Source organism: Neovison vison, chromosome 11, assembly GCF_020171115.1.
Source record: "Neovison vison isolate M4711 chromosome 11, ASM_NN_V1, whole genome shotgun sequence".
NCBI lineage: Eukaryota > Metazoa > Chordata > Mammalia > Carnivora > Mustelidae > Neogale > Neogale vison.
Window position 1 is genome coordinate 203845831 of NC_058101.1, and position 72089 is coordinate 203917919.

Below are 72089 nucleotides of genomic sequence, written 5' to 3' on the forward strand. Positions count from 1 at the left end.
TTCAGAGCCACAGTGTTATAGACTTGGAAAGGGATGTCAGAATTCTTCGAGCACCACCTCCTTGTTTTATGTCTGAAGACTCGGAGGTCCAAGAGCAGTTCCGTCTCTCGTCTCTCGGCAGGCTGCACGTTATTTAGCAGCGATTATTTTTATTTGGTCGTGCAGGACCCGCACTAGAAATCAGGTCGCCTGACCGTCTGTGGCTCTTTCCTCAACCTCACATTCCCATTCCATTTCAAAATGAGTCATTATTACAGCACATTTAAAAAAAGAAGCATTACATGCTGTTTTTAGTATAGTAGATTCAAATGTTTTCTGAAACAAATGTAAAAATGCTGCATTCCAGAAGCGAGCTTCACAGACTGCATCAGCGTTCCCCGAGGGCTTCCTACCGCAAATATCTCCGGTCCTAATCCTGGAAAGTCTCCCAAGCTTTGGGGTGATGCTGATGTGATGGGCCCACATTTTTATTACTTTACTGGTCCGGCTCCCAGAAATGGCTAGTATTTATAGTAGTCCGACTCCAGGAAGTTTGCATGAGAGTAACCAACAATCTGCAAGGAATCAACGACATGAAAATAATGACCACAGCCCAAGTTGGCTGATTTGGGCTCTAGTTATCTTCCATAGGTCTAATACAACAAACAGCCTCTCTCTGTGCCAAACACCTCATACACAAACTTCTGTGCCTATGAGCTCCTCCTAATCTCTACCTGTTTGTGGCAGGCCAACTCCTCACCTCCAGTGTTTCCTCCTACAGGAAGCCTTCCTGGTGTCCCTCAGGTTGCCATGGGAGCTCTTTGTCCTCTCTGTTTCCGTATGACAGCTCTTGTCATATTGGATCTAACTACAATTGTTGCTTTGAATGTTTACTTCCCCCAAGACTGGAAACAACTTGGTCCCAGCAACAGCTCCTTAAATATTTGTTAAAATATTACAAAAATGAGGATAATGAGAGAAAACAAATATAAAATACACACAATACAACTAATTCTCTGTGAGTGAAATTCATGGTTTTAAATTTTGCTTATTACTCTCTACCTATGTATCTATCTTACCCTTGGGAGACCTATAAATAAAATGAAAACTAACTTCTGTCAAGAAACAGTAATAAACGTACTAAACATGATTAGACAGGATACAAATCTTCAATGCAAATATTCAGAAAGTGCCACCCAAAAGTTTAGCACCATCAATGATGATTCATTATGTGCCAAACCACTTCCTGTAGAGGTTTAATTCCTACGATTTTACGATGGGAAGAAGCCTTTGGCGAAACCTGAGGTTCTTTCTAACCACATCTGCCGTTGATGGACATCAATCCCTGAAATTATTTGATGACATCTGGAAGGAACCTAAACATCCCACACTGTACCCAGTTCAGTTTTAAGAATTCTAATTTTGGAATTTTTGTCCAATTAAACCCATAATCTCATGTCTCTTAGTTCTGTTTTTCTGGACCAGTATGAAAAAACACATTTCTTTTTTTGTTCTATCAGTCCCTCAGATTTCTAAAGATAGTTATCACGTTCTGTTCAGCACGTTTTCTTTAGTTAAAAAAAAAGACAAAAAAGGATACTAATTTAAGAAAGAAATGCTTATCAAGTACATTTATTAATCAAATGGAACTATATATTTACTGTAAAGATATCATCATTGAGGTATATATCTCCATCCAGAAGGGATATATGGCATATGCAAATCAAATTTGATCCAAAAATGTAAACAAATATGAATGATACATATTATAGGAATTTTACTAATGGATTTCCCTATCATCCTATTTCATAAGCACTTTCTGGTCACTGGTAATATCCTATTTCTGTATTTTTCATGTATGGAACTTTATTCCTGTGAACATAAGGAGTATTAGCAAAAGAAAATGTAAAATGGCTGCATGCCATCGAATGTTAGAATCCCATCCCTAATTTCGTTTCACGGTGTTACTCCCACCAGTTCAGGACAGGGTTGATAAACCTCCCTTCCCCTTGAAGTCTCCATGTCTGATAAAAAATGGAATACTTGAGTTTATGCAGCTGTTCATGAGCTAATTATCTGCAATCATTTCTGATTACTTAATAGGCCATGGTAGGATGTGTGTTTGCTGCTATGTTGAGTTTAGACATTAGGCTTTAATGCGCTGATATGGTTAATTGTTGTGCTCACCGCTGCCTGCTAAGAGACCATTCCTGAAAATGAGACCGTATCTCAATGGAATTTGCTTGTTTATTTTAAATAAGTAATAACTACAAACTCAGATCCTAGATCCAGTGTTTACCATTTTAAGAATGTACTTTTTAATGCTGTATCATTTCTAATGCATTTAAATTATTCAAGTTTGGAGAACACACGTTATTAAACTAATGAGTCAATAACCAACTCAAATACTTAGATTTCACATTCTTCTTGCTCTGTTCGGCTTCCTAAATTGTTTTCTGCCATTGATAGCAAAATAAATTCTCTTTAAATGCGGCCAAACAAGCTGAATGTAATAACACAATAATGAGAAAAATATATGCATATTAAAGGCAGACAAGTATTTATTAACATGTGAGCCAAGATGCCGATTTGCGCGGCCGGTTGGAGCCACGTAGAGGCGTTAACGCACGAGTGGACGAGGAATTTTAATGATCCTGCTCATTTGCTCGGCAGTTTTGCGTTTTATGACAGCGTTTAGTCCAAAATGCTAGTGTGTAGTTTTAAAAATTTAGCAGGTTGTTCTTTTGTCAACTCTCTCCATATATCTGTGTTTCTGATTGCCAGCAACGGAGGCGAAGTGTCCATACAGAGCCTTTAGGCGTCTCTTTTCCTTGCTGTTCACGAGCTCTATTTTTTCCTTCTATCAGCAGGGTTTCATTTCTTCATCTCCTTTAAACTTCCTGTCTTTTCCCTGTCTCGTACTCTGTGATTAGAGGGGCCAGTAGGATCCAGACAGTAAGTAGAAAGTGTTCCAAACCCCAAGCTCTTGGCTTCCCTTCTGCAACTTCCAAGAACGGGGTCCTTCCGTCCTCTGCCTGTCCTGGGCCTTGTTAGTGTGGATGGACCCCTTTTAAAGCAGACTTCAAAGGGGACCCTGTGGATTGTTTGGGTCCATCGCTCTGGATGGCACGGGACAATCCTATAACCTGCTTTCCCAGAAACACTGTCACATCGTGCTTCTACGAAATTAAAGCCGTGTCTCTCTCTCTTTTCAAGATTTTATTTTTTTATTAGAGAGAGAGAATGAACAGGGAAGGAGCAGAGGGAGAGAAAGAAGCAGACTCCACGCTGAGCAGGGAGCCTGATTCGGGACTCGATCCCAGGACCCCGAGATCATGACCTGAGCTAGAGGCAGACATTTAACTGACTGAGCCACCCAGGCACCCCCAAAGCTATGTCTCTTCTGCTGTCAAAGAAAAAAGGAGAGAATAGAACTAGAATTGTATAGATAGTGATTTATATTCCTTATTGGATTTATGGGATTTCCGTTTAGAATGTAGTATGTACCTGAATTTCCCTGAAACTTTGGCTTTCCATCACGAATTAAGGTTCTTGGTGGTTCTTTCATGTTTTCTATTCTAAATTTTTGAGGTATCCCTGGAAACATAATCACCCCAGCATCTCCTTCCTCATACCTTCCTTTTTCAAAGTTCTGGGCTTTCCGTTCCCCAGACTCAACATGCACTTCCTCAGGTACTCGCTAAAGCCTCTCTGGTGAAATTCAAATCCTGTCCGACCATTGGTGCTGCGCTTTCCTGAAACTTCCCACAGTAATTGTAGCCATAGTAGTTAAGCAATCATAACGTTAGTAATCATAAAGTTAATGAGACAAAATAAGAGTTTTTTAACTGGTGCTGTGATGTGGTATGTTATCATGATTTCACTGAGGAGTTAACTGGTACTTGGCTCTCAGTAGCCAAAGCTTAACAAAGATGTTCAGGGTCACATGGTCAAGGTCAAGGTAAGCGATTGAGCAGGTCTTTGAACTAGCAGTCTTAAGCACTCAATCTTATTCCAGAATCTGCATAATTAAAGAGTAGACATTCAGTTCCCGGCACTGCTGGCAGGATAGAGGCCTTCTTCTCATTTGTTCAGAAAGCCCCAGTGTTCGCATCAGTGGTCCAGGACGGGTCCCGGGGTGCACTGGCTTGCTCTCTGCCCCTGGGCTCCTGCAGGGAGGTAGCTTATTTATTTTTATATCCTCAGAACAAAGAACTGGACCATCTCATAGTAGTAAAATGGAATTAAGTCTTCCTTTACAAAGATTTTTCTTCCTGTGCATACCTGCCCTTAAGATGCACCATTCAAGCCACCCGAACTATTTGCTATTCCCCACACATCCCCTGCACGATGCTCTTAGATATCGCTGTCTCTGCTATGCTTGCTGCCTGAAATGCCCTTCCACACATGTAGATCTTCAGCAAGCTGGAACTCCAATAGCTGTCTCTTTCCGGAAGCTCTTCTAGCTCGTGAATCAGATACGACGGAGCTCTCGTTCCCTGTTCTTTCTGCCCCTTGCTTATAGGGCCGGTATCCCTTATGATTTCCTACCTTAGAGACTGCCAAGCTCTTCTTTAAACCTATGTAATGTTGATTTTTTTTTTTTCACATAGTAGGTGCTTAATAGAGATTAAATGAATTCAAAACTGAGAAGTTATTTAAACCAGTTGATGTGGATTCCTGTAAAATGAGAAGGTTCAGACTCATGGGCACCGGGAGTTGTAGGTACATGTTTTCATCTCTATGTAAGGCAGCATTCTTCTTTTCTTTTTTTTTCCTTTTCAGTGATTGCATACCCTTTGATATGATTAGGTCTAGACTGTCCATCTGTAAGCAAATATCTATGGAATGCCAAAAAAAAAAAAAATAGAGGAAGAGAGAGACACTTTCATTTAAATTACTATTAATTTTCTTTTTTTTTTTTTTAAGATTTTTAATTTATTTGACAGACAGAGATCACAAGTAGGCAGAGAGGCAGGCAGAGAGAGAGGAGGAAGCAGGCTCCCCGCAGAGCAGAGAGCCCGACGCGGGGCTCGATCCCAGGACGCTGGGATCATGACCTGAGCTGAAGGCAGAGGCTTTAACCCACTGAGCCACCCAGGCGCCCCTTAAATTACTATTAAGACTTAACAGCTTTTAGACACAGGGATTTCTTTCTCTTTTATAATATACCAGCAGCGCTCTCTTCAACGACATTTAAGTGCATTCATGTTTGAGTAGCGGTAACAAGGTTAAAAACGGTCAGTAGACTGACATTATATTAAGTTTTATCTATGAAATCCAACAGATGGTCATCAAGTTTCTACTGTGTGTAAGGCGCAATGCTGGGCAAGATTCTGTGAAGAGCAAAGAAGACTTAAAATAAATAAATAAATAAATAAATAAAATCCCTTCAAGAGGGAACATCAGGAAATGCAGATAGAACAAGTTATGTAACAGGAGACACACCATAGTATTAGCGCCAGAAAACACAGCAAGAAAAAAAGAGATTACGTCTTTTGGGAAACTCATTAGAACACTTCTTTCCTTTCACACACCAACTTGCTAATGATGGCGGCTTGGAATATGTGATGACAGGTGCCTTTAGAAAGTACCTGAAAATAATGGATTTTAAAAAATGAATAGAAATTAAACAAATAAAAAAGAACAGAAGGTAGTGGAAATTTAAAAACAAATTTATGGGCATTTTAACCTTGCCCATTTAACATGATAAATTTTAGGGAGAAAAGCATAATCTTATCATCGCACCACAATTATTTTGTTTTCCTGTTAGTTATTTGTGCTATTTTGAAACCAGCACTTGAATACACAGAAAGGAGAACAGCTTACTTCAGAGCGGACTTTCACACGTGGCAGACCTCATTCAAGCCACAGCCTGTGCGACAAGGACGCCTTTCCCACTTCACCTACAGGAACCAGGTTTCCTAAACTGGAAAATGAGAAGAAACAACAACAATAATAAAGCCTATTCCCTGGGTGGTCAAGAGAATCCAATGAAATGCTCCAGGGAAATGACAGCTGTTGTCTCAAAACAAAGGCCCAGGAAGTAGGGGCTCTTTACACCATCCCCCTCACTGTACCTCCTACTTCATTCTCTGTCCACCCCCATCCCCGAAATCCATCATACTCATGTGATAGGAGTCTGAAATATCAAGAAACAGGAAGATTAATTCCAAAGAGCTGAACAGTAGCGGACCACATAGTGAGTCCCGGAAATCCGGGGCAGCGTTGAACAGCCGCCTCCGAAGGGCTGAGGCCGGGTCCTGGTCCCACGGCTGTGAGAGTCCATGTTGTCCAAGTGGGACAAGATCCATACTGCTTCCCTCCAGCTGGAAGCATCAGGAGACAGAGAGGCGATGGCTTCTGCCCTCGTTCCCCTCCCTCGACAGAAGGTGGCCTAGAAGTACCCAGCAGCCTGGCGAGTCGCCTCTTTGCCTAAGATAGCGCAGAAGCACCGAGCAGGAACCTCAGCAAGAGCAAAGGGAAGCCAAGCAGAACCACATGACCAGGGCTCTGTGACTGCCACTGTCCCTGGGCCTGAAGCCCACAGTTTACATCACAATCTACACATCAATCTAAGCGGATCAAAAACGTGCTAAAGCAGAAGACCTAAATAGGCTGGAGAGTTTCCTAAATCATAACGAAATATCCAGGACAGAATAAAAGATCACCCGTCGTGCCCCAAACCAGGAAAGCCGCGATGGATAGAAGACAAGACGCTGCACCAGTGGTGATTAATAAGACGGAAGAGATGTTTGGATTATCTGACCAGGATTTTCCAAGTGCTTCCAAGATCAACTGTAAGTTCTCTTGAAACCAACTTAAAAAATGGAAGATCTTAGCAAACAGACATTACGCAGAAGAACCAGGCTGGAAATTACAGGACTGAGAAGCACAGTCCCCAACATAAACAAGCTTGCTGGGGGTCTCCCTGGTGGTGACGGCAGACTCAGGGGCCACGGCAGTCGGAGGACCCAACATTTGAATCCTTGGGATCTCAGAAGGATGCGGGCAGTGTGTGGGGCTGAGAAAATGTTGGAAGAAAGGGTGGTTGAAAAGGAGCGCGTATTACGTCTACATACTTAACCTCCGTCCACTGAGATAAAAGGGTACCGCTTCGCGTAAGACGTAGAAACCTGGAATCTTCTCCTTCAACCTCCCCGTCCTTACGCTACAGTCGTCACAGCATCACAGTACGCCTGCATGTATCGTGCGTCTCATCACATGTTAGATTCTCTTGCTTTCAACAGTCCCATGTGTTGTAAAGAAACTAAGAGAAAATAGGAAATATTTCATATTTATTCAGATATTTGCCTTTTCAGGTTTTCCGTATTGCTTCTTAACGATTTGCATTTCGGGCAGGCATCGAATTCCTTTGGCATGGACCTCAGTGGGCATCGTTTGAACAGCTGCTTTAAAACCCTTGTGTGCTAATTCCCATGTCTCGATCATCTTGGAGTCGGTCTCCATTGTTTGTCTTTTCCCTGAAACGAGGTCACATTATCCTGGTTCCTCTTACGTTGCATAATTTGGACGGCATCCTATCACATGGAGGTGCGTCGGCACTGGGGACATTCCTCCAGAGAGTGTTGCTGTTTTTGTCTCCGCTGACAATTAACTGGGTTGGATGCAAACTGCAAATTCTGTCAGGCAAGTTGGGTTCTTTTGTCCTTAGCTGCTCTGTGTGCAGTCTGTCCCCCCATGTGGCTGGGGTGACTCAGGGGTCAGGCGAGGACAAGGGCAGTTTAAGCACAGAACGTGGGGCTCTTCCTCTGGGATCTCTAGTCCCCCCTTTCCAGTGGCCTCTCCGGGCCCCTTTCTGGCAGACTTCGGCCAGCTCCGCTTGGCACTGGCTTTGTTCTGCCCTCAGGATTAAAGCTGTAGTGCATGGCGAGTTACCGCCAGCTGGCCCCGCCTCCCAAACCTTCTGCCTCTCCAGAATCTGCCAGCTGGGGTTCACTCGCCAGGACAGTTGTTGAGTGTGCGCAGAACCTAGTTATCCGGTTGCCCAGAAACTAGAGTTGGGTCCAGTTAGAGCTTGCCCCACCATGGAAACAGAAACCTCCTTGAGGTTTTGAAGGGAGATGCAGTTGAAACTCCAAAGTAGGTCTGAATGAATGTCATTTCCCAAACACCCATTCTTTCTAAACAAGATCCTGTCTGGCCTGTCCATCTGTTTCTTTGATGCTCCTCAGGAAAATTTCCTTCGTACAAATCCTGCGTGTTTCTTACCAGGTAAGTATCTGTATGTACCGTGCTGAAATTGATTGCGTTTCCTTTGCCTCTATTTCCTTGGCGTTACTTTCCTCATTTACGGAAGCCTCATTAGAGGTGGGCTTCCCCACCCCGGGGCACAAGAAGTCTGCAGTTTTGTTCTGAATGCACACCTGGGAACTTCACACCAGGTCAGCGGAGCTCACCCGTGGTCCAGCCCAGTCCGAGTCTGCCTTGTCGTCATGGTCCTGTTGAGATCTTTGGGTTGGGATCACTGATCTTGGATTGGTTCCAAGTCCGTCTCTTCAACGTAGAGTTCAAATGCAGATAAGACCACAGCATATGCTCTGGCCTTGCGGAGAATTTCATATGCTGGTGACTCTGACAGCTGTGTATGGACATTGTAGCGACAGAATGGGAAAGGGGTCAAGCCATTTCTCTGCAGTCCTCTTCTTTTCTAAAACATCTTTTTAATAGACTGAACCAGCTCTCAGTGGAATTTTCCACAAACATGCAGAAGTAATGTAAGACTCAAGTTTTCCTTTTCTTTTGGTAAATAATTATACAGTTACCTGCGCTGAAGTTGGGGGGGAGGGGTTAAAAAAAAAAAAAGAAGGAAGATAAAATGAGGAAAAAAATAGCATATTAAGCTTTTTTAAAAATTTTTTAATTTTTATAAACATATATTTTTATCCCCAGGGGTACAGGTCTGTGAATTGCCAGGTTTACACACTTCACAGCACTCACCAAAGCACATACTCCCCAGCATATTAAGCTTTTTAAATAGACTTGTTTTTAAATAATTAATTTCAGATATTAAAATTGAGCTCAGAAAAAGTGAAATCAACTCTTCTAGCAAAGATCTACAGACAACTTCTTCTGTTCCTAAATGTTACTTTTATATTTTGAATCCCCACAGGTTTCTAGGAAAATGCATTTGAAGTTACCCAAGCGTTTGGCTTATCTCTAGCATCTAATAGGGAACCTGATGTCTGTGGAATAGAATAAAAACCAGCAAGTGTTGTTTTCCTTAAAGGAGACTTCATTTCCTTAAATTTCATTTAAGAAAACAAGAAGTACTTTAATCATATGCTGTGAAGAGCGGCGATAACCCGGAACATTACTCATTACAGATAGGAGACTCAGCTCTTTCATTGGACTAATAATCTTTTCCTTAAAAAAGAAAAAAAAAGTCACTACTTCCCCAAAGAAGTTACAAGAGACCAACAGCACACTAAAAATACTTTATTGTCATTACTTGCACTATATACATGATAAATAGAATATATAGTACTTCTGATGAAACACCCACAGTCTTCATCCAGGTAAAAGAATCATCCATAGAATGGAAAGATGGCACCCATTAAAAAAAAAAAATGAACACCTCTCAAGTATTGCAACAACTATAAAACGAGCCACAGATATTCTACAGCCTTCCTATTAAACAAAAGGGGACTAAACATTACATATGGTTTGAAGAAATTAAGTGCCAGGTATTCTACAGAAGGAGAAAATATTAGCACCCTGGAATAATTTTTACGCCTGGTCCATTTTCTGCCCACTGGAAAAAATTGCACTGTTTTGCCTTTCCAAGAGGACACACAAAAAAATTCTTCCCGTTATTAGGTCCAATCTTTAGCACCGTTCTCATGATGGAGCGTTTGCCATGGTTGCAGAATGGGAAGGACAAATCTGCCCACTGCAGGGTGAAAACAGAAGGATTGTCAAGTTTAGGAGCAGGTTAGAAATACGTACAAACTAAGCCTGGGTGCACATCATGAGTGAACCCCACGTTCCCTGCTACTATTAATCAGGCATTGTGAAATTGACACAGGTCTTTAGTTCCGGCCCTTAAAAAGAGCTTATAGACTGTAAGAAGCATCTCCTACAGATTTGCTTGAATCACGCAGAAAATTGCCATGACTGAGTTTCCCTTTGTCTGAAGGTGTGCTTATAGGAGTTCCTTCCTCTTTATGGAAAATATTTGAAAACGATCAGAATCCTGCTGTCAAGCCATCATATTTCCGTTATCAGTCTGTTTCAGTTCAAACAATGAAGATCAAAGATTTGTTACATGTTTGACACTAAATTCCCTTCATCTCTTAGGAAAAGAAAGAATCCAATGCAGAATTATGCGGATGAATTTAGTCGGATTCCCTTGTATTAGTCTTATAAATTTTGGCCTCAAGGGAGCTTGGGGACCAGCTGTGATATTATTAACTTGTTACCTAATATTTTTTTCATTACATCCACAAAATCTCCTTGAAGAGGATATGTGTCAGTTCAGGAGGGCAGAGTTACATCTTGTGCAGGGATTTAAACCTGGAAAATTCCTTAGTAAGGTACCACACTGAGGACAGAGATTTTCTTTCTCAATGAGCCCAACCCCCCAAATTTTTACTCCAGCACTGAAACAGATCAGTATTTTCTTTTTTTCAGTTACGCACCAGATGCAACAACTGGAAAAATACCTATCTTTCAACATTAGAGTCACACTCAGCACATGAGAGGCTCACACCCTGAGAAACACAGAAGATGAGCCTGAGGAAGGAGAAGGACCCCAGATTTTGGTGTCCTCTCCCACTTTCATTTCCAGGGACACGTGCAGTTCCACAAGCGGGGGAGGGGGACGAACCGCTCTCCACTTACATTGTTACTGTGTAAGCTTGTGTAATGGGACTTACTAAGATCACTGTAAACCTAAGGAATGTTAACTATTTTTCCTGTGTACTTCTATCCAGTGCACAAACCCAGGGTTTTGCAGAAGTGAGGAAGAGCGTGTTTGTATCTTGATTATTTGCCACCTGGGTAAATCACTCAAACCCTTCTATCTTTATAAACCAAGGGCAACACATCTACACTCGTGGCATGTGACATTCTAGAATCATCGAATGGCTATTATTTGATTATGTTTTCTTTCTTTCTTTCTTTTGATGAAGCTCTTTGAATTTAAGTTCTTCAACATTCAGGCTTCTAACTGAAGTGGCTATTTGAAATTTAAAGGTGAAAAAGGAAATAAAATTTAAAGATGAAACTGGGAAAAAGATTGCTATTCATTACTTTTTTTTTTTTTTTTTTTGGAGAAGCTGGGAGGAGGGGCAGAAGAATCTTAAGCCCTGACCTGGGGCTTGGTCTCCCAACTCTGAGATCATGACCTGAGCTGAAACCAAGAGTCAGACACTTAACTGACTGAGCCACCCAGGGGCCCCACTATTCATTACATTTTAATAATGGAAGTATTCAATTACACTAGCGTGAGCTTAAAAAAATCTTACACGTACTTGGAAAAATCCACACTGCGCGTCTCTAGGTAAAGGACAAGCATAAAACTGCCTGCCCTTGTTTTCGCCATCCTTCCGCACGACTCGGAGAACGCAGCGGCGGTTGTGTTTACTGCAGCGAGGACGATCAGCATGTAATGCCCAAGTACCATCTGTCAGCTTAATTCCAAGTTCACTGAAATGACAGGTTACAAAGTTACTACAGTGTTAACAGCGTTAAAGGGACCATTCCCACCACCTCCCCCCGCATCAGAATTCTGTTGGTACCAAGACACGGGACCAAAAAGTGGACCATGGTCCTTTGGAGGCCATTACGCATGCTGGGACACCTTTTTAATTCTTGGTTTTCCCAGGGAATCCCAATTTACTTCCTAAGCTACCTGTGCACCCAATGCACGCAATTAGAATTTCTAAAGAACAAAAACACCTTAAGTGTGCACGAAGTATACCCACCTTACTTACGTTTCATTTGTGATACCAGTTCTTCCCTCATTCAGGATTATAGTGTGGCCCCTTTGATTTCCCCTAAAATATTCTCAAGTCCGCCGCTCTCCACCCCCCCGAATAACTAGAATGTCAGTCTCTTCTAATTATTTTCTCACCTGTAGCAAACTCTCTTCAATGGCTCCAACAAGAGCCAATGAGGTCACCCTTTCTGTTGTCCACTTTAAAGACAACTTCTATGCTTTTCTTCGATCAAGGCTACTATAATAGTTGCAATCGTATTTCAGCAAGGCACGGGCTGCCTGGCAGAGCAGAAATGTGTGCTCTGTAAAGCTACTAGGGAAGCTTTGTTTTCCCCCACAATTAGGATCAAGAGTATCTGCAGGTTAGTCCCACATACCGTGGACAAAGGTCAGAAGGCCGACCTCTACTGTGAGCTAGAGAAGCGGAATTTTCTCTTGGAAAAGGAGCTTCATGATTATTTTAAATTTTTTTTTAATATTTTGTATATTTTTAATAATACCTTTATAAGAATTAGTCTTTTTAATAAACCAGTTGAAGAGAAGAGCTTACATTAATTAAAACAAGAAGTCCTCCCCCTTAATATGGCTATTTTAAAACTTTTTAATGATAAAAAATTCATCCTCTTTCATTTGTTTTGGTTAAAATATCATTATTAAATAGTTTCTAGGGCAGGATAAAAATCACTCTTAAATAATTTTTAGAAAATACTTAAAAATCATAAATGCTTTCCCTTTTTCTTTCTTCCTAAACTACATTCTTCGTATGCTTGCTCCTGTAATGATGCTTCAAGGTATCATATTCAATTGAAATGTTCAAAGTGTGAGTTTTATTTTTTTCTTTCCAGTTTTACTGAGATATAACTGACATATGAGATCATTTATTTGCAGTGAAACTGTTTTAAAATCACTTATAAAGGATGCCTCGGTGGCTCAGTCGGTTAACCAACTGACTTTGGCCCTGGTCATGATCCCAGGGTCCCAGGATCAAGTCCCACATCTGGCTCCGTGCTCATCGGGGAGCCTGCTTCTCCCTCTCTGCCTGCTGCTCCCCGTGCTTGTGCTCGCTCTCTTTCTCTGACAAATAAATAAAATCTTTACAAAAATCATTTATAAAACAGATGCTTAAATACGTTGCTTTAAATTAACTCAGGTATTCTCAGGGTAGTTTCTGAAGCTGGTCATGCAGCAGGCATTGCTAAGTTAAATATTTTGCCCAGCAACTTTTTCACGGCTACCTTCTTCAGGGTGGGGGACACTAGCCAGTATTTTAGAATCAGAGGTAATACCATCCTGAAATAGCAAAGCCTGAAGACAACAGGCCTTTCCTTTTCCACACTCCCTCCATTTTACCAATGCCCCTTCCAAGAGAGGGGATATTAAAACTTTAACTTCCAGGGAAGCTACAGCTGTAGGTGGTTGTACATAAGCCAAGATATGTCAAAACCAAAGGGAATCATAAATGTGCTTTTAAAAAAAACTGTTAAGAGAAAATGAAAAAAGGTAAAGAACATTAATAGAAAGGAGTGAAATGATGCTTTCTTACAGAAAACATGCACACAGGCCAACACAGTTTTCTACATTATGTTGAAGGTGGCTACCTTAGGTAACAATGAGTTGAACATTTTCTAACCCATTTGCTTCAACCTAGACATCTCCAGAGCTCCAAATACCCAGGAGAGGTTTCCATTTCTCTTACTAGTAGAGCTTTATGGGGAAGGGCATGGTGGAAGGTAGGATTAAGGTGGAGGAGAAAGGCCCCAGTGACCCCCTTGGGTTCCCCATTTTCTGGCTTTCATTCCATTTCCTCCTTGGTATAAGTTAAAGACAAAAATATCCACATGCTATCTTATCCCTAGTACTTGGAGGGAAGACCGCTGACCAGAAGCCTCAGCATTACCTGGGAGAGCCTTACCCACCCCGCTCGCAATTGCCCACAGAGTTGGAATCCGGATGTTAAGATTCCCCGATGACTCTTATACACATTAACTTGTGAGGCACTGAGTTAATGTAACCGAGATACTGTTGCCACCTGTGATCATATCAACTCTAAATATGCATAACTAATCTTAATTTTATGATAGAAAACATTATCCAGGATAATTAAATGTTCTGATTAATTGAGGACATCTTGGTTCCTCTTTGTTTCCATCATTACTTAAAAACTTTCTAAAATGTAGCAGATCATTTTCTTAGGTAAACTTAGCATACAAAATAGTTTAACTTGCTTTGATAACTAGAACCATCACTTTGAATATTCATAGTGGATGATAAGTGGCCTGTTTATATAATAGATCCGGGGTTGACAAATCTTTTCAGATGGCACATATTTTCGGCTGTGGGTCGTAACAGTCTCTGTTGCGACTACTTAACTCTGCTGCTGTTGCATAAAAAGCAGCCACAGAAAATATGTCAGCCAATGGGAATGGAAGGTGTTCCAATAAAACTTTATTGATCAAAACAGGCGGTGGGCCGGGTTTGGCCCTGTCATGGTAAAGTGAAAGTCATTAGAAGTGAGCAACGCTTGATGCGTAATAGGTTCTCAATGAATACTTGTTAATAAATAAATAAGTAACACTGAACAGAGATCAGATAAAGACTATTATCAAGAACGAGGACATGACCATGCACAACTCTGTAATTTTAAAGTAGGTAATTCTTAATGCTCTATTTATCAAGGTCTAACTTCTCTTACAGATAGGGTGACTCATTATAATGAAAACACTGCCTAAAATGTTTTGAACTAATCAGCGTTGTTGAAGGTAGATTTTGGAGCTCAGTGGTATTTCACGAAATAAAAGAGAGGTTCAGTGACTCATCCTAGGGGGTCCCCGGCGGTTCTAAAATCCTTGGGGACTGGAACCTGCAAAGGGGAAGGAAGCGCGTCTAAGGGGTCCACGCTTCCCGGGTGTGAGAGGTGGCGCCCGGCCGACGCTGACTGGCAGACAGGAGAAAATGTGAGTGATGCTGCCATCTTTATTTCTCCTCCAAGGGAGCCTCTGCTCAGCTCAGGAAACACCTTAACTGAAAACACAAAAACACGTGTTCTTTGACTACGTACTCCAGTGTTTCGCTCTGCGTTTATAGTAATTGGATCAAAGACTTAAAGCCATTTCTAGCAGTTATTCTGAAGTGCTTAAAAACCAGTTTGACCACCCAATTTATAATCCAGTAGCTGGATAAAATTCAAGTATATCCAAAGACCAATCTGGAAATATGCCTCATCAACATAGCACGCATCATGTGGTGAGGAGCCCAGTCATTAAGAGAACAAAAGGCGAATTAATTACCATATAATTATTAAAGAAAAAAATAAACTGGCTATAAATTCTCTGAGTGGACCACCTGCTTTAATCGTATTATGTTGTGAGCTTCTGCTCTGCATCTTGTCTGCAAGATGAACACTGTAGCTGCCAGACAAGAGAAAAATGAAATAAATGACAGTAATTTGCAATTTATTCCTTGTAAAGTAGCTGGGTGCAGAAGGGCTGCTGGGTGAATGTATTTCATCACTTGACATTTATTCTGCTAGTTGATCTTGATTGATTTTAGAGTCTCGGTCCTGGGGTTCTTCTATTCAACGCAGGCTGCGGCGTTTCTAAGTAATGCTGTGTGCTGTGATTAATCATACGACCCTCTTACTAATGGCTTATGAAGAAATCATTTAAATTTAAGGTTACATTAATGTTTTTTTTAATCCCTAATTCATTAGTTAAATTGTCTGAGATTTTCTACAAAGCACTGAGGAAATAAAAATATGCCAAGATGTTCCATCAGGGTACAAGGAAGGCCACAACACTTTCAAATGCTCGCCTCTCGTTCTTTCTGCTGAAGCTACAGCCCAGGAAAGACTTCAGCAGTGATTTTCTTAGAGGACAGCCTCCCAACTCACACCTTCCAGACCTTAGCTCCTTCACGACCTCTGATTGGGGTTCATTAGACATTAATATGGATGAAAGTGTAGAGGGAGTGTCCTGATCCAGTCAGTTACATGCCTGGCCTCTACAACTTAGTTCAAATGTCTGTCATTCCTCAGTATCAGTGACAAAAGTTAAAGCAGTTATTACAAGCGATTATGAACAAGATTTTTTTTAAGAAACCAGCCAAGGATAAATCATCAAGACTAACTTGATGGTAAATCTCGAGTTGGGATAGAAGACTCGAGACAAAAGCATCTATTGGCCAAATGCTGCCTCAGAATTATGAAACAAGCTCCAAGGGTTCCCAGAGGCTAGTCTGGGACGGTACCCCAAGCCGGTCCCCTTTCTGCCTGAGGGAAGAATCTTTCCCTCAGCAAAGACACAGTCCATCTGGGGAGAAGCTAATAATGCAACCCGCCCCCCACAGTCACTTTAAATCCCACACACACCAACTTTTTTCTGCCCACCTCCACGGGCACTGAAAGGCTCCCGGGAAGAAGACTGTCCACCTCCACTTCACTGCAGAAATGCAGGATGGACAGCACCTGCTTCCTGAAGGGGGTGGGGAACACGGCTGGGAAAAAAAAATTGTGGAAAAATGTTTCTCTATGAGGGGAGCCTTATACCAGGTTGTGAGAGGAAGGAAGCCCAGATAGAGGGTGTAAGCAAGGTCGTGTGGACAGGCAGTTAGAGGCGCTGCCAAGAATCCTAAGAGAGGGGGTGACATTGTTAACATTGCTGTATCTCTGGTGACTGCCATCGGGTGTGGGAAGGAGCTTCTCCTCGATGTGACGTTCATCGTCTCAAAACGCATCTGGTCTCTAGTATTTACTAATCAAAATGACAGCTTTGAAGTTCAGATACAAAAGTCGCACACGTGTTCTTTGGCCCTTATTGGCTGAAACCACCACCACTAGCACCCCACTCGGCTACTGAGATAAGCCACTTTCTCTAGGAGGAATATTACCGACAGTAACTCTGATCCCCTTCTCTTTGGAAGACACTTAGTAAACTGTCATGAGTGAGCTTTCCTTTAGAAGAGCTATCTTTCTTTGGAAGGAAATACACTAAACAAAAATGTTAACAGTGGTGATTGATATCAGGTGGGTTGATGGGGGATTGAAGCAGTTTTCTTTATACGCCCAATTTTTTCCCAAATACTCTGTATTGAACTGTAGACAATTACAGTCAGGATAAAGTAACTTTTTACAAGTAGATATAAAAGGTTCCGTTTTCATTCTCTTCCTTTCTTTGACATTATGAGCTAGAGACAGCAAGGGAAATAAATCACCATAATCATCTTTCCAGGTTTGATTTACCTTCCAAAACCATCGCAAATTGCTTTAGCAGGGGATGACTTCCCTGCCCTCTAAAAACTTCATGCAAATACCTTCAAGATCAAGGTTGGAAGTATCATACCTGGCAGGAAATCCAGGCTTACCACTTCGGAGGTCTGGTGATGAGGAGTGGGTTGTTTTCAATTTTTTATATGCCGGACTAAATAATTCAGACTGAGGGCAGAGCGAAGGCGATACGTTTGCTTTGTCAGATGGCTGAGATCCGTGGTTCGCTCTGTCCTCGGAACGGTGCAGTGGGTCATTAAAACAAACGTGAGTCAGCGAACGGTTCTGAAATTCTCCAACTAGGGTCTGGTTTTGGCTCGTTTTTCTTTCCAAAGCACTGGATTTATTGCTGAAATCGGCCAAGACAAGGGTTGTAGTTCCAAATGCTGTTTTCCTGTTGATCTTCACTTCCTTACTTGGTTTTCCAAAGCTGTTACAAGGATACCTCACTAAGTCGGTAAAGGCAATAGAATGTTCTTCGTTCTTGATTACTGAATCTGGGGAGGAGAGAGAGGTAATTCTGCAGTATCCCTATAATATACAGACTACATGAAATACATATAAACCTATATATTTGTAATATATTGACTGTCTGAAACATCTTTTTACAGGACAAAAACTTATTCACCTATGACAGTGAATACGTAGAATGAATAACACAAAGTTACTTTGGACAATTCAGGATTAGCCATCTTGCTAGGAAATGAAATATTACATAAAGAACAAAATTTCAACCACCCATAGAGGCTCCAAGGTGATTTAACAAAGATTTATATTTGCTTCCTACTAGGTCTACCATTTCAAGGTCATGGAGCTACCAATTCCTTTACTATGTGGCAACATAGTAAAGCGGGGTAATTAAGAGGCAGGTCTACCATGAGGCTTTAGATCAGCAGCAAGACACCTGTCTCTGGATTACCAGGAATGTTTCCGTGAATGACACAGTAAAGGGAAGGGCTTAGTAAAATTAAGCGAAGATGAATTACAAAGACTAAACATTAATTAAAAATGTTTCAGCAAAGCATCCCCGGATTTTGGAGTCGGGACTGGAACAAACCACAGTCTTTCGTACTCAGGGAAATAACAAGAAAATAGTTAATGAGATGCAAAGCGGCATTTCGGTTGAAATGAACGAGGAGCCGTAAGACTGTGGTTTTCTGAGGGCTCTCTACTGGAAGATCCCAGAACAGGAGGCGCCGTCCCTTCCAGCAAAGCTGTGAGCACCCGGCGAGGCCCGCCTTTCTGGCCCAGAGAACAAAACGCCGTGTGACAGCAGGCACAATGTGGGGTCCGCAAGTCAAGAACGAACTTTCTCATCGCTAATTGAAGGAAGAAAGAAGGCTTTGAGAACACAATAGGAGCCACATCAATGAGCGGGTTCTTAATCACGGGCTCTCTCTGAGGTTTAACTTTCTCTGAACACATGAAATTGTGAGCTGTAAAGAGTTATTTTGAAGGATTTCAATGAAATCAGTACAATTGTCTGGGTAAAGATTTTAATAACAAGGGGGTAGGAAGGATAAAGAAGAGAAAAAATTCAGCATTTTTCTATTCCACCTGCAACGATATTCTTACAGAAATCCTCCCTTTCAGTTTACGAAGCACTTGGACTGAATAACAAACTCCAAAGTTGCTGAAATCTGCATAAAACAAAGCTTTATTGAATAATTCATTAGAAATAGTAGAGAACAGATGTGATCATCTCCGTTTTTTGAGATACAAAGGCACATACTCTTTTAGCACAAGCATGTTTCCCCTCCCTGTTAAAAAAAAAAAAAGTGCTCAACAGAATATTAGCGTGGTTTACATGCAAAGGCTGGCAATTCCTTTCAATCTTTCGGTAAGAAAGCATTTGACTTAGTTATGCAATATCAAGGTGGAACAAGATCTATACCTTTGTATAATTAGCCCTCTTTGAAGCAGAAGGAACTCAGAACCAGAATCCAGGCTTACCGGGAGGCCTTGAAGTCAGGCAAGCGGCACAGGTCTTCGAAGACGGGCTATTTATTAGCGTACAGACCACACACGCCCATTGCTCTTCCCATTTGCGGGCCACGTGCTCCCCTCTGCTAGACGGCCACCTGATTGTCGTGTTTCTCGTGGGCAACTTGCTGCAAAAGGATTTTTGATGTTAATCACGAACGCTGTTGCTGCTGTTCTTATCCATTCTGGGTATTTTAGAAATTCTTATAACCACTAATACCAAGTGTGTACTGGCTCTAATTCTCTTGGAATCAAATGTTTCCTCTTGTGCCCTGCTGATTGTTATTAAAGACAGAAATAAAAAACGTTATTACTTAAATCAGAGTTGTGGGGTTTTTGTTGTTGTTGTTGTTTTTAAACAACACTAAATGTTCAAGACATTTTAAAACATTAAACAAAAATGTTTAGTGTTGTTTACAACAACACTAAAAATAGTTGACAATAAGTCCTAGGAAGCATTTCTCAAATAATGTTTTAAGTAAACGTTCTTCTTCCCCAAGCCAAACTGAGATAACTTTACACAACCAAATTCAGGAGGTGGGGAGGGGTGGGGTGGTGGGGGAAAAATAAACTTGGGCAGAAATTAGAACATGGAAAGTAAAATGAGACAAAATTTTAGTTACTTCATGTGCACGTCTCTCCAGAATTTCTCAACAGGGTCTACTAAGCACTAGATCAACCTGATCAATAATGAAGAAAACGATTCCTGGCCTTGTATTACTAACCCTTCGGTAAAACCGTTTCCTGTTAGATAGCTAATAGATTCATAAGAAAAGAGTAAAACCAACCCTGCTTTTTGGACTCAAACGTACATCATGATTCCCCGTTTGGAATTTTTTTTTTTTTTTTTAAGATTTTATTTATTACCTGACACAGTGAACAAGCAGGGAAAGCGGGAGAGGAAGAAGCAGACTCCCCACTGAGCAGGGAGCCCAATGCAGGGACTGATTCCAGGACCCTGGGATCAGGACCTGAGCTGAAGGCAGATGCTTAACCCACTGAGCCACCCGGGCGCCCCCCTCCAGTAATTATTGACTATTGTTATACAAAATACCGTTAAAGGCTCTGCTGAAACCCTACTCTGAAATACGTAGTTCTTTAGCGCACATCATGTGGGTAAGCAACCCGGCAGACCCATGGATTCCAAACATCCACACGGAGAAAAGCTTTCTAGGAAAGGCTATGGGACCTCCCGTCTCAGACCACGAGTTCTTGGACTTGCAGCAGTACCCCGGCCCCGGGCACAGTTTGCTCCTTACATACAATTACAGCAGTTTTTAAATTCAAGCTTGTCTGGTGAGATAACAAATAGCATGCGAAAATCTGAAAATGAGACACATCTCATTATGGTTCTTTTATCTTTACTGACTTTTAATGCTACTCAGTATTTGTTTCTACGGAACCCCCGACCTCCCATAGAATTTGCGTACTCGGCCTAACTCCTGCCCTCCTACCAACTTACTGTGAAAGGCAGCAAAATGCATTTATTCATAATTAAATATACACAGTTTAAATAATCTTCAGATTTTTTGCATGCTACCATTTTTCACCACTTTCACCTTCTATCCTACAGAGTTCACTAACCGTAAGCCCATGTTCAGTGTTCCCTGTACAAGCTGTGGAAGCATTTCTTCCCCTTACTGTTCCACTTCTCAGTGACCTACTAAGAAATTCTTTCCAATCCCCACGTGGAAGTGCGACAGGAATTTCAAAGTTAACAAACATCTGTCCAGGACTGAGTAATGGTCTCCCAAAGATAATGGGTCATACTACCAGGACCCTGCAAACATCACTTTATAAAGAAAGAGGACCTTTGCAGATGTAATTAAAAATCTTGACATGGGGAGATTATCCTGGATCATCTGGGTGGTCCCTTCATCCAAACCCCAGTGTCCTTGGAAGAGAGGCAGAGGGAGGCTTGATACCCAGGCAAGAGAAGGCGATGTGACCCCAGAGGCAGACTGGAGTGAGGCAAACCGCAAAGGAAGGAGCCCCAGCTACCACCAGAGGCTGCAAAAGGCAACAGATTCTCCTCTAAAGCCTCTGGAGGGAGCACAGCCCTGTCCACACCTCTGGCCCCATGAAACGGATGTTGACCTTCTGGCATCCAGAGCTGCGAGAGTAACTTTCTGCTGCTTTAAGCTACTAAGCTTGTGGTCGTCCGTCATGGGCAGCCACAGGAAACTAGTGCGAATAAAATTCATGATCACGCCCCCCCCACACACATAATACCTTGCAAGTCTGCTAGCTTGTCTCATCTCAGTAAAGGGCATCCCTGTGCATGTGATGGATGAATGGATCAGGCACTGTGCCTGACCCACTGATCAGGCCAAAAACTTGGGAGTGATTCTTAATGCTTCTTACCCTCACGTCCCACGTTCGGTCCACCAGTGAGTCCTGTCCACTCTGCTCCAGAGGCAAATGCACTCTGAAGCTACCAAAGCTTCCATAGCTCGCTGTGTTCTCCTCCACGGACCAGAGTGGGGAGCGTGGAGAACGCAAGCAGTAATCCCAGCCATGAGTCCTGCGGCGTCCGTCCTGGGGTTCTGGTCAGGCAAGGCCGATGCACCACCAGCACCATCTTGCATCTGCTCAGTGCCCGGGGTGAGGTGCCCCAGTGTCTCTACTTTCAGAAGGACCTGAAAAGGTCTGCTGCATTCTTTGCTCAGGGGCCTTTATGACCCAGGCTGCAAGGCCATTTGACACATGCACCCCCCCAGCAAAGGCAAGAAGTATGAGGCCAAAATGTGGAAAAAAGTGATTACACACAGGGTGCCCGGATGGCTCAGTTGGTTAAACAACTGCCTTCAGCTCAGGTCATGATCCCAGAGTCCTGGGATCGAGTCCCGCATTGGGTTCCCAGCTCCATGGGGAGTCTGCTTCTCCCTCTGACTTTCTCCCCTCTCATGCTCTCTCTCACTCCCTCTCTCAAATAAATAAATAATCTATTTTTTTAAAAAAGTGATTACACACAGTTGTGGCTTGTAGCTAATAAGAGTATCTTATTTGTCTCGTGTCTGTGGTGTTTATAAATTATAATTTGTTGTTTCTTATTCTAAATATTCATAGTAGGACCAAACTTAGCATTCAAACTTTTAAATATTTTTTTCATAAAGGCCCCCTAAATTGCATTTCAGCCCTTAACCTTTATACCTCAACTTCTAAAAATGATCCTAAATTCAGGCATTTTTTTTTACCCCCCAACCCCCTCACCACAAGTTGCCGTCATTTACCAAGAGTCCTACTGCTGAGGCACCCAGGCGCCATCTCTTCACTCTGGTCACACTTACAGTCCCTTCTCCACATGGCGACCTCACCATCCTCATAAAACACCAGTGTATGCCACCCCTCTGCTCACAGCGTTCCAGCGGCTTCCCAGCCCACTCTAAGTCAGCACACCCCCTGCTACCCAGAGAGATCTTTCGATATCTTCTCTCCCATTCAAAACCTCTGAAGGCAGCTCATCACACTCCGAAGACACCCAGAACTTCTTGTCATGGCGGGCCAGACCCTCCGCCCACATTCATTCTCCTCCACTCAGAGCCACACCTGCCTCTGATGCCCCAGTCTCTGTCAGAGACTTCATGCTTTTCTAGTCACCTGCCCCTCCACCTTGACAAGGCATCAGACCCTTTCGAAACTATCCTCAGAGACTTTATGTATCTCATACATATGATCATCTCCTACATTATCCAAGGACACAGAGCTTCTTCCTAAGATCTCCTCCCGCTGGAATAGAGTCCCGTGAATAGGTCACAAATACAGGTGAAATGAATGAATTTTGTCCTGCTGGAAGATCATAATTTCCGTGTTGTTGAAGGCAGTGGCCATCCCTCGGGTACCACCAGCTTGAACTCCCTGGATGTCACTCTATCAAACACTCCCCATGGATCTTCCATGGGCACGTTCTTGTCTTTCGATCAGCAAAGTCAAGGTAACCTCAAGGCTCCCCTTGGACCTTCCTGGCTTGTCTTCACACACCCTCTCTGTGAGTGTGATCACTACCAGATTCCACTCTCATCTCCCGTGATCCCAAGGCCAGTCGCAGGAAGGGTCTCTGTTCTCAAAAGTCAGACGCTTACAAAACAGGTGGAGGAGAACCATGTCTCCGAGGAGTGTTTGCACTTCTCAGTGGAGACCAACCACCAGCATGGGAAGCAACTGATTTCTCTTTATCTACACAAAACAGATTTTTTTTAAGGACAGCAAAGTAAATGTTAATAAAACAAAAAGAAAGGTACACAAAATCAAGTAGCATTTAAAGAAGGTTGGAATAAAGAGAATAACCAAGTGGCTGCGCAGCTGCTATTTTAGGGGAATCGACTGCTACTCCAGGTTAATCTGATCCTTCGCTCACGGAGCGTCAATACTTTCTGGGAGCCCCTCCAGAATGTGTTTCTTCTGCAGAAACTGGAAGGAGTTTACCATCTGAGGCTTGAGCAGGCAGCCACTTCCATCCTCCTTTATTCTTTCTCCCTGTTCTAGCCACGGAGAGCCCAGGCGAGGTCGCCTTCCCGGGTTCCAGGCCCCAGGACTCAAGTTTTGATAGTTTTCTATTAATGCTGTGAATTCCACCAATATTCATTTTGGTTACATGACCCACAGATTCCCATTTTTGTTTAAGATAATTTGAGCGGGGTTTCTGCCATTGTCCTCAAAAAAATCCCTTTTAAATTATGTTTTTATACATGACAACGGTGTCATCAAATTCTCTTGCCAGAACAAGCCTACCCTATCCAGGTTAACCCATGACAGATTTTATTCAATTTATGTCTCCCGAGCGCTCTGGAATTGCTCCATCCCCCTCAAAAATCTCGATGAGCTCAGACCTGCCTTAACAATTGCCTTGCAAACATCAGTAACTTTTCCTTCCCTAGCAAGCAATTCTCAATAACCTTCCAAACTACATGGCTTTCAGAGGACTTTTTTTTTTTTTTTTTAAGATTTTATTTATTTGACACAGAGAGAGAGCACAATCAGGGGGAGCAGAAGGCAGAAAGAGAGGGAGAAGCAGGCTCCCCGCTGAGCAGGGAGCCCCACACAAGGCTCCAACCCAGGACCCTGAGATCAACCGACTGAGCTACCCGGGGGCCCCACTGAATATATCTTCTTATAGGAACAAAACGCCCTCCCCTTCCTGTGGCTCTGCAAATGCACATTCCTGCCTTTTGTTTTCGATGAAACTCCGTTTCCTTCCACAGGGATCTCAAAGGTCACCTTCTCCAGAAAGACTTCCTTGTTCTTCTCACATAGATTTAAGTGTTTCCTCCTCTCGTCTTCCACTACCATTAGTAGAACCTTGCCCTCTGCAGAGCTTCCATTCCAAGCCCAGTGGGGTTTTAAAGAACTATTTACTCACTGACTCCCCACCTTAGACTTTGAGCATTCTGAGAGGCTGCACTGTATTTTGTCTTTGGAGTTCCAGTACCTGATGTAAAGCAGACACTAATAAAGAAAAAAAGTAATAACAAATGATTTTTTAAACAAATTTGTAAAATAAGGATTAGTATGGAAAAAGAAACGATAGCACAGTTTCCCCTCAAGGAAAAAATATTCACCTGGATGAATTATGCTAGCTCGTATATAAATTAGAGCCAACAACAGATGGCACAGGCATTCAAAGTGTGGTGTGATCAATAAAGACTACAATTTGGGGAGGACTTCATGAAGGAGTTAAGTAAACTGTACAAATGAAGGAACACGGGGATTTAGATCAATACTGCGGGGCTTTTCGTATTGCTTCCACTTAATTTGAAATGACTTTAACTTAAAATGAGAAAATGTAGTCAACATAAAAAAATTTTTCAAAAACTCATGGAGAAAATGAACAGAATATACTTCATGATAGAAATCTCTAAGAATAAGGCAAATACTACTGGTTTTCAAATGTTTCATTATGTACACATTTTTAGTTGCTTTTCCAAATGATGTCTGAAGCTGAATACCAATACATAAATCACACGTAGCTGAGGAGGGAAGAGGGATGGCAGGGCTCGGAATATTCTCAGTAGAGCAAGTCCTCCCCTAATTCATAGGTGCCCCATGTCTCTTGCAAGGAACCCCTGAGCTTTTACAACCTAACTTCAAAAAACCTTTGGAATGGACAATTATTTTTATGGTAAATAACACATTTCTTTAACAATTTGGAAGAATACTTTTTTTGTTTTTTGGGTTTTTTTTTTTAAGATTTATTTATTTGAGGGAGAGAGAGGAGAGAGCAAGAGAGAACAAGAGTGGGGACAAGGGGGGAGGGGCAAAGGGAGAAGCAGATCCCCCACTGAGCAGGGCCCAAGGTGGGGCTTGATCCCAGGAGCCTGGGATCATGGCCTGAGCAGAAAGCAAACACTTAACTGACTGAGCTATCCAGGCGCCCCAAGAATACCTTTCTTAAAGACTCAAAAGTTATCAATTCAAAGAAAACAAATATAGAACATTAACCATCTGTTCAGTAAACATGAATCCAGCGTCCTCTATCTGCCAGACACTGTGTTAAACACTTTTGGTCGAGAAATGTACACCTATAATAAATAAGAAACCACAAATCTGCACAATAAATATATTTATACCGAAATACATCACAGATATCTATGATAGTACAGTGGGGTGAGAAAGAAGCTGTGAGAGATTCTGAGAAAAGGAGCTGAGAACAAGAGGAGAGATGAAAAGGAAGTCGCAAAGGGAGGGAGGACAGGAAGAAAGCCACGGACACACTTGAAGGTGCAGGTGGGGCCCTCCCCGCACACCACCTCCAGCCCATCACAGAGCTTGCCATGGGCAAGATGGCGCCTCGCGTCCCAGGATCCATAGCGGCAAGATGGCGTCTCCTGCCCAGGTTCCACAGCGGCAAGATGGTGTCTCCCGCCCCAGGTTCCATGGGGGCATCCTATCCTGCCTTATTCCTAACCACACCACTGTGCTTTCTTGGCTCACTCTTTTCCTCCTCCTCTGGATATTCCCTGAAGCTCAGACCTTGGTTCCTTCCTCTCCACTTTCCCTGTGAACGGATCTCTTGAATACTTCACTTAATCACCATGAAGCCATTACCTGCCACCTGGGATGTGGCCCATGATGCATCTCTTCCATTTACTGTTGCTTCACGACACAAAGCTCTTCTGTGCTGCTCTATCCCAACTTTCCCAGACTCATAAGTGAACATTTCTATTAGTCTGAAACTTTTTACATTGTTCTACATACCAAATCCGTCCCAATTCTTGCTGACTTTTAAAATTCTTTAATTGAAGTACCTATTTTCTTTTCTGTTTCCAGGGCCCTGACCTCAGGCCTGGGAACACTCTCTCATGGTTACACTGCAATAGCTTCTCTACCTGTGACGTTTAGTCTCACCATTTCCCACTCACTGAAAAGTCCTTAATCTACTGATATCCGCAAGACATCACCCATTCCCAGAAGGACCAATGAGTCCCATTATTTGATCCCAGTCTATCTGGAAAACTAGCTTTTGCGATCCAACACCTGAGGGACTCCCTGGGGCTTGGCGAGTGTTCCCGTCATCCTCCAACATGCCCTGCTAATGAATGGTTAGGGTTTGTGGCCGTGTTATGTCTTTCCAATTAACTAATGTTTGTTTTCTCATTTATTTAGCCAAAATTCTATCTTTTTATTTTTTCTTTTTAAAGTAAACTTGAAAATCACACTCTTTCTAGATCTTTCCCACTTTGTGCATATATATAAACCTCTAACATTCCTGAACTCTTGTAACACTTAATGGGCTTCAGGTCTGATCTGGTTATTCTGGCCTATAATCACATATTCCTTTAGATTACTCATATTTGTCCTGGTCTTTCCTAAAGGGAAGTAGGGACTTTTATCAGGGTAACTGTGCATCCGTGAAAAGGAAGTAATTGGACCGCTTGGGAACACTGTACACTGGTTCCAAGCAAATACTAATTCCAAGGGACTCAAAATATCACTGTGCTTCACCAGTCAGTGCTGGGGCTTATGGAAGTCAGGTGACCAATGCAGTTGTCAGATCCATCTCAGCGGGTCCCTGAACCTATCCTGTGGTTCTTTGCTTAGTTCTGGAAGGTGTAACTGGAACAGACATACTCAGCAGCTGGAAGAATCACCATATATGTGTTTAGTAAGCAGTCGACTGTTTCACCCAAAAGACATGAATTTTGTAAAGACATCTTGCTTAGGTTTTATAGTATTACTTCCAAATAAAGCAAGAATTTTTGAAGATAGCTGCATTTTTCCAATCACTGACCTTCTACACCTCCTTGTGATCACTTTACAAATGGGATTAAAGTGAAATGCTAGATATTAACATATGAGCTGGGGATTTTCTACTGAATCCAGAAGTGGTCCATACATCATCTATAGCTTACCCAGGTTTTTTGATGATGTTATTTACTATTTTCCTTCCAAGGGTTCAAATAACTTTGAATTATGTTCTTATTAATAGCCTTTGAGTTAGTGATTAGGGCAAATAGTATACGTTTAAATTAGTTAACTCACCAAATGTCAACATGTTGAGGATTTTCTTTTTGACAGCGAGGGCAGAAATATGTCATTCTGTTATTCTCTCCTAAGCGACACACAGTTATTTTGCAACAGCACTGACAACAGTGAGGACGCTTATAGACCTTATAGTGTTTAGAGATAACAGATCCCGTTTTATGGCACTAAAAACAAACAAATAACATTATAAGATTATCTATAAAACAGTGTTGCTAAGGATCCAAAGATACATTCCAGAAAGTCATTTCTGAAAATAATTTGTTGCAAATTTACATGTTTGTACATAAGTCTGTATAATCTTTTCTCTCATCTGAGAAAAGTTATTGACAAGACTCAGCAATATTTGTCAAACAAGATTTGTGTGAAATAATTAAGCCATTATTTTATAACTTATTAGTATTCAAATTGTTCTTTGCATAGCATTATCTTTTTATCTAAATGGGCTGTAAAAGTTCTACAATTTAAAATGTTGCTCACGCTTTTAAGTTTTTTTTTAATTAAACGTAATTATGTGGTTAAAAGACTAGATTAGCTAGAAATCTGATTATTTTTAGAATACTAAAGCTGCTCACTTTCTTTCAACAGACAAAAGCAAAAAAAATTATTGCTACAGTGAAAAACTCGAGACCATCTTTTTTTGTTGACCTGACAAAGACTGCTTTTTCATTTTTAATCTCACAAATTCACTAAAAAATAAAATAAAAATTCGAAAGCCTTCCTTGCAAAGAATATGTCCCATTTGGTATACATTCTAATTCAAAAGACATTTTGATATTCTGTCACAGTTTTATTCTACTTGTATATATTTAAAGCTTCTAAATAGACAATGTTTTGGGTTTATATCAGCACAGTAAAAATCGCAAGGCCCAGAAATATGACTTGCCATATATAAGTTGAAAATTACACAAACAAATTCCATTGATTTAAGCCAAGTATTAAAATACCCAAAACTTAATCTGCCTCAAAAATGGGTAGTGGTCTATAGTCATCTTTCCCTGAAAGAGTAAGCAAGCATACAGAATATTAAAATTGCCATAATCTTGTAAAACAAGAGGTTCACTACATGAGGCCAATACATGAAGACTCCTATCATACCTGCTCTCTGAACATAGTAAAATTAAAAATTTTGAATAGAAAGTGGACTGTGGGGGAAAAGAAAACAGACATGTTTATACTCTGCTGAAAAGAGAAACTGTGTTTTCTGAACTGCCCATCCAGAGGTATAAGCCTATATACAACTCTCCAAAATTTATAGGTTAGCAAGTACTCCCTTCATTCTCAAAATAGTCTTTGTGGTAGATAGAAAAATATTATTATCCCATTTTATAGATGAAGAAACTATACCAAAATTATCTAAATAATCTAAACCACACAGGTAGCAAGAGGCAAAATCTGACTGAGTTGAGATATATTTATTCCAAAGAACTGAGTCTCTCTCTCTCTCTCTCTCTCCGGAGCTCCTACATTTTACTTTCATATGTCCAAAAACAGAACAAGAGTATAAGTAAAATGCTAACACAGGTGTTCCCGAACACCATGTAAAGATAATTTAATATAATTATTGGTAGACAAGTTTGGACTGACCCATGACACCAAATTTCTAGAAGTGAATTATGCTGCCCACAGGTCCCTCTCCCTTCCTGTACCTCTACACACTGACCACTAGATGGCTACAAACAGCCTTAACATTTTTGGTGCAATCCAAAGGGAAATAGTTGACATTTTACATAATGGAAACATTTTTACTCTTACCCTGTAGAAAAGAATGCTGAAGTCACGTATCATTTTCACAAGGTAATGGGTCTGTTCATCTGTCAACTGACAAACCTTAAAACAGAAAAACCGTTGAAGACAGTGTCATAATTTGTTACTCTCCAAAAATAATAAACCAGTTGCGAGTTCTAAGAAAACTAAATGCAGATTTAAAATATATGCATGTCTTCTGTTTCTCACACATCTATTTAATGTCATTAACAATGGCTTCAAATGATAGCACAGATTAAAAAAATACCGTTCTTGTTTATAAATTTCTATTTTAAATTTATTTAAAGATTTTATTTATTTATTTGACAGAGAGAGAGAGAGAGATTACAAGTAGGCAGAGAGGCAACCAGAAAGAGAGGGGGAAGCAGGCTACCTGCCAAGTAGAGAGCCTGATGTGGGGCTCCATCCCAGGACCCTGAGATCATGACCTGGGCCAAAGGCAGAGGCTTAACCCACGAGCTACCCAGGTGCTCCTAAATTTCTATTTTAAATACAAATAATTCTAAATAAGTATCTCTTCTGTCTGAGACATCTTCAAAGTCCCAGCAATGTGTTTTGGCCACTGGATTTGAAAAAAAAAAAGCAAAAACAAAAACAACAACAACAACAAAATAACTAGAAAGAAGGAAGGGAGGGAAAGGGATAAATCAGCACAGGAATGAATGACCATCAAGGATCAAGGATGAATGACTATCAAGCTTTAAAATGATAAGAATTTATATACACCCATTAATATCAGGGTACTTGTTAACACCCGGAAGAACTCAGAAATAGCACTTATGGAAGAATTTTGTGTCATGGTCTGGCATAAATCTCAGTGTTACCCTTGTAGAATTAATTACCATTTGGCATGTGCTTTATTTTATTTTTTTGTTGTTGTAGGCAAAAAGGCAGGCAGAGAGAGGGGGGAAGCAGGCTCCCCGCTGAGCAAATAGCCTGATTCGGGGCTCGATCCCAGGACCCTGAGATCATGCCCTGAGCAGAAGGCAGAGGCTTAACCCACTGAGCGGCCCCAGGCGCCCCAGCATGTGCTTTCAATGGTGATGCCAGAAAATAGCTTGTCTGATGACTTAAACTTGTTTATGTATGTGAATATATACAAACATCTATATACAACAGAAACTAATTTATCAATGACTATAAAACCTAAAACCACTGAATCAACATAATCATTACAAAAATATTAGGTCTATTTTTCATTTATTTAAAGTTGAAAACATAAACACTTTTGAAACTGAGTTTTTTCTTACCATATCTTATATACATATTTAGTCAAACCTTGAAATGTTAAACTAAACTTTTTTAATAATTGTGCATGTGATTTTAGGGGGCTAATAGCTAAGCTTGAGAACTATCATTAATTTTTCAGCTCCCAGACATGTGGGCAAATGATCTTTTCCTAGACGAATGGCCTGTTGGACACACAGATAAAAAGTAAATTCTCAGTTTATCATAGATAATGACAATATTCTAAGTAGTAGTACTCCAGTTTCTTTTTTTCTAAAACATTTTCCACAGAGGCCTACGTGATTTTAAAAAGCTTGCTTCTCATTAAAATTCTGTTTCATCACTCCCATGTTACAGAAATTTAACCAACTTGTTCCAAGAGTCAAAAAGCAGAATCTAATCTAGAAAAATCATTAACCAGTTTCTTTGAAAACTTATTTCTTATTGATTTGGATTTAAAGAAAACTATCTAGGAAATAATTACAGAAAATCAAAAGGTATCTTTGGACTCATGTAAAAAAATCATTTTGTTTAAAGAGACCAGCTTGGTGTAGATAAAAGCCGTAGATTTCCTCCCTTAGAAACTAAAATATGCTTAGCCTTCTACCTGGCTTTGGGTTCTAATCTCTCTGACTTTCTTACAACTTTGCCCTATTAATCACCATTCTCTTTCCTACAATTTTAATCTCTCCCTCTTGACTATTTTTTTACCCTTATATGAATTAGTTTATGCCTCTGCAGTTGAAGAAGAAGGAAAACACAACAAAACCCGGTCCTCGTCCTGACCACCCCCCCGCCACCAGATGGTCTGTGTTTTCCCCTTCTTCCAGCAGTTTTCACAAGTCCTCCAAACTGTTTCCGTCTCCCTACTAGTCCCTTATTCCTCAGTCCTTGCTATCCGTCTGCCAACCTTATTCTCCCCAAACAGCATTCGTGAATGTCAAAGTAGCCATAAATAGGAATACAGGAGTGTGTCTAGAGTGTGAATTTAATATGCCAGTTACAAAGAGTAAGTTGTGAGCTTACTTCATTCATACACCTGACAGATAATTCCCGAATGCCTTCCCTGTGCCAGACCCCACGTTCTAGATGCTTGAATCCCTCCATGAACAAAACAGACAGCTTCCTCGTGAGAGACTGTGTTGGAGCAGGAAGAGACAGATCTTAAGTAATAAATCTAACAAGTCCAAATGAGGTTATGTTCGAAAGTGATCAATGGTAAGGGGACAGTACAAAGCAAAGCAAGTTACAGAGGACAGGGATCGGGAGGTGGGTGGGGGGAAGCACACAGCAGCTGTAAAAGAAGTGGTCAGCGTTGGCCGCATTGAGATGCAAACAGAAACAAAGACCCCGAAAGTTTCTCTTTGGGGAGAATGTTTTACGGCAACAAGATTTACGCGTTCCACGTTGGTCCCTCAACAGCATCTAAAAATACAGAAATCATTTTAAAAAATGCTCATGACCTACTTTAACAGCTGGGTGGAGGCCACTGTCAAAGAGAGCTTCGTTTCTGATGATGTTCCCCACCCCAGGCAACACTTTCTGGTCCATTAACACATCACACAACATCCGTCCTTTCTGCTTCTTCACTTCACTTTCTGCTCTTGAGAAACTAAATTTAGGGGAACATACATCTAATTCTTCCATCATTCGTACTCTCTGTCGGCTTTCTGTGGAGTTTCTGTAGCAAGGAATAGAAAACACATTAATCATATAATTTCGCAAAATGTCATGTAGAAGGAGCTTTGATTTAAACACTTTCTGTTAATTGGGGTGTGAGTTATACCACCCAACAATGAAGACCCACAGATTATTTAAAGGTGTGTTCAAAATGAGGTTTTACCAATTACAGATCATTTTTAAAACATCTATCTATCTCCACATTTCAAACCGTAGACCCATCTCTTCAGTTTTTCAGCTGCGGTACATTTCTTTTCTGTTTTACCTGAATTCTACTGATGAGTCAAAGAAACAAATCAGATCTTTGGTGAGCTGTAGTTCAAAAACAGGAGAAACTCCATTTTTATTTTTATGCTCAAGTGGATTAATCATGATGGAGCCTTTCATTCCAAAATGAATCCTGAAACAAAATCAAACCCAGTTCTGAGTGGCAGAGAGTATAATATGTATCTAATTTTTTTTCCCTTCATTTCACTTTTTGGGTTATAAGCAAACAAATGTTAATCAAGATAGGCACTTTTAAGGGGGAAAAATGTAGCCAATATTATATCTTTTTCTATTATTGCTTTGTATCCTCATAAAACTAGAAGATGTAACAATTCAGTTTTTCAAACCACAAATAAAATAAATTCCTAGAGAAATAATAGGGCCTGACAATAAGCCCAAAAAAATATACCCTGTTCTTCTTTTCTTGTCAGATGCAAGAAAAGAACAGTCTAACATTTCAGCTTTCTCTCAGATTCAAAGGCTTTGGATGAGATGAGGCTAAATTTCAATTGCCTACAGTTTTGTTTTGTTTTGTTTTTTAATATAAATTCTACAAAACCACTAACATTCAAATTCTGTATTTCTGGCCACAATGGATGGGAAATGTTTACCTACTCCAAAATGGTATCTACAGTTTAAGACCCTCTTTCCCTCCCCCTTGTTCTGGGATACACAATGAAACAATTTTTTTGCAAAATCTTATGCATCAAAAGAGAAGAGAACAAGTCAAAATGATATTGTCTTCAGTTCTTTTAGTTTTCTTTTACCTTTATATGTATCGGGAAGATGGGATTTATAAATATTTACGGTTAGCTTGAAAGCCACAATGCAGTGATGAAAAATTGATAACCTTTCAGTTTTTATAGGATTGATTAGCATGTCCAGTAAAAACAAAGGAGAGAGAGAGAGAAAGTGGTTTTGTGCACCTCTGATGATGAAGATCAAAAATGATTCTTGAGATGAAATAGTGTGTTCCGCCTTTCAGATCCTTCTCCTTCTAGCTTTGTTGAGTTAATAAATATGGCTCTTTTGGCAGCAAATGTTACTGCACTGTGCTCTAATTCCACAGCACCATGTTATAGTACTGTACAAGGTTAACCAGTCTAACTTTAAAAATGTGGGTTTTAAACTCTGTGTGCCCTACTATCAATCATAAATGCATTTTACATGCCCCATAGTTCTTGACAGGAAAAATGTGTGCCTGTAAGTACTCCATAATTTAGCTTATGGAAGTTCAACCCCAGTGAAAGGTGTACAACTGGCATGCCCAGAAGCCATCATATCTAAAATCTTGTCAGCTGCATGGCTCATAAAGTGGATTCTAAATCACTTTCTATAATGAAACTGCGTCCACATAAAAAATTCTCAAAGGTTAAGACCCAAATGAAATGCAGGAGTAGCCCCAATGAGAACGCTGACTCAAATTAAGTATGCTTTTTCTGGCCTTATTAAATCTATTCAATTTAGAAGAAAACGTGCATAAAACCCACAATTTTTAGTTTGTTCTTATTTATTTTATTTTTATTAAATAGCAAAATGTTGTGATAACTGAGCCCCAATATACCGACAAATACTGGGTTTATTGTTAAGTAACTTTCATATTAAACTAAGAAAAATACACCAGTATCGTAGAAATTTTTGGGCACAGTAGCATCTGTACTCTTGTAACAACTGCCATACTGATCCTTCATAGACCGGGACATAGGTTTATATCACTTTTACATTCAAGAGTTTGACTTGCTTTTCAAGATTCCTCATTATAATCAACTTAGTTTAAGAAAATTTTATTAGATCCTTATTCCTAACTCTTTACCTTCTCAAATCCCTTCCATCCCCAGCCCAACCGGTCACCTAAGATCATCTACTCTGCATAGCATGACTCCCTGCCAATAACGGGCATTAGGCCCAACTCTGAGCTGGTGTCTTGTCCCTTCCTCAGCTCTTGTGCCTTGGCACAGTTGAATTGGAAATGGACACCCGAGTCAAGCTAGACCCATCAGTATCCAGTACCTGGATTCATCTGCTTTCCCTTGATGAATTTATGGATTCTGGCTGCAGACAAATCAGTTTCCCATTAGTACTAGGAGATCCAACATGGGAACAGTCTTTGGGAATGTTACCCAACATGGACAACAGAGAAGCCAAGGGAGGCCTGTCTACAGGAGGGAAGAGTTCAGCAGATGTCAATAAGGGACATTATAAAAGAATGCAGCGTCCTCCCAAAAAATAGCCTTTGCTTCCAATTCTGCCTGAAATCCGTCTGCATTACCTTCAGGTTAAGATACCCCATATTCTTGTAAGAAATAATTACTGAGCTCATTTGAGTTGGGCTTCTGTCGCTTGCAACCAAAGTTCTAATATAAAAATTATGTCCAAACTAAACACTGAAGTGATATTAAGAAACTGCCTCTAGTTCGAAATAATTTCCTAAAACAAATCAATAAACAAGACCTGATACTATTTTAAACACCAGCCACGGGCTTCCAGGTTATCACTGTAAGAATGACCAGAGCGATCAAAACATCCTAAAACAAACACATACGGCATAAATAATGGTGCTGTCAAGGTTCATCTCAGGGATGACTAAACATACACTACTAATAAGGCAACTGTTTATGAAAATTATCAAGTGATCAGAAGTGACCTAATAGTATAAAACAGTTGAATGTGATTATTCTAAAGCTTATGTCAGAAATTGAAAGAAAAAAGTTATAAAACAACATGGAATGAACCGTGTTAAAAAGGAAACAGGGAGTTCTGCATCTCCTTAGGGTACAGAAGCGCGAAGGACAGAGAGCTCCTCTCCCAACATGAAGAGAAAAGTCATATTATTTACAGAATCGTAAATTCTCTTGAACCTGTCAGAGACGTGAGGCTGCAGGCAACAAGGTGAGCTAAATTCCAAATGGTAACAACCTCCTCCCCTGTTCATGTGTAAAGGCAGACACCCAAATTATTTTACCTGTGACAGAGTACAGGCAGCAGAGCCTGTAAAAACAGGTAAGAAGGAAATAGCTCAAATTTTCCACAAACTTCTAAATATGGAGTGTGGCTAATATAACCATTTAGAATCCCTGGAGTCCCAGACACAAGGATTGGCTCCCATGAAAGCCCTTTTCCATGGGTGTGCACCCCTGTGCATGAGAAAGATGTGTCCCGGGAGGGGACTGACCGAGCCACCCTCGGTGGCATGGTGCCGGGCTGTAGCCAAGGGAGAGGTTCGAACAGAAAGCCCCGTGTCCCGGCAGGAATAACAGGAAGCCTCGTGCCCACACAGTCTTGCACCAGCAAACAGAAGCAGGCGGCCGTGGGGGAGGGCAGGAAAGTCTTTGCCACCAGGCTCAGGCCAAATGCACAGCTGCTGAGGTTATGTAAGAAAACCATCCGTCTTTAGGGGTGAGGCAGGCCATCAGCTTTGTCCTGCAGTGATATGCGGGGACATCTGTTCCCGCTGAGAGAGAGGAAGGAAACGCTCTTTTACTGCGGCCCACCCACATATGGAAGGAAGAATTTGACTGTCTTGGGGAGGAAAAGGGTCAGTGGCTCTCAGAAAAGTGCAACCCTCAGGTCCATGTGCACAGGGCCCAAGATAGAGGCTAGCCTAGAAGAATCCTTTTCCCCATCATGGACTTCTCACTGAATAGCAAGCAATAGCAGTGTCCACTGGGGTGGGAGTGGGGATGGGGAGCGAAGCGTGTGTTGAAATCCCCTCATGGTACACATACCCAGGGGCTGCTAAAAGCGGAGAGTAGAGGACAGAAACACAGAGAGCCAGTCCCAACCACACCAGGCCACACTTAAGGCACAAAACAATCAGAGCTACTGAAGTTCCTGCTGTTGCTGGTTTCTGAAGCCGACTACAACACAACGAAATCCGAACCAATCTCGACTGCTCAATCCCCTGCCCTAATGACCTGATAGAAGAGGCATTAATATTTTTGAGGTTAAATATTACTTAATTTGGTCTCTACTGTTCCTCTAAACACAATTACCTGGAATTTAAAAAAGTTATGACACATAGAAAAATAAGATAAAAATTAAACAACAACAAAGGGACTCGATGTCATGAGATAAAGCAGTCAACATAGCCAGACCCGAAGATGTACCAGATGTGGAACTAGGAGGCAGATAACCTAAAGTCAACTTAAGTAAAATTATGATTGTCAGTTGAGAATACCATGCCAGGTCAATCTGCTATGATAAGGTCTGTAACCTTCCACAACCACTAGAGTGCTGCACATGCATTTTATGCTAACATATTTCCAGACTTTTATAACCTTGCACACAGGTGTGGATAAATCTACACAATCAGAGCCAAGGCAGGCCATGCACGGGCCACTCTCTATCGTATGGCCCTTTGCAGAGGCTTCCCGTTCATGATAGTTTTCTACATGCCTTCAAAAGGGATATAAGAAAGTGTCGGTAACCAAGATCCAGCAAATCTACATCTAGGAATTTACCCTAAGAAAACATCAAAGTTGTAAAAGATACACACTCAAGGATGTAACGTCCTTCAGTTTTTCATTAGAGTGAAAAATGGGGGAAAATGCTAATCAGTAGTGATGACAGCACAGTCTGTGCATATGTAATATAAATTATGTATGAATATATGGTACATACACAATTTATATTTTATCTATGATATTTACAAAAACTGTTAAGCGTGCCCTCTTTTGGTGGTAATAATTACGGGTGGTATTTATTTTTGCTCTTAGACTTTTGGGAACTATCAGGTGCAGAAGGGAAAGCCAATGAAAAAGCTAAAGATTTCTAGATCTTCTCCAGTTACACATAAAAGCATCACGGTAACTGAAACAGAAAATAAAAATTTAAAAATCTACCATTTTAAAAACTAAAGATGTTTAATTCTTGGCTTGTAGATTACTTGTAATGGTTAGTTTTCTTATTTTCTCTTTCTTTCTCTCCTCCTTTCTTCCTTATTCCTCTCCTTCATTTAAATTGAGGTATCCTTGACATATAACATGAGTGTCATGTGCACAACATGATTCAGTATTTGTAGACATTGTGAAAGGATCATCACAATAAGTCTAGTTAACATCTGTCACCGAACACAGTTACACTCATTTTTTCTCGTGATGAGAACCTGTAGGTTCTATTCTCTCTGCAATTGCCAACTCTGCGGCACAGTACTGTGAAACATGGCGGTCCCCGTGCTGTAGTTACATCCCCACGACTTACTTATTTCCTATCTGGAACTTTTTGCCTTCTGATCATGGTCAGTTTCCTTAAATTGCAGGTGACAGAAACCCAACTCAACAGGTTTAGGCACTAAGGAGTACTTGGTAGCTCGCAGGATCTGAGGGAGGGTTGACGAATCAAGCTGCAGGAAAGGAAGGAAAGCAGCTAGGACCAGAAACAGATGGAAGGAGGGGCTAGAAGGTTTTGGATTCTCGGCTTTGTGTAGCTGGTTTTATTTTCCACCATCTCACAAGCCAAGGAACGCAGCCACCTGCAAGTTCTAAGGCCTCACTCCTAGCTTCCCCTCGTTACAGGGCCTGATGGTCCTCAGCTCCAGGTGAGGAAGTCTCACAGAAGAACCCACACTGACCCAACCGACTCTGTATGAGACAGAAGGTCCCATAAGATCATGCTAGAGTCAACTCGAACTCTGTGGTTGGTCTGGCCTGATGACCACATTCTAGAAGGAATGCTGTTCCCAAAAGACATGTGAGCCTGGTGGGCAGACAGATTAGCAGGACTGACTATTCTTCAAGTATCTGATTTCATTTAGAACCTTTATCATGCTTCCATTTTTCTAACATGGCAATGTGGCAGATCACAAAAACTACGTCTAAGCTGCAAAACCCTTTACAAGTAGCATAAAACAGATCCCTTAAAGATTGTTTCACAAACTACGACGAACTGTCACATTACCTCATGCATAGCCGTTTAGAGGATCAGATCACTTCCACCCCAACAAATTACAAAACTGATAATGTACAAGGCTTCTCTAAAATGACAAAGCCTGTAAAATATTTCAGATATACTTTCAGAATATGATCATCGCAAACCATCAGAGTCATATAAATCGCAAATCGGAAATAGCAAAGTGTTTTGGAAAGAGAGACTCATTAAAAAAATATATCTTTTAAATGCGAGTCCGAGACGTAACAGCTGGGCTCTTTCTGACGGAAAATGGCAGCTTCCAGGGTGGGTGTGTCTGGGTAAGTAGACGGGTAGATACATCCCCACGCCATACGGGCAATAGATACACATACATATATAGTTATAGTTATACATATAGCCAATATGTATATATACACATATGTAGTTAATAAAGGTTATATTTGGGAGTGAGATTATGAATGTATAAATTTATTCTTGCTTCTTCTTTATGTCTCAGTTATCGCTAATGAGTATTTGTTACATATACAGCCAAAAAATTAAAAATGGTTTCTGTTTTGTTATCGATGATGAGCTTCTTTAAAGTGTTCAGAAGGAGCGCCCGTCTTAGTCACACATAACACCACAACTTTGCGCCAAAAATCACTGCATATCAAATAATTTTTCGCGTTCTCTGGCACTGTTAGGATCACTTGAGCACTTTGATAAATCTTTTCGTAACAGAAAGAGTTGCTCTAATTTGTATCTCTCTGCAGTGTGCATTTTTGCATGGCAGATTCCCTCACCGAGGGCTTGGTCTTTCCATGACAAATGAATCCCAGGAAGATTCATGGCCTGCCCTGTAAGAGGCATTAAAATCCAGGGCAATTTTAACTGTAAAAAGCTGCACATTACGGGGTAAATATAAGCGAGCACTAAGCGTGTTTCCTGCTGTGTGCTCTCTAAAATGCAGACCAGCCTGGTGGGTAGCAAGAATTGGTGAGGGATGAAGACTAAATTTCTGTCTCATGCTCGCAGACCTGTAACGTCACACAATGATCACATTCTGTGACAGAGTCATCCATTCCCTTAAGAAGCGTAGGTTGGGAGAGTGTGTGAATGTGTATTTTTACCTGCCATTCAATTGTGGAAGGGGATGCAGTTGATTTTAGGTTGCTCAGTTTGTATTCAAACAGCTGATCGGCCACGGCCCTGGAATTATCACATCAAATGGTCATTAGAGCTGTGGGAAATTGAAGGGAAGCCAGCCACGGCGCTTCTCCCCACGCATACACTGAGACACACACTGTCCTCGGAGGGTCCTAGTTCAGTGTATTTAAGGAAGTGATTGCCCTTGTTTAGAACTTCAGGGAACGTTTACGGACAGCCTTGAACTGAGAAACGAGTCCCCCTTTGCCAGTCTGGTGGAGAACAACTGATAAAAACCTCCAGCTCCTCCAACAGACACGAATCCGCACCTAACACTAGAGAAGCAACAGCGTATCAATGTTTCCAGCCACCTTCCTGGGACGCCGCCGCTTCCTCCTCCAGTCCGAGCGGAGTCTTCCATCACTTCCATCCAGCAGCACAACAGCGCAACGGCAGGAGATCACGGCTGCGTGAGCCAGGCAGCACACGCTTGTGTGACCCTTTCCAGACTGAGAAAAAACCCCACCCAGTGATGCTGTGGTCCAAGGACGGCAGCCACTGACAACAAAGAGAGAACATTTCAGAGAGAAAGCAATGACATAAACTCAACGTTCTTGAACTGGACCGTAGGTGAGCGGCGGAAAGTGACCATCACTCAGTCATATTAGCTCCCTGTGCCCATCAGTCACCTTCGGTTAGAGGCACAGGGCCTAGTACCAGGGCTTCTCCTTCATGGTGAAATTGTTCAACAGCTTCCAGAAACATTAAGAGAGATTTAAGGGAGCACTACTGTTCTTCACGGGTGGCAACACCTTGGGCTAAATTCAGAGAAGACAAGGATTAGGGAGACATGCTAAGCCACGGCCTTCCTCATTTTCCTGCAAAAACTGAAGAGGGGATCATGATCTGGCAAGTCCACACATTTTGACATTCTTATCAGTAAGTCAACCAAGGTAAGAGATTGCACATCTTTCATTGCGGACACATCAGCAATGACTTTCCATAACCGCTGTGGAAGAATGGAGAACTTGGGACTTCTGGGAAAAGTTCTAGAATTCTGTACAGAAGTTTCCAATTCCATACAAGGCGTCAGAAAAAGAAGGAAGACAGAGAACTCTAAAAGTCTAGAGACAGGCTGAAACCGAACTGGGAGAGGTTATACATTTAAAGAAACTAAAGCGGCTAATACAATAAATGCTTGGGGGAAAACACGAGAGAAAGCAGGAGGGGAGAAGGGCCGGGAGAAGAGAGTATGGGGGATTTATGAAGAGCCAAGCCAAGCTGTGTTGCTCCGCCATCTCTTGGAAGCCCGTCTAGCTGATTTTAGTTTTTTGTAAAAACAATACACGGACTAGCCCTCCAAGTAACGATGACATCACAACTTACTCATCTTCCGCATCAGATAGGATCTCAACCTCTTATATTAGAACTTAGAATTGGAGTACTTTCTACGTGATTGTGTGTGACACCAGGTGAGTTGCAAGAAAAGCCTACACATCCCTCAACAGGGCAGTAAGATGTGTTGTGCAGGTTTACCTTACCGTAAAGCTTTGGGCCCAAAGTACATAAAGAGCTCCTTCCCCAAAGTCTGGACACCACTGTAAACGTATCCATTAAACAGGCTCAAGGGATTCTGGCTGGGATCTTTCTTATTATTCAGTGCAGCAGCCTAGGAGAAAATACACACACACCCACGTAAACACACATGCCACCTCTAAACAAAATGATAATTTCATTCTTAAATATATTTCTATTACTTCATTTGCAGGTGCATCCCAATGAGAAGACTAATCTCCAGCAAGTCAAGTCACGGAATCAGCTGTTTACATACACTTTGTCAAATTACTATGGAGTCATTTAAAGAGAGAGGCCAAAAAAATTAAGTGGAAAAGAAAGTAATTGGCTCACCATCAAAATGAGTTTCTTCCAGGACCCTAGAGCTCTGCACATGAGAAGAAAATACAGAAAAGCGCTGTAACGGGTTTAAAACCGAAAAAGGAGAGTCTTCCATTTCTAGAAGCATAGCTGAGATCCCTGAAAGTGCATTCGGATGGAAACAGCTAAAAAAATAGTGGAAAAAATGAAAACAAAATAGTTTGACCTATAATGATGAACTCAAAAGTGAGAAAGGAACAGTAAGAGGTTGAAAAGCAAGTAAAACAGGGAGAGAACACCAAAGAGAAGCAGCTCTCTGAAGCAGGTTTCTGTCAGAAAGGTATTTCTGGGCCCCAAGGAAGGGGGGTTTCAGTTTTCATGGTCTTGGGGGGTGTAAGGCATCAGTGGTAAAGACAGGGCTCCCCTGAGCGATGGGATCTAATGCACGACCTGCTCTTCTCTCCCTCCTCAAACCACAATGGCAAGAATAAGGAAAAAGAGACCCATTACTTCTTCCTCCCTTCACCGTGCAAAACCAAACAATATATTGTGAGGATTACAGTATAGGTACTAATGCTGTAAAGATCGAGGAAGTTATAAACAAAATATCAATCAGTCTTTTTGTGGGGCAGGGAACGAAATGGGACTGGGTTTAGATATTGGTAAGGCTCTTTTTCTGGATGGGCAGTGGGTACACTGGTGTTCTTTGCATCATTATTTTTCATTCTTGAGAAGTGTTTATAAATATTCTTTGATTTGTAATCAAAATATAATAAAAAATTTAAAACTATCATTAATGCCTAGCTATTCTATAAGATATAATAGGTACATATAATTATATTTACACATTAATTCTTAATCTAAGGGAATATCCTCACATACTTCTAACCTTTCTTTCCTTTTTCTCAAATGGGCCTATGCATTCCCAGAAGATCCAGGATAAAATCTTGCTGGCGCTGGGGGTGCAGGTAGCAGTAATGGTGACAGGGAGAGAATTATAAAACAACTTTAGACACTGTCTAGAAGCAAATCATAGCTTCCCTTCCGCTTATGGTAGAATGATATTCAGTGATTCTCAAACATTTGGTTCACAGACATCTATCATTCTAAATAGTTAAGATGATATGTCCACTCTATTCTTTAGTTTCCTAAATTGGCCCTTTTTAAGAAAAAAAAAAAAAAGACACATTATAGTATTTAGTTCAAAGGAACAGAAAGATAAAAGATTTTTTTTCAACACCCCCCTCCCAAAAAAAAAAAAAAAAAAAACCCAAAACAAAAGATTGCAAACAGCTAGGGACTGAATTTTGTCCCTTCCAACACTCATGCGTTGAAGCGCTAACCTCCAATGGGACTGTGTTTGAAAACAGAGCCTTGGGGAGGTACTGAAGTTTTCGTGACGTCGTAGGGTGGGGGTCGATCCAGCAGGATCAGCGTCCTCCTAAGAGCCTGAAGAGAGCTCCCTCTCTCTGTCCTGTGTCCTAAGAGGCTGTGCCACGGGAGACGGAAGTGGCGTCTGCAAGCCAGAAGTCAGCTCGCACCAGAAACCAAACTGGCCTGAGCCTTGACCTTGGACTTCTGGCCTCCAGAACTGGGAGAAAATAAGTCTCTGTAAGCCTCCCGGGCAATGGCACTTGTCGTGGCGGCGCAGGCAGACTCACGCGGGAGCAGACGCCATTCTTCCACGAAACCCACGTTCAGTTACGGCTACTCTGATGCTAGACTCTCCCGGCTGCCCGACGTTCAGGGGACCAGCCTCACAATCCTCCTCCACATAATAAGAACTGGGGATCAGTCCCGTGCTTGGAGGGACCAAGGAACCAACGCACAGAAGGGGTTACAGATGGCGGCCTTCCAGTTCTGCCCAAACCACGAGAAGAACCTGTGGGAGATTCTAGCAAGAGGCCCTCCGGACATACAGGCCACCATGTGCTCAGAACGTCTGCCTCGGATTCCTTTCTTCTTTCTTGGCTGAACCCCGGGGCCTAGCAGTGATCAGCAAGCCCTCTCACAACAGGCTGGAGGACCCAGGGAAGGAGGAGCGCACTTGCACACGTGCCTTGTTTTCCTAAATGAATCTGCGAGAGGCCTGAATGGAGAAGCACCCGGAGTCTTGATGTTTTCCTGCCTAACCGAGTGTAGCCGAGTGTAGATTAAGAGGGTGGGTTTCAGTGCCGGTTTCCAACCAAGTAGTTGGTTGGAAAACCAAGTTGGTTGACAACCAAGTAGTAGGTACAAAGTTCTTCTAAACCAGCCAGGACGCTTTGAGGATGATGATATACAGAGCAGACACGGATCTGTTGTGAGTATCCTTTGCCTCAGCATAGACTAGGTTTGATGCATTTCTGGATCTTAGATTTAAGGTCCTAGTGACATTTTAAAAACCATTTCTAGATTGTTTTCCCCACCACTCCCGTGCCCGCAATCTCTTACCCTCTCCCCATACTGTTTCCTAGCGAGTGGTCTCAGCCTCGCCATGCAAAGTCCTTCAGCTGCCGGCAGAGCTCCCCGCACTCGCCGACAAAGCGGATCCATCTGATCCCGAGAGGGAATCTGTGGCCACTGCCACCACAGTGCTTTCATCTCCTTTAGTCCTCCAAGTTTTACAGGTTCATCTAAAACTCAGCCTGTCTCCAGAGCGCGGGGAAGGCAATCACACGCAGTCTGCCATGTGTCCATCCCCCTGGATGCATGAGAAGGGGCCTGGGGCCTGGAGCGCTGCCCATCTAGAGACATAGATCCCTCAGAGTCTGTTGCCTTGGGACGAAGTATCGTTCCCTCTTCCAGGCTTGATGCACATGCCCAGGTGTGCCAGGGGCTCTCAGGCACGACCCCAGCTTCCTGTATGGCAGACCCCGGGGGAGGGCTCGGCGTCCTTCCACTCCCACACCAAGCGGGGGGAGTGCAGTCACACTGTCCATGCCTCCTGCAACCGGGATCTACTGGCCGTGGGGACCCACGCCTTGTGAGGGGCTGGATCTGTGCTCTCTCTCACGTCGGGCCCTAAGCACACACTGGACCACTGGAGCCTGCTGTGCATGGTTTCCCAGTAACTTGGAACCAGGATCAGGCGCTGGCTTCTTCCAGTGGCACTTAGGTGCCTTTTAGCCTTGGCCACTGTCTTGTTAGAGTCTAGCCTTCCACACAGCTGGACCCCCAGGGAACAGTGATGGCTTCTCCCAGTACCGCCCTGAAGCTAACCTTGCCCCCCGACTAGTTCACCCAATAGGAAAGTGCGGGAATGAGCGGCGCTCACCGGACCACTTCTCTGTCCCCTGATCACACCTCCTTTCCTCCACTTTACCCAGCTTTACCGGGTGTTATCAGGGCTCCTGGCAAAGAGATAGACAAGGTAACCTTGAACTAGGCAGGCTGGCACAATAAAACAGGACACAAGTCCCAGTCGTCTCCTGTGAAGTCTGCTCACGTCGCCATATGAACAGCTTTGAAGAGCACTTGCTCCACTCAGGCTAAACTCACCGTCAACAGCAGCCACGGTTCAAGTTCCTCACTCTTCACGGGGCTGGATCTGTCCTTTGACGCCCCCTGACAACAACGGTGGGATGTGACATCTGCAAAGAAGTCCCTTGCCATTGAAAATGCACCGTTCATGACTGTTCATTGGATTCATTCATTTTAGAAAGGTTGACTGACCTTCCACTGTGTATGAGGCTTGTTCTAGATGCTGGGGATGCATTAGTGAGAAAACAAGAACAAAAACCTCCTGCCTTCATGGAGAGAATAGCCTTCCAAGCAGGAGAGAGTAAGTCAATAAACAGTGACAGTGTGTTGAACCATTTGGGAAAGAAATCGAGATGAGAAAGAGAGCTCAGGATTAGGGGAGGGTGTAGCAGGTTATAATTCTAAGTGAGGCACTCATAATCTCATGAAGGAAATGGTATCTGAGCAGGTCTCAAGGGGGTTTTGAGTGAGCCATGATCCACACGTAGGGAACAGGGGTGCAAAGGCCCTCCAGGAAAGTGCTTCTGATAACAGCAAGCAGATCAGGATGGCCCGCAAGGGAAGGTGTAGACAGATGAGAACCAGACCGTGTGGCCCACAAAGTCCACTCAACAGACCGGCTGCTTCTCTGACACAAATGAAGACGAATTAAAATGATCTCCGTTACCTTTTAAAATGCTCTCTCTTAAAATGCTGGGTTGGATTCTGGCTCAGGAGATCAGGGGGCAAGTGGTCCAAGAACTCAGAAGAACCACTGCAAAGATCCAGACAAGAGAGGAAGGAACTCGGGGCCGATACTGGAGCGGCAGCGGCGGTGAGAAGTGGCCGGATTGCTGGACGGATTTCGAAGGGGAGCAAAGCGCATGTGCCGGCGCACACTGCATGTGGGAGAGTTTTGGCCTGAGTTATGGCAAAGACAGTAGCGCTGGCAACGGAGAGGAAGATTTGGGTGGAACTGGAGGGGAGAGGAAAGTGAGGCTAGTTTTCAGGTAAGTTGAGGCGAGACCTCGAGCAGGCAGTTGGGCATGGGATCGGGAGGTCAGGAAAGAGGTCTAGGCTGCAGATGTCAATGTATCTGGTCATCAGCATTCAAATGGCTTCTAAAGCTTTGAGACTGGATGACGTCAACAGGAGAGGGAGTACAGAACACCAAGAGAAGGGGCTCAGAAGGGTGGGCTAGGACACCGCCATGTCCTGGTGGTGGGGATAGGAGGAGGAATGGGAAACTGTCAGGGAAAGGAAGAGGAGAACAGCACAGGGGAGAAGGCAGCCAGCCAGGAAGGAACAAAACCCAGCAAGGGCGCAGTCCTACAAGCTAAGGAAGGAAAGTTTCGAGAAAAACTCGTGTCTGGTACTGTTAATACCTCAAAGTCAGGTGAAGACTGAGACCTGACCACTGGATTTAGCCCTGCAGAGGGTGATCTGAATGACAAGAGTTTTTGGAGAAGTGACAGAAAGCAAGAGCCTGGCTGAAGTGGGTTTAGGAGGCTACGAGAGAAGAGGCATCAGAGGCACTGAGGCGGTGTGAACACGAGATGCTGTCCAGGCTCACACAGGGACGCGGTGGTGGCTGAGGGGACGGAGAGGCAAGAAGGTTTGTTTGCTTTAAGATGGGACAGCTCAGGAGAGAGAACCGTCATGCAGGGGAGACGATGGCTGAAGCGATGTCTTCACTAGGCGAGGAGGGACAAGCTCAAGGACACATGGGGTGTGTTGGTCTTGACAGGAACATGGACAGTCCACGTGCAGCATCAGGAAGAAGGCAGCTTATATGGGTACAGACGCTGGTCGGTGGATGTGCTTGTGCGAATTCTCTGGTGGTTGATACGTTTTCTCAATAAAATGGGAATCAAACTATCAGCTAAGAGGAAGACCCCAGGACCCTGCCTCCTCTATAGATACATGTAGCGCCTAATAATAAGATTCATTTTTGCCAGATTCTGATGCGATTCCCAATACTCATTCACAAGTAGAGGCCAATGGCTTGACATAAATGGTGTCTGTCCTCCTATCCCGGAGACATCGATGTGGAAACATTGTTAAAACCTCACTGTTTAAGACTACATTGGGTATCCTTCCTTGCTTACATTGACTTAATGCTCGTCAGTGGATGTTTTTAATCTTATTATAAGGAAGTATTTATTTGTATTTGTCTACATAATCGGGCTTACTAGGATCATAACATTCCCTGATTTTTTACTTTATTCTCTGCCTTCTGAAAACCCAGATTGTTTTCTGGGAGGTTTTTCACTCCATAAGGACTAGTGGTCACCGTTAGGGGCTAGACTAGACCAGCTGTCCCATTATCAAAACATCCGAATTTAATTCAGCAGTAATACCTCATGGGGTTTTATTGTAATTGGTTAAAAAATTCATATCACTTTTTCTGTGCCACCCATTCTTTGAACCACTCTACAATATACGTTTCAAAAGAGAGCCATCAAAAGAAACATTAAAAACCAGGTTAAAAAAAAATATGGGTTTTAATAAAAACCACTGCCTTTTTAAAAAAAAAAAATCCAGGTGGTCAGATGCCCCAGAGCTCCAACTAATGTCTATCAAGAAGAAATTCAAACCTAGCTTATCCTGATTTCTATCCGAGATTTCCCTCCCAGGGAATGTTGAACAATTCACGAAAGGGGTCTATAAGGTCCTGCCCCAGGACTGTTTGGAACTCCACTGTGGGGAATCTGGTTCCATAGACAGCTTATGGAGAGCACAGCTGAAACATCCTTTATTACCAATGCTAAGGGGTAGGTTAAAAAGTTTTTAGACCCAGGATTAATTCCTCAAGGCATCAGAGGCTGTCCTGTTACAGACACATTACTGTCAATGATCAGAGATTTTAGACTGTCTAAGGGATCCAACCATGGGAAGTTCGGCTATTTAGTAAAAGAAAGTCTCAGTGGATGGCCCTCCAAAACTTTATGGTTACTGGACCACATATTTAAAAGACCAAAGGGGAGTACATGCCCTTGTAAATAAATTCTGTTGTGTTTAGGAGGATGAATCCAAAAATATAAAGGCCGATATACTTAAAATGCACGAGACCATTAAATCTCTTAGCACAGCCATCAGTGAAAAGTGAACTATGTCCTTCTGGCTGAGAGGGCCTCAAAGAGAACCACAAACCAAACCCTTAAAGGTGTACTATAGGTCTTATTTTACTGGTGTTTTACCCCCTTCTCCATGACTAAAAATAACACACGATATGACAAAAAAAGAAAAAAAAAGACATGTTGAAGAGGTCATGAAGCTAACACCTCTCCACGTACTGAGAAAGAACATGTTGGGGCCCACGACAGTGCACAGGACGACACAGAGGCCAGCAGAAGGGCAAGAACAGGAAGGACAGCAGGTGCGGCAGGAGTCGCCGTGGAAACAGACAGACCCGCAACTGTCAGAGGACTTCAGGGCAGCTGAAACCGTTCCAGCTACAGATGCTGCGTGACCTTGGCTGGAATACATTTCGGAATTAGTTTTTGAATACTTGATGAGGTGTTTGGGAATTAAAATGAAATGTTAGCATAACCTCTTCTTTGCACACACATATAGATTGCATTTCTCTCTAGTATTAGGAGTTCCCCAGCTGGGAGGCCCAGTAATCTTGAGGCTTTCCCCTGCCAGATCCAGCAACCACTGTCATGGCACTTTCCATAAGGAACGAGTGTTTGACTGTGACTTACGTTTCTCCTCTGACTGCCTCTAAGCTCCACGGGGACAGTGACTATGGTGTTTAACTAATACTGTTTAGACCTTCAGACAATGTCTGGAGCGAAGTGAAGATGTGTGGGATTAATTAGATCCCTCCTTCTTCCCCTCCGAAAACTACCTGTGGCTTTAAAACATAGGCTCACTCACAGCATAATGTATATACGTGTCCAGTCACCACGTTGTACACCTAAAACTAATGCAACACTGTGTATCAACTATAATTTAATCGTTAAAAAAAAATATATATATATACAGGCTGTCTCCCCACCTACCATTCCATCCTTACTTAACCTTTCCCAGGATCTCTTGGCAAAAATTTGTACTCTACCATCTGTTTCATCTCCTCTGAAAATTATTAACAACCCAGTCTCTTGTTTTCTATCTTTCTTTCTTTAAGATTTATTACTTGAGAGAGAGAGTATGAGAGAAGGATCATGCAATCAGGGGAAGGGGCGGAGGGAGAGAGAATCCCAAGCAGACTCTTGGAGTCCAACAGGGGGTTCGATCTCATCGTCCCAAGACCACAACTGAGCTGAAATCAAGAGTCAGATGCTCAACTGACAGAGTCACCCAGGCACCCCCAGTATCTTGTTTTCTAATACCCTGCAAAGGAGTGAGGCTTACATATTCGGGGGCCACTTTCTCATAAGGACCAGAAGCTAGATGGGAGTAAAATACTATATTAACCAGAATATCCCATAAAGTAAGCTTTATGAAAAGGTTTAGGAATTCTGTTTAGGAATTCTTCAGGGGAAGGGATTTAGGAAAGGACTGATGTATTTTCAGCAACCAGTGCTAGCAAGCGCTGGTTTCTGTTTGAGATGTTTACTCAGCATTTAAATGGTTGCTTTAAAACACAGATTCTAATGCTTCGCTTGAGTTTTGAGGGTAATGATACATGAAGATCTTTTAATTCAGTTGTCTATCATTTGGGCACTAGACTCAAGTTACCTGATTCCTGGCACACTATCGTTTTTAAAATAATCAGCTTTGGAAAATATACTTAGGACATAATAAAATTTTTGACTTATGACTGACCATCTCAAGCACTTGCTTTTATTTTTAGTCTTTTTTTAAAATTCCATTTTAGAAGGAAATTCTTGTATACCCATGATGGTTTGTTCCACTTATTTCGAGAGCTACTGTGAACTGGCCAAGGCTTTTGAAATAAACCTAAGATTTGCAAGATATTCACTTGTCCTACAGTAGAATCTGGGGTTATCACCTCTTTGTATGAGCTCCAGCTGCCTAGACAAATTCAAAAATTAATTTCCACAAGCCTATTATCTTTGTTATAACTATACACAAATGCCCAATATATGCTTGACTTCCTCACACTGACCCTTACAATTCTGTTATTGTGTGATTTGAACGTTTCCTCCTCTCCACCCCGAAACAGACATGAAAATCTTCTATGCCACAATTCTAAGCATGATTGAGAAGGGTTCACCTTCCCATTTTCAAGTGGCTTAATAATATGAAATTGTCAAAACAACATATATCTTCAGAGACAGCACATGATTTATTGTGCTGATTACCATTTATCCTGCCTATCCATGGGTGAACAAGGAAGATGAACTTTTCAGAACAGAGCAAGACTTTTCTATAGATAAATGTTCCAATTCTAGTGCAACTATATATTTTCCCCACAGAGAAAAGAAAATACCACATTTACTTTCATAGCCTCTCCTCCTTTTTTGCCACATGCCTCTTTCTTCCCTAATACAACAACACTTTGCTAATCAGAGGTCACTTACCTACCAATTTAAACCATCAAAGAACCTAATTTTAAAACGGTCTCTAAGCACCCAAAGAGAGGTCTTTAGGTTCATACATCAAAACATATTCTACAATTTTTTAAAGAGCAGAGCCTTCAAGCATTTACCCAGAGGCTAAATGCTTTGTACATAATTTGAGGGCACCAAATGATCGCAAACCCTTCATTAAGGAAAAGAGCATTACTCCAATATATGGGTCTGGCAAGAAAGCCCTATCTGGGAGAAAACAGAGCAAATAATTACCAGGACACTTACTTTGCTAGACACTAAGCTAAGAGTTTCAAGCATCTTCTAATCTAATCCTGACCAAATCAGCAAAGATCTGAGTGTATCACCTCTATGGGAGAAAGTAACAAAAGAGCTAGAATTCAAAATCAAGATGGTCAGGTGCTCTTTTTTCTACATCAAACCAAATACTTTGCTGTTGGATTAAAAGCTACAGTGGCCATGAAAAAAATCACCTTCCTTAGTCTCCTCATCTGTAAGATAGTTACCTGTTCTCCATTATCCTTTGTTCCACGATTCCATGTAAGGCTGAATGCTGATAATAATGTCCACAGTCACTAAGGTGAATCCATTATCAGTCTGTGTTTAAAAAGGTAAGGGATCATATAATGCATGTTCCCGATCACGGTATCTCCCCTGCCAGGTTAGTATCATATTGCACGTCCTATAAAATTATAAAACCCCTTTGTATTGAAAGGCATAACCTTCCTTTAGCTAGAAAATGAATCTCCGTGGATTAGCTCATCCCTTCATACAATGGCACTAAAATGAGCAATGATTTCTTTCTTCCCCACGATGAACAAGAGGAAGAAAGGAGGAAATCTTTTATTGTGTGGCTTCACTATTTTCTCGTGGTAGGAACTATCACATAACATACATAACAAAATACACACACTCATAACGAAACAGTCCTGACTGAATTTAGTTTTAAATCCTTAATCATTTGGGGCTATTCAAAACTCTTCTGTTCTCCATCCATTTAAAACATTTATTAAGTGCCTACTCTCTTCAGGACACTGTGAAGGACATAAAAAGATGAGAAAGCATTGTTATATTGAGTACATGTATCAAATCTTAAGGAGGTAGAGAACAGCGGGAGCCTCATGTTTCAAATGAAAGGAATGCTTATAAATAAACTGTTTCATATCCCGTTTGGTGAAAAGGAGATTGAAAACATATGCAGATTACACACCGGACTTCCTTGAAACATTGTATCCACCCAACAATTAAAACCGGAGGATTGGCTCTTAGGAGCTCATCAACCAGAAATGTTCATTGATATTCCGGTACTGTTTCTTACCATAAGGTTCCACGAACTCCAGCAGAGCTTTATGCAATGTGCTTACACAGTGGCATAATTTTATGCTGACAAGACGGTGGATCAAAATTCAGAGAAAGAATATAATGCATGCATGACTAGCAGATGCGGAGATCTCGGACGGGCAGGCTTCTTCAAAACGAGGATCAGTTGTCATAAGGAGATCCACATTAAAGCGTGTTCTCTCTGAACTCCAAACTGAAGCCAAAAGCAAGGAACACTATCTGATACACTAACAGGTTCATTAATGTCACCAGCTATGTAGGTGGGGGGGTTTTCTGGTTGGTTTTTCAGTACAGTGATTACCTGAATTATTGTAAATGCCCACTCCTTATTTCTTTAACTCTCTTTTTGTATTTTTTTCATGTTCAGTGCAATGTAAAGAATAAAGTATGCACTTGTTAACTTATTTTTAAACTCTGCCTTGTGGAAACTAGTGACTTCAAGCCAGCAGCAGAAACATTTAAACAGCTTTAACTCCCTACCATAAATGCCTGGGAAACACGGGATCATCTGTTACAGTAATGACCATGTTGGAGATCAGTGACAACCTACCACATTTTGATTAAATTTACTATAGATCCAGCAACCTTCTAAAATGCAAAAGGCCCTTTCTGTTTATGAAGATTATTATGATTGTCATTATTATTGTTATTTGATCAAAGGCCCAGCAAGTGAAACCATGGCAAAATATTTACTATTTTCTTAATAACCACAAAGAGATTACTATTAATTCCATATTGATTTTCAAATCCAGTTCCCATAAAATCAGATTCCTGATCCAATCCTAAAGAAGTATTCCAATTTTTAATACCTCTATGTCAAGGTATTAAACAGAACAGTTTTAAGGGCAGGCTTTTTTATTTAAGGGGTATAGCTTACTTAGTCCTGCTTCCGAGAGATGTTAACAATTGCCCAACAATTAATGAAGCATTTGCGTTCTATTATCAGGTTGTACTCTCTTGTACAATCTGAACAGAGGATTTTAAGTCCTTAGAAGAGAATTCTCAGTGAAAGGCAACTAATAACTGAACAAAAATACAAACAGTGGGTAGATATAACCAAAAACCCAAGGTCTCACTTTCCTAGTTAATAATCACTACTATCTCTTTGGCAATGTGGTGTTTCTGCCTCTGAATTATCCACTTTCTCACTGAATCTTTTAAAAATGAGAAAAGCCATAGTTAAGAGAAAAGGCTTTGGATTCCAAAAGAGGGAACTCCCCCTCTTTACCCCTGGTTCTACCCCTTCCTAGTCCTGTGATCTTGGACAACTTAATTAAACTCCCTCTGGACCTCCCATTCCTCATCTGTGGAATTATAGGGTTATTTTTTTCCCAGCTACATGAAGTGTAAAGGTTTTTCAAATGCTGTTAATGCTTTGCCACCAGAGATAACTACAACGAACTTCAAGGAAACATTCCCGCTCTTTTGGCCTGAATACTAAGGTGGTATTTATTTAAAACATGAAGCTGGATTCTCACAGGAGAAAGTTTATCTCATTCATCTGTGCTTCCCCAGGAGCTAGCATAAAACCTGACACAAAACTCAGGACTGTTGAATGATGTAAATCATGATATCCATACACATATTCAGGCCCTATCCATTTCTTTTTTTTTTTTTTTAAGATTTTATTTATTTATTTGACAGAAAGAGATCACAAGTAGTCAGAGAGGCAGACAGAGAGAGAGGGGGAAGGAGGTTCCCTGTTGAGCAGAGAGCCCAAAGTGGGGCTCGATCCCAGAACTCTGGGATCATGACCTGAGCTGAAGGCAGAGGCTTAACGCAGTGACCCGCCCAGGCGCCCCAGGCCCTATCCATTTCTGAGCCTGGGCTGCCTGGAAATAGCAACTTGGTCCCCTCTTCACCTCCACAGCCAGCCCTCCCCCCTGGATTCCTGCAGCCCTCTCCTAAGTGAGGGTGCAGTATCTACTTTAGCTTTCCCCCAGTCTTTTATTTTTCCTTTTCAAGATAGAGTGACCTTTCCAAAGTGTGTGTGGATCTCAGCACACTTTAAAGAGCCCTCTCCTCCATTCCTTGTAAGATAAATACAAAGTCCCTAACCAGGTCTACAAAGATCTCCACGGCCTGGCTCCAGCCCAGCAACCTCAAATGACCCACCTTCTAGCCCATTCTCTGTTTTCCAGTCACACTGCTTTTCTTTCAGTCCTTCGAACATTTGAAGCTTTCCTCCTTTGCAAATGCTCTGCCTAACGTGTTCTGCCCACCAACACCCACCCCCAGGGGTAGCTCATTCCTTCTTCCCCCTTCATACCTCAGTTTAATTGTCAGCCAAGCCTCTCCTGACCTCCCTGAGTCCTTACAGACCATGCAGCAGAGCCTTCAGAGAATTCATCAATTTGTATTCATGTTCTTAAGGATTGTCTGTGTACCTTCCCAACTCCAATGCAGGCTCCACAGGGGAAGTGTCCGTTTTTGCTCCTTAGGCAACTTGAGTATTCAAAATTTTGTGGAATACGTGATTTTTAATAAACATTCATATTCTAAGAGAACACTCAAGATCCATCCCAGTGGTACCCTGCCCTGATTTTGAGAAACACCACAGCAAAAGAATAGGTGCAGAGCACTTAACGACATAGAGAGTTAAAATAAATAAAACACAACAAGTTGGAAGAAGATGCAAAACTTACTCTCTTCCAAGTTTGAAAAATATTACTTTCTCAGACTCTCATTTCTTTCAAGTTGTAAGCATATGCTAATCTCATAGCAAGCCGCTTTTTCTTCCTGGACCAAAGGCTAGGAGCGAGTTTTGCAGGGGAAATTAAGTACAGCACAATATTGCATACATCCATGAAATACAATCATCCACACATCTAAAGGGCTTTTAAGGCATGATGGCTTAATCAGAGTATTTTTAGTACAAGTCCTAAATTCTTAACAAATGCAAATCACACCATCTGCAATGAATGCCTTGAGTGGTCAGAAGCTGTGCCACAATATATTTTAAGAAAAAAATTCACTTAAGGGAAGCAGAGTTGGGTTCCATAGCCCCTTCATTAGATGGCAATATTAAGCTGAGTGGGAAGGTCAGTGCTGAATTTTCTGTGTGCAGTTTTGGAATTATACGTTCGTTGTGCTACACTTATCCAATGCAGAATAGTAGGCAGGCGAGAAGCTGAAACTTCATGCTAAAAGCTCATTGTCTTAAAAATGTGAAGAAAGAAATGGGGAGCTCTGATAATATTAACAGCAGAAAATGCACCTATAGATGCAAGGACACCATCTTTTGCTGGGTCATTGCAAGTTAAGCAAAGTGATTTGTAATAAGACACCTTCGACCAGTGCTTGCCCGGGCATCTCTCTCCGGCAGCCTTTGCGCAGCGTCCAGTCCCGTCTAACTACACAGGCGCGTGGGCACTGACTCGTCCCTCTTACAAATTGAAGGTAGGGAAACGCTAAGCCCCCAGCGAGCCTGTTCCAGAGCAAAGAGATGACCTTTTGGGCCCTGGAAACCCAACGGGGTCTGTATTCCACTGTCCCCTGCTGACCCCAGAGCAACTTACATGTAGGGCTCACCTGGGAAGAGACCACGGCCAGCGAGGCTGCGCGAGGCGAGACCTGGCCTCCCAGGCTCTGCACGGCGCTTCCCCGCACGTCCGTCACCGCCTGGCCCGGGCGCACGCGCGCCCGAATTTTCTCTCCATTTAGAGTACAACCGGGTCCTTCCACCATCTCCCGGCCGGGGCTGTGGCTCGCTGGTTGCAGACCCCGCGGAGAAAGCCGCTGTGTGGGTATCAGCGCCCAGAGGAAGTTCAAATCTCCCGCGCTTCCTGCACCGCCTCGGCCGCCAAGCCCCGCCCAGCTCGGGCCCGCCTAGCCCCGCCCACTCCAGGCCGGCCTGGCCCCGCCCAGCACGGGCCCGCCCAGCCCCGCCCTAGCCCCTCCCGGTGAGGTCCGCCTGGGCCCGCCCCAACCCGCCCACCGTGCGTGGAGCCCAGGGAACCCCCCCTAAACTGTAAGGGCCCAGGCAATTGGGACCTCAGAAACTCAAACCTTTTGCTTTGAGGTTTTGCTCTTGTCCTTGAACTACTCAGCACACGTCCATTTTGTGATGTTGTCCTCTTGTTCTGGGCGCTTAGAACAAGCAACGTATATATTTTCTCCTGTGGAATTAGCATATATTCGTAAATGTGGCTTTATATGCCAAATATACTTTAGTTTCTGTATTAAAAACCCTTTCATTTTTTGAGACAGCTGAGCTAAGTGAGCTCTATGCAAATTCATCAACCATTCTTTTATGGGATGCCCCAGATGAATGCTATTTGAAATTGCTTTGTAAAAGGCAGGGCTCTATACAAATATGAAGGCAATGCATAGCTTTTCAAATTTACACACAGACGCATACATATAAATACATGAAGCTAATGACTCCATACAATTTTTAAATAATAAAAAACCTACCCTTTTTTTGAAAAATAAAATATAGCACATTAAAACAGAATGTTACTCTGTGATGTTATCAATCTATCACGGTGCTGTAGTTACACCAGAAGAATAGTAGTTAAACCTGAACTCAAACATTTAAGAAGCATTAAATATTTCTCTTTGTGGGGAGAAATCAGTGATGGAGTTAGCTGGATCACATTCAGGATTCTTTGTACTTTACTCCCTTGTTCAATTGTTGTTTACTCTTCTAGGTCAAATTACTAAATAATCGAGAAAGAATCCTAAATTCAGTTATAATCTTTGCCCTTTGCTGGAGGAAAGTGCTATACACCTTAGTGCTTCTACCTTTGCATTAATTATTTGTCAGTACCTAGTAAATTATCCCGTTTTTTTCTTTTGGAGTTCCTGCGGGTCAGGAACATGGCAGTGGTCTGGCTGGGTGGTTCCGGGTCAGCGTTTCTCAAGAAGTTGCCATGAAGATATTGGCCAGGGCTGCGGTAGGCTGGATTTTAGCCAGAAGATCCACTTCTGAGGGGCTCCATGGCATGGCTGTGGACAGGTGGTCTTGGTGTGTCATCCTCTGAATCTTCTCGTGACAGGGCAGCTGAGGCCCCCTGGAGGAGTGATCTGAAAGAGAAGGCAAGGAGAAAGCTGTAATGATCTTTATTACCTGGTCCCTCAGGTGACACAGCCAGGCCTTCTCCCCTTCCATTTGTTAGAATCCAGTCAGTCAGCGGAGCCTACAGGGGGCAGAGATGAGGGATGAAGCTTTGTCTCTAGTAGAGAAGGGTATCCGATAATTGGTGACCATATTTTAAAGCCATCATGGTCCTCATTAATTCATCACGGACTTCTCGTTTCTCTGCAGCTTGCACAGTGTGCACGTCTGCATCAAATATCATCTTTAGCCAGAATCAGGTGTGCCGTTCCCCACAGAGCTCAGTGAGCTGGGGAGGAACACTGAAGATACTGAGACTTCATGGAGCGTCCTGAAGAGCCAGGCCGGGTTTTGTTTATATGTGACTCGCCTTTGGGTCTGTTGATAATTCTGTTATTTTTCCTTGCATCCAGTTACGAGTAAAATCACATGAGTTACGCATCTGCGGCGCCTAGAAAAGAGCCACCTCACACCCCGGCAAGCAAACCTACCCCAGGGGCAGACTCTCCGTGCGCTTTTCAGACTGTGCCAGATCTCTCCTAACTGCCATCCTTTCTGCCCTTAGCTTTTCACAAGTCTTCTGAAGCACAATGTATTCCCTGATGACTTTATATAAGTCATTTGTTTTCTCTAAAACTCCCTGTCTTCATATGTAAGATCAAATATATTTTTCCTGTTAACCTCCACAGGACTGTTCTAATTCCCAAGTACCAGAATATACGTGAAAGCTCTTTGAGAAATGTAAAAGGCTCTACAAATTCAAGGAATTAAGATGCATTCTGTTTGCTACTCTTAGAATTTTTTCTGTATTTTGTTTCTTGGCTCATGCCGTTATTCTTACCTTTTTTTCTTTTTACTTCCTCTTCAGCCTAGCTTACTGAAATTTTCCCACTTAAAATCCTAGTTGAATGCATATCCTCTAAAAAACCTTCCAAGTATGGTCAAAATTAATCTCCTGCTTTCTGAAGTTGGTTTTCCAAACCTACCTCATGTTAGAGTTAACTGGGTGCATACTGGTCTCCCCCTAGAGTCATTCCTTGAAAACAGTCGAGGGACTGTCCTGCTTATCTTAGACTTCCCATAGGACCCAGGGTGCTCTTTTACACATAACAAACTTTCAATGACTATTTGTTGAATTCAATTATGATTATTAACTTATGAATGAAATTATTGCAACTTTCTGTCCCCAAATACCTTTTCTTATATTTTTAGTGTTATTTTTATGAATTGAGATTTTATGTTCTCAGAAGTCCTTGCTAGTGGCGCCTGGGTGGCTCAGTGGGTTAAACCTCTGCCTTCGGCTCAGGTCATGATCCCAGGGTCCTGGGATCGAGCCCCACATTGGGCTCTCTGCTCTGCAGGGAGCCTGCTTCCTTCCTCTCTCTCTCTCTGCCTGCTTCTCTGCCTACTTGTGATCTCTCTCTGTCAAATAAAGTCCTTGCTAAAATAAACATCAACAAAAATAGGTAATACATTAAGTTACCCTAGAGTATGCTTTCTTTATCAGCTCAACAAGCTAAGAATCTCGATGTATCCTTGAGGAAATCAGATCAACCACATGTACAATCATTTGTGTACATTCATTTCTATCTATTTATCTTCACAATAACCACAAATATTATGTATGATGGTCAGGATACATATTTGTACTACATGAATAAATAAATTGTGTTTCAAACCACTGGTTATTTTCCATAATCACATGTAGGCACCAACAAAGATACAGAAATGAAGCCCAAATTTTCTGACTCTGAGGCCAATATTCTTTTCACTAGCAGCACAGGTAAGTGTAGATGAAATAAAGATGTCTAAAACATTGGAAAAGATAGCTTTCTCCAGGACCTCAGGTCTCTAATATACAGCTCCTAGGCACTAATGGAAAACGTGTCAGACAGGGTAAGAAATCGCCAAAAGGAGATGGAGAGGAGCTAAACATAAACCTGAGTTTTACTTCCAAAGATCTGCATAATAAAAACACGCTTATGCTTGCTCTGTGTGAGGCACTGAGTCAGGCTGCACACAAAAGATTACAATGTAGTTAGGGATGCTGACATGAAAAGATACAAGAGGAGAAGAGAGCCCATGTTATATACAAAAAAGGATTTGGAGACCGAGAGAATTCACTGAAGGGACGCATCACTCAGAAACATGTCTGGGAGATGCTCGGAGACAAGATGAGGTCTGAGCTAGTCCTTTAAGAAGGAGGGCCCTCGGCAAGTAGAAAGGTCAATTAAGAGCATTCTAAGAAAGAGGAATACAGGCAAATATGTGATGTATTTGAGACACAGTGATCAAAGAATTGTCAGGCAGGGGCGTACTGGTAGATAACCCTGGAAAGATACGTAGGGACTGCTGTGTGGAGAGCCCAGGAGAAGGAACAGCAAAATCCATCTTCCTGGACAATGGGCAACCATGAAACATTTGAGCAGATGTAGGGACCCCAAGCCCCCAAATTCACTAGACTTACTTATTAAAACTAAATCCAGAACTCCGTTCAAACTTTGAAGAGGAACCCACTCTGCAGTTTGGATCCCTTATTTGCTAATTCTTTACTAAGAAATAGATGGGGATGCCTCGGTGGTTCAGTCAGTTAAGTGTCTGCCTTTGGCTCAGATCATGATCTGTGGGTTCCTGGGATCGAGTCCCGCAACGGGATCCTTGCTCATTGGGAGCCTGCTTCTCCCTCTCCCCGTTTGTGTTCCCTCTCTCACTGTGTCTCTGCCAAATAAAAAAAATAAAATAAAATCTTAAAAAAAAACAAAACAGATGGGTCACAGCGGCTCATAGTAGGTGAGCATAGCTGCTTACATAATGCTGAGTTCATAACACTTTAAAGAGTCCTTAGTTCAAAATTCCTCCGTTTTCACTAACAATGATCCCAGATACTTATTTAATGTTTCTAAATCCCAGGCAGCGTTCAAAGCATTCTGCAAATACAGACTCTTTTGATCCTTGCAATAGTCCTCTGAGGTTTACACGATTCTTATTTTCATTTTACAAATGAAGGAACTGGCACAGAGAGGTTAGGCAATTTGTTCAAGGCCACAGAGTTGGGATCCAACCAGGCAAGTCATGGCCTTCGCCAAATATTTTCAGCAACATCAATTATAGTACACTGTCCTTCAACCAGACATTTTTCTCAATGAGCTTAAGAAATGGTGGTTTAGAGGAAAAGCAACCTTTTAGTCACCCTTAAATAGGAATTAAAGTCAATGAAAAAACCTTCCCTTCGTGTATTAAGTTTTGACATGTTTTGGTTAGTGAAACTTTGTTTTCAGCCCTCTCTTTACAAAGTCTGTGGGCAGCTTTTTTAGGTGGAATGATAAAAATGTAACCGGGGGAAATTTCTTTAATCTCTGTGTTTTACGTAAATTACCTGAATATATTTAACAAGTAGAGAGATCACATCCATCCTCTCTCAGCATCCTCTTAATCTGAGCTCTGCATAGAGGAAACAGTCATTAGTGAACATGAGGTGCAGGTGTTTTGGTGATATTTACTAAAGAGTCTCTAGTTTCTACCCATTAAGAGAAACTTTTAACAGTAGACTACCAGAAGAATAATAAAACGCACAGCAACAGAAACCATTTTGACAGCTTTATTGTTTGAGGCAGGTACCAAATGTTGAGACTTTACAGAGCAGTGGATTTCGTTCCACTGCAAAGCCTGGAAGTGCCAGGTAACAGTTTTCTGCCAGCACAGTCACAGTCGAAATCGCAAAACCGAGCCGGGCCTCCTAGGTGATGCACAAAGCCAGTCTGACATAGGGAGCCTTTTCAGAGTGTTGTGGAATCCAGGACTGTGCTGCTTTAATTCTAGCTTTATTTTGGACAATTCTCCGCAGAAGAGATTTTTCTCGTTTGTTTTGTAACTTAGGCATATTAAGGAAGTAAAAGTAGTTTCTGAGCATGAACTTGATTTGGGAGAAGTCAATAACTAAACAGCTATCAAGCACTCACAGAGGAGCCAAAATAATCCCTTCCTGAGGGTTTTCCCCCTTGAGAGAAGAGAGGAGAATTGATTTCTTTCCTATTTTGTAATAGACCAGTGAGTTATTTTTTGTTAATATCTTGGGGCAACATTCCTCATCAGTCTCCGCCTCCAGAGGATGTATTACGGATGAGTCATGAAATGCGCCATTGACTCATTCATTCAAAAAACCATCATGGGCTCCTCCTGTGTTGCAGGAAGGGGGCTAGACCCGTGGATACAAATAAAGGTCAGAGATCTAGGCAGCTCACAGACTAGAGCAGGGAGAAGAGGAAAAGAGTGCCAGTTCTCTAACAGGTAAGCTCTGATGTGGACGGGAGACCTGGGATTCCAGACATCCCAGCTCCCTTTTGAGGAAGAAGAGGGAGAATTGCATCTTAAAAAGAGTCAGAGGAGGGGGTTTTCAGGCAGTGGGGGAGAAACAATTTCTGAAGCCAGGAGGTGCGAGAGAACGTCGTATTAGGGGAACTGCTAGAATGCCCAGAAGACAAGAGGTCAGAAAGTGAGAGCTGATGGTGGCCAGAGAAGACAACAAACCAAGGTTATGAAAGATCTAAGACTGGGGCGCCGGGTGGCTCAGTCGTTAAGCGTCTGCCTTCAGCTCAGGCCATGATCCCGGAGTCCTGGGATTGAGCCCCTCATCAGGCTGCCTGGTCTGCTGGAAGCCTGCTTCTCTCTCTCTCACTCCCTGTGCTTGTGTTTCCTTTCTCACGGTCTATCTCTCTCTGTCAAATAAATAAAATGTTAAAAAAAAGAAAAAGAAAAATCTAAAATGATATGCAAAGAAGTATGGATATTATTTTTAGAGTAATGGGGAGCAATAAAGAATCCTATGCAAGAGAGTAACACGATTCCATAAGCTTTACTTAATGGTCACCAGAACAGTGTAAAGCAGTGATTCTCAACAGAGGTGAATTTTGCCTGTTTGGGGACCGTTGGTCACATCTAGGGGGAAGGGAGTGCTATCGGCATCTAATGGGCAGAGGGTAGAGATGCTGAAAAACAGCTTATAATGCACGAGACCTGTCACCACAATGAAGAAGCATCCAGCCAGAAATGTCCAGAGAGCTAGCGTGGAGAACCCCTGGTATGCTATGCCGCCTCACCCCCCGCTCCCCAAGTTCACACACTAGTCCCTGGGACTTGTGACTATGTTTCCTTGTACAGCAAAAGGGATGTTCAGATGAGACCTCGGATTGTTGGATGAGGTGAATAGTGTGGATTCCCCAGGTGGGCTCAAGGTAATCGGAAGAGCTGATGAAAGGGAAGCAGTCAAGTCAGAGACAGAAAAGGTGAGGTGAGCACAGAAGCAGTCAGTGCAGGAGACAGGGAGACACCAGGCTGTTGCCTTTGAAATAGAAGGAGGAGCCATGGGCCAAAGAATGCAGGGGCCTCTAGCAGCTGGAAGGGGCAAGGACAGAGGCTCCCTGAGAGCCTCCAAAAGGAGCCAGCCGTGCTGACCCTTTGATATCAGACCAGTAAGACTGCTCTTCGAGTTTTGACTTCCAGAATAGTCAGAGAATAAATCTGTATTGTGTTAGGCCACTTAACTTGTAGTTTGTTATAGAAGCAGTAGGCAATTAATACATCTGTTTTGGAGAATGGGATCGATGGGAAGCAAATCTTGAGGCAGAATGAACAGTAAGGAGGTTTCAATAATGCCAGGCACTTAACTGAGCACTGGAGATACCACAGTGAGCAAGGCAGGAAATGAACAAAATTCCTGCTCTCTTGAAGTTTATAAATTAGGGATTTAGAGTTCTTGTTACACTCCAGAAAATAATCCCTTGTACAATGCTAATTTCCTTTCCCTGTCCTTTATACGTCAGCTAACCTTTTCTATTTTGAGTTGAAAGTTTTATTTTTGACATATTCAAATTTATCAGTATTTCACATTATGATTCATACTCTCCTCCCCATCCAAGGTCATCTCAGTGTCATAAAACATCTCTACATTTTTTTCTATTAACTTTATTTACAGTTTTCTTATGATCAATTAATTACTGCTGCCAGGTATTACTCACTTTTTCAAAGAAATGTCATTAACCCTACCCTTGCCATGTGTTCCTGTAGAGGAACAGACTTTATCACACCATTTTCAGGACCAGCTGTGTGACTACCTTTGCTCAACGGAGTGTGAATTCTCTTATCTGGTCATAAACTTGCGAAGGAGAAATACAATGTTTATTGTTAGAAACCAGTGAAATTTTGGAATGGTTCGTTATGAAGCATAACCTAGGGAAATGTGATTAAAACACTTGTGTTTATATTTAAGTCTTTCAACGATGATGCCATCACTGTCATATGGAAACTTGTCCTTAATACACAAATATGTTTGCTCTCTCTATTGCGTTTCAGGGATCCATCTGATTCTGCACAATTCTATGCTATTTTTATGACTGTTCTATTATACTGTATCTTAATGTCTTGTGAGTTCCTGCTTTTCAGTCTTCCTTCTCAAAATTATGCTAGCTTTGTAGGAATGGTCAAGTTTTCAAGTTATATTTAGACAATGTTTCCTGTTCTCCCCCAAATTCTTCTGAAATATTGGTTATAAATATATTAAATATGTAGATAAGCTTAGGAAACCATTAATAGTTTTACCATGTTAACATGTCCGCTTTTATTAAGGTCTCATTTATTCAATTTCTAGAAATTTTACAAGTCTTTAGGTAGAGATACTGTGTTTAATTTGTTGGTTTAATTCCTAGTTGTTTCATTGTTTGGGTTGGTATTTTAAGGGGCATCTTATTCTCTATTACAGTTTTAGCTGCTGTTGTTGAATTTCCATGTGAGGCTCTAGACTCCAGTGTGAGATGGAAACACCCAACTGGGGAAGAGAGGAAAATACTAGCACTTCTCTGTATGCTTATTTTTTAATTTTACTTTAACATTTTTATGTTTAGGCAAAGAGTATCTAGTGTATTAATATAATAGTTCTATAATAATAAGAAGAGCTAATTTTTAGGAGCATTAACTTTGTGCTAGGTACCACAAATGCTTTCCAAATATGAAATTACTTAATCCTCACCATATCCTAAGTGGTTAAGTGTTGCTGTTATTATTATTATCATCACTATTCTCACTTCACAGACAAGAGGAGTGAGGCAGAGAGTGATTATGTAGTTTGCCTAAATTCACACAACCAGTAAGTAACAGAACCAAGATTTGTATGTAAACTGTGTAACTTCAATTTATGAATAAATATTGGAGTCATGTTAGACTCGAAGGATCAGTTGGCTCGCTTTTTAAATATTGTTATTTTTTTATTTATTGTTTTCCAATTTATTTATTTTCAGAAAAACTAAATATTGTTATTTTTAAAAGTTTTATCTATCAACTTTTAGGGGAACCAATATTTTGAGACTAGCAGAAAAACAGTTAATCTTTGAAGTTTATATTGTATCTGGCAATTCACTTAACTTTTTTATTAGATGTCCTAATTTGTTCATTCTGTTGGGTTTTCTAAGTAGAAAATCTTATCATTCCCAAATAATGACAGTCTTATCTCTTCCTTTCCAATTCTTATCATTTCTAATTATTTTCCTTGTCTTATTGTGTTGGCTGGGGCCTTCAGTATTATATTGAATAGTAGTGGTGATAAGAGATATCCTTACTTTGTTGATGTCAAAAGTTTTTCAGAAAGCACTATCTAGCTGAGCCTTTTAAGTAAATACTTTTATCAAGTTAAAGACATCATATTTGTTCTCAGTTTTCTTAGTTTTTCTTCTATTTTATCAGTATTTAACCTCAGAACTTATTAAATGCTTTCTGTATCTACTGAGATCATTTATTTTTCTTGTTTAGTCCATTATTATGATGAACTACATTGATAGGATTTTGATCAGTAAACCATTATAGCATTCCCAAAATAATCCCTTCCAATTCACACCCTATCATTCTTAACCGATTATGAATTTACTTGGCTACTGTTTTATTTCATATTTTTTTATCTGTTTTCAGAAGTGAACTAGGACAGTTTACTCCCCTTTTTCCTTTGTGTTGTCCTTATTCAATTTTTATACCAAGATATTAATATTATAAAGTGACTTGTGCCATCTTTGTTTTTTCTGGAAGAGCTTTCACAAGATAAAACTATCTGCCTTTCATACATTCACTTATCAATCTTTAAAGGACCCTATTTCAACTAACTCTGAGGTATTTAGTTAGCAAGGAGAGATACCAAAGATGTGTTATGGCATTTTCTAGAGGAAGCTGATTTATTTGGTTAAATATTTTCTGCAATCCATCATAAGATAAGTGAACTTTAAAGCTTCATAGCAGAATTTTGAAGTTCATAGCATCTGGCAGTTTGGAAAACACTTATGTATATTTGTTTCACATGTCCAACCGCTTTTGAAGACCATTTCCCCCACAACTCCTGCCAGATTATTAATGCAAAGAATCAAAATAACGATGTCAACATAAACTATGTTTTATTGGTCAAACTGAAAGACAAAAAAGAGATCAGGTCCCAGAAGGTGATTACTATCAAAAAATTCTGCTGGGGACCACGTTTGTTCCAATGAGAAGATACATCAAGGTAATCATTCTTCAAACATGCAAGATTCCCACTACAGGGAAGGCAAAGGGCAACTGTTATCTGCCTTGCCTGGGTCAGAATGTGGGGATGGGTTTAGTGAGGAGCTTCCTTAAGAAATAAGAGCTGAGAAACAGAAGTCTTACTAGCATTCTTTAAAAGATTTCATCTATTTATTTGAGAGACAGAGAGAGAGAGAGAGAGAGAGAGAGAGAGAACGCGAGTGCACAAGCCTGGAGAGGGTCAGAGGGAGAGGGAGAGGGAAAAGCAGACTCCCTGCTCAGTGGGGAGCTCAATGTGGGGTTTGATCCCATAACCCGAGGATCACTACTTGAGTGGAAGGCACATTCATTGTTATTTTTAATGGTTGCTGGTTTTACACAATGAACTGGAAAACTCTGACAAAGTTAACAACTCAGTCTGGGTGCTTGTTTGTAGGGACAGCAAAGCATTTGGAGAAGTGAAAGCAAAGGAGGTGGCAGCTGACAAGGAAAGCAGATCCTAAGCCAAATCCTTCTGGCCACTACAGAGAAGACACACGGGAAGGTCTTGAGCCTGAGAATGAACGTAGAGTTTGTTTTTGTGTCTATTTATTTATTTATTTATTTATGTTTGGGTCAGACCTGTCTGACACAATGAACCTGGAGTTTAAAACAGAAATGCTTCAATTATGCCATTATGCCTTGTCACCCACTTTGCGGACTTTCCAGACTCACCTGGATGGTGTAGAGGCATGATCTGAAGTTCAGGCAACACTGAAATTGAGAGCTGGGGAATGACAGCAACAGATGGACCTTGCTAGCATGAAGCAATTGAAGGTGTGCAAAGTCTGAGCAAAAATACTCAATCCTGAGCTTGACAGACCATATAGAAGCAGGTTATATCATTAGCTAAAGGTCAGATATAAATACAGTGAGCTTGTTTAAGACAGTTGGGTATGCACTATCATTCTCAATCATATTTATGTACCTGGGGGATAACTTGACAGCTAGATGCGTATCCATCTCTTCCTATGTAATAAAACAAGTAGAAATCTCAGGAGGTGCCTGAATCCAATCCATTGTGTTTGACGTCTTAATGAGAACACACCAGTTAGAATGTAGTAAAATGGACTCATATTCCTAATAGAACAGAGGGGTCCATTTCGATAGCCAAATACAAGATCACCTCTTACCCTAACTTTTAGCATATACTATTAATTAGCTACCAAGGTCAACAACAAAAAGAAAAACTCAGTCTTACTTGTAGATGTGTTGAAACCCATTAAAAAAAATGAAGAACAATATTTTAATATTGTTCATTTTATGTGGACAGAGTTCAGAGTTTATCTGTTAAGCCTCCAGAAGGATTCTTTGGCATTTCTCATCTAATTATGTTTGGCTTGGACTCAATTTGAGCTAGTGATTAAGCCTCAACAGGCTCTATTTTCCATTATTAATCTCTTGGACTTGAAAGATTTATCAGACCCAAAGCAATTAGACATTTAAAATTCTGGGTTTTTTGCATACTTGCTAAATACTGACACCTGTGATTTTTCTGTTCCGCTGTTTTCATATGCGAAGCAATTGGAAAATGCTAAGGGGTGTGTGTGTGTGTGTGTGTGTGTGTTTGTGTGTGTGCACGTGCGCACGCGTGTACGTACCCATGTACACATACACATTTCATAGTCTTTCAGTATAAGCATCCACCTTCACAAAATATTCTACTTTAGATTAGCAAAGCTGAGAAACTCTGCATTCCCTTCCTGCATTAACTTGGTGAAGGCATGCAGAGCCATATCCTAAATGCCTACTGGAATTACACTCTAGTTCCTATGTGGAGGTTTGCTTCAGCAGACATTTTTGTGACAGCTTGATTATCAATGGTGTGATTAATCCCTCGGCGCATGCCCATCAGGACTTGCTTCCAGGGTTGAGTGTTACTATGAACGGGACGGCTTAGTGCAGCACATGGGGAATTCACAACTCCCCAGAAGGGAAGGGGTAAGCATGACAACTCAGAAAGAAGTGGTCAAGCCAGTTACGGAAACATTTGCAAGGGTTCCAGATAAAATCATTTTGCACAAATCTCACCTCAGAGTCTTTTGAACTGACTAGGAAGGGGATTTTTTTTTTTTTTTTTTAACAGCAGGGCAGTCAATAATCTTCCTCAGTATCGCTTGGATTTAGTGCTTCATTTGAGAAAAAGGAGTGATATTTCAAAGACAGAAAAACAGTACTTGGAGGATTTCTGGTTACCACAACGATGCCTGATGGGAGAAAGTGTGCGCAGCATCCTTGCACAAACACAGAAAGTTTTAAGGAGTTTTCTTTATGGAAACTGTTCTAGAAGAGTAGAAAATGTAGAGGCACAAGTCTCCAGCAGAGGTTTGAATTTGGCTTCTGACTGACTTGTGATTTCTTAAGAATTTCTCTTTTGGTGTTAGTTAGGGATGATATATATTCAGCTGCATATAACAGACAAGGGTATCTTTTTCTCATATATTAAGTCTGGACATAGGGAGGCAAAGTTGGTGTTGTGGCATGATATCGTCAACATCCTGGCCTCATCCTGGCCTTATTTTGTCTTTCTGTTCCTTCAGTCTCATGGTTACTTCATGGTTCCAAGATAGCATTCTCCACCTCTGTAGAACCTCCTTCTGCATTCCTGGCAGGAAGGATAAGAAAGCTCTGGGGAGGAAGAGCTGGCACCCACATCAGGAAAGCAAAACTATGTAGAAATTCCTGGTAAGTTTCAGCTTATATCATTGACCAAACAATGTCATATTCTGGAATAGAGTCTGAGAAATGGTGTAGATATATTTTATGTTCTTTTTTTTCTCCTTCCTTTTTCCTTCTCTTTGCTTTGTTTCTCTTCTTTTCTCCTTTTTGGCTGTACTGCCAATAAAAAGTAAATGGGGGTTCTTTTGGTAAAAACCAAGGAGAGGATGGATATCGGGTAGGCAAGCAGCACATTCTATCACATGTTGTTTCAAGATATTTACCCATATCCATTCTGCTTTAGTGATGCCTGTGACATTCTGATTGTTATTTTGTACACCATGCCTTCTTATCCTTATTTTGCTTGATTAGAAGAGGATTTCGTTTAATATAGCATTAGTGAACAGAGCCGATGCTCTCAAGGAGTAATGGCATCTTAAGAGGTTGTTGCTCAAATTCATTCCTCCACAGTGTTCAAAAAAAATTCCACCAACCACCCGATTACTCATACAGGTAGGAAGCCTAGGGAGGTGTGCTAGGTTGGCAACACTGGAGACAAAGTCAAAAGCAAATCTGCCATCACTCTTCACATAGTGGCCCTGAGAGGTGAAACCTGAAGGATAAACTGTGTTGATACTAAAACCCCAAAGCAAACACTGGTAGAACAGGATATATAGACAAATCCAATGGAGATTTTTACCACTCTCTATCAAATGCCGGTAGTAAAATCTACAAGGTAAACCGTATGTTGGGAAATTAAACTTATTCAATAACTTTAAAAGGCTTGATGTTTTAAAGTGTGTTAACTGATAATGATAGACTTAATGTAGACATCATAGCATAAGATATCTAGATAAGCTCAAACATTTGAAAATTAAAGAACTCCTTAATGTCAAGAGATCAAAGATAAAAAAAATCACAAGGGAAATAAAAACTTAATTTGACTAAAATTATAATGAAGGGACTCCTGGATGGCTCAGTCGATTAGGCCGCTGACTTCAGCTCAGGTCATGATCCCAGGGTCCTGGGATCGAGTACCGCATTGGGCTCCTGGCTCAGCAGGGAGCCTGCTTTTCTCTCTGCCTCTGCCTACCACTCTGCCTGCTTGTGCGCACCCCCCCTCCCTATCTGACAAATAAATTAATTAATTAAATCTTTTAAAATTATAATGAAAATATAACCTATGAGCATTTGTGGTATGCTGCTAAAGCAGTACTTAAAAAGAAAATTCTTAAATTAGGAAAGAAAAAAGATTTTAAAGATTTAAAAAAAAAAAGATTTTGGGGTACTCTAAATTCCTACCTCAAAAAGCTAGAAAAAGACAAGCAATTAAAACCCAAATATACAAAATAACAAAAATAGTAAATATAAGTATAAATCAAGAAATAACAAAAGAACAATATAGAAAATCAACAAAACCAAAAGTATCTGAAAAGATAAATAAAATCCATCAAACTATAGCTAGATTGATAAGGACAAAAAATGTTAAAAGGAAAACTAAATCTATTTTCAGGAATACATGAGAGGGCTTTTTAAAATACTATAGATATTAGAGGAATAAGAAAGGAATATTTTGAACAACTTTATGACAATGTGCATGACAATTTAGCCGAAATGGACAAATTCCTTGAAAAACACAGGTTTCAAAACTGAGACAGAAAATCCGAGTAGCCCCATAATAGCAGAGTTGAATTTGTCGTCAAAATCTCCCCACTACAAAAACTTGAGTCTTAAGTGGCTCTCTTGGTGAATTTTGGCAAACATTTAAGAAAGAAAGAATGCAAATCCTACATAGTTCCACTTAAAATAGAAGAGGAGGCAACAATTCCCAGCGTTGACTAGGAGGCTTCTAGGAGGCCTGCATTTAATTTTACCCTCCTTACAAGCTAATAAATTAACCTATTAGTATTTCATAGATTCTGGCAGAAGATGGGAGACTCCTGGATCAGAGAGAAATGACTTTATTATTCACAGACAGCAGCAGAATGAGCATCATTATGTTTGAGTCTGACCCCTTTTCTTTTTTTTTTTTTTCTTTTTAAAGATTTTATTTATTTATTTGACAGACAGAGATCACAAGTAGGCAGAGAGGCAGGCAGAGAGAGAGGAAGGGAAGCAGGCTCCCTGCTGAGCAGAGAGCCCGATGTGGGACTCGATCCCAGGACGCTGAGATCATGACCTGAGCCGAAGGCAGCGGCATAACCCACTGAGCCACCCAGGCGCCCTTTTTTTTTTTTTTTTTTTTTTAAGATTTTATGAGTCTGACCCCTTTTCTTGAGGACCCCCGAAGTGACACAGAAGGTCCAAGTGGATGCCTGTACATGCAGTTAACTACATTGCAGAGGAGGGATTCGGAGGCTGGAGAATTTACTGACCTGTGTCTGTCTGGTGATCAGGCCCTAAGTAGAAAATCAGGAAAACTCATTCTGGGTTTAGCTCAGCTATTGGCATATTCCTAGCACAGGACAAATCATCTGTGTTTTGGAATCCTGCTCTGAGGATTTGGACATAAAACCTGAGGATTTGGACAAGGTGATCTCTCAGGACCCTCCCAACTCTTTAATTGTAACTGACTATGTCCATGAACTAAAGAGGGTTGAAAATGTTAGCCTCAAAGTATTTTCTGTAATAGAGTTAGGAGTATAAAGTTAAAGACATGGCAAGTTCCTTTGGTCAGGTTCTGGCCTGAAAACATCAATGGCACCATCCTATGATTCATAAATTAGCGAGGGATCTATAACTTTGCAACATTTCTATTTAAGGTTTCAAATTTGTGCTGCTCTGAATATTCTTTTCATGTCCATTTAAAAATATCTCCTGATGCCTTAAAAAATGTGGTTTTGGACTGTGTGGGTCCCACTTACATGCAGATTATTTGTTCGATAACTACAGCACAGTACTAAAAATGTATCTTCTCTTCATTATGATTTCCTTAATAATATTTTCTTTGCTCTAACTTACTTTAAGAATACAACATATAGGGCTCAGTGGGTTAAAGCCTCTGCCTTCGGCTTTGGTCATGATCCCAGGGTCCTGGGATCGAGTCCCACATCGGGCTCTCTGCTCAGCAGGGAGCCTGCTTCTCTGTCTCTCTCTGCCTGCCTCTCTGCCTACTTGTGATCTCTCTCTGTCATATTAAAAAAAAAGAATACAGCATATAATACATAGAACATACAAAATATGTGTTAATCAACTATTTATGATATTTAAGGTTTCTTGTCAACAGTAGGCTATTAGTAGTTAAGTTTTGGGGAAGTCAAAAGATACATAGTGAACCCTCTTACACTGTTGGTGGGAATGCAAGTTAGTGCAGCCACTTTGGAAAATAGTGTGGAGATTTCTCAAAAAATTAAAAATAGAGCTATCCTTTGACCTTGTAATTGTACTACTGGCTATTTACCCAAAGATACAGATGTAGTGAAAAGAAGGGCCATCTGTACCCCAACGTTCATAGCAACAATGGCCACAATCACCAAACTGTGGAAAGAGCCAATGTGCCCTTCAACAGATGAATGGATAAAGAAGATGTGGTCCATGTAATCAATGGAGTATTATGCCTCCATCAGAAAGGATGAATATCCAACTTTTGTATCAACATGAATGGGACTGGTGGAGATTATACGGAGTGAAATAAGTCAAGCAGAGACAGTCAATTATCATATGGTATCACTTACTTGTGGCCATAAGGAATAACACAGAGAGCATTAGGAGAAGGAGAGGAGAAGCGAGTTGGGGGAAATCGGAGGGGGAGATGAACCATGAGAGACTCTGGGCTCTGAGAAACAAACTGAAGGTGTTGGAGGGGAGGGAGTGGGAGGTTGGGTGAGCCCAGTGGTGGGTATTAAGGAGGGCGCGGACTGCATGGAGCACTGGGTGTGGTGCCTAAACAATGAATCTTGGAACACTGAAAAAATAAAGTTAAATTTAAAAAAAGATACATACAGATTTTTCAACTGCAAAGGGGGCATGGGTACGCCTAACTCCCACGTTGTGCAAAGGTCAACTGTACTGTAAAGTCACCTTGATTCTTGCTGAAATCAACAGACA

At 41.6% G+C, this 72089-nt stretch overlaps 1 protein-coding gene across 3 annotated transcripts; it reads right to left on the reverse strand.

Annotated features, from left to right (window-relative positions):
* Positions 1 to 9422: 9422 nt before the first annotated feature.
* NEIL3 (nei like DNA glycosylase 3) lies at positions 9423 to 55500 on the reverse strand. 3 transcript variants are annotated; one of them, XM_044225693.1, is made up of 10 exons: positions 55286 to 55500; positions 41138 to 41265; positions 32602 to 32736; positions 32124 to 32337; positions 29418 to 29492; positions 27663 to 27829; positions 19155 to 19312; positions 17278 to 17698; positions 11475 to 11649; positions 9423 to 9892 (listed from the first exon to the last, which is right to left on the reverse strand). In XM_044225693.1, exons 1-10 carry the CDS (start codon positions 55439 to 55441, stop codon positions 9710 to 9712), a joined length of 1812 nt encoding a protein of 603 aa, XP_044081628.1. In that variant the 5' UTR covers positions 55442 to 55500; the 3' UTR covers positions 9423 to 9709. The 3 variants fall into 3 exon arrangements, with proteins under 3 accessions (XP_044081628.1, XP_044081629.1, XP_044081630.1); XM_044225694.1 differs by lacking the exon at positions 32602 to 32736; XM_044225695.1 differs by lacking the exons at positions 41138 to 41265; positions 55286 to 55500 and adding an exon at positions 39581 to 39659.
* Positions 55501 to 72089: the final 16589 nt, after the last annotated feature.

Coding starts and splice junctions, on each gene's coding strand:
- NEIL3 (XM_044225693.1), bottom strand. CDS start 55,441: ATGGTGGAAGGACCCGGTTGTACTCTAAATGGAGAGAAAATTCGGGCG. Junction 32,737..41,137: donor TTTGGGCCCAAAGCTTTACG/GTAAGGTAAACC, acceptor ATTTTGTTTCAG/GATTCATTTTGGAATGAAAG. Junction 29,493..32,123: donor GCCTCCACCCAGCTGTTAAA/GTAGGTCATGAG, acceptor TTCTGTTTTAAG/GTTTGTCAGTTGACAGATGA.